The 72,089-nt window shown below is 38.1% G+C and overlaps 3 protein-coding genes across 3 annotated transcripts; 2 read left to right on the forward strand and 1 right to left on the reverse strand.

The window, feature by feature from the left end:
- Nucleotides 1-32,369: 32,369 nt before the first annotated feature.
- On the forward strand, nt 32,370-35,301 carry LOC136209037 (DNA-binding protein S1FA-like). Its single transcript, XM_066000381.1, has 2 exons — nt 32,370-32,529; nt 34,916-35,301. Exons 1-2 carry the CDS (start codon nt 32,476-32,478, stop codon nt 35,129-35,131), a joined length of 270 nt encoding a protein of 89 aa, XP_065856453.1. The 5' UTR covers nt 32,370-32,475; the 3' UTR covers nt 35,132-35,301.
- A 972-nt stretch (nt 35,302-36,273) lies between these two features.
- Nucleotides 36,274-38,205, forward strand: LOC136209036 (uncharacterized). Its single transcript, XM_066000380.1, has 2 exons — nt 36,274-37,626; nt 37,938-38,205. Exons 1-2 carry the CDS (start codon nt 36,345-36,347, stop codon nt 37,949-37,951), a joined length of 1,296 nt encoding a protein of 431 aa, XP_065856452.1. The 5' UTR covers nt 36,274-36,344; the 3' UTR covers nt 37,952-38,205.
- A 12,040-nt stretch (nt 38,206-50,245) lies between these two features.
- Nucleotides 50,246-54,934, reverse strand: LOC136208786 (cell number regulator 8). The gene is made up of 3 exons (XM_066000009.1): nt 54,482-54,934; nt 50,915-51,117; nt 50,246-50,739 (listed from the first exon to the last, which is right to left on the reverse strand). Exons 1-3 carry the CDS (start codon nt 54,807-54,809, stop codon nt 50,500-50,502), a joined length of 771 nt encoding a protein of 256 aa, XP_065856081.1. The 5' UTR covers nt 54,810-54,934; the 3' UTR covers nt 50,246-50,499.
- Nucleotides 54,935-72,089: the final 17,155 nt, after the last annotated feature.

Consider the following 72,089-nt stretch of genomic DNA (forward strand, 5'->3'; position numbering starts at 1 on the left):
CTTTCGGCTCACAATATTCGGATAGCACTCTCAACTTGGACCATTTCACATATCCATCTAAGCAAGCTCATATTCATTTCTTATCCAACCATTATCCAGTTCAAGTATGTGCACAAGGCTCAACATGCCGTATTTACCCATAACACTGCAACATACTCAATCATATCACTTTTGTATCAACCACAATGTATCACAAACACTCAAACATTATCCAAATCATTCACATCAGATTCAACAACATCTCACACTCAACAAGTTACAAGGCACAATACATCCATACACATATATAAGCAATATGCTTACCGTCGCACTCAGTTCGATCTATTCAACACGATCGGGTGTGCGTTCAATTGCACATTGTCCTCCTAATGTCACATAACATTTATACAATTAGACTTAACATAAACTTAATGAAAATATAAACTAATGAATGCTATATGATGTACAAGACACTAACTCCATAAAGTTCATGCAATCTAATCATTTTGTCTGAGATCATCACATGACCTACTTGCACACATTATGCCATAACTTTCTCTATATGAATCCAAATGCCCTGATTCTTGAACCTACTAAAACTAGACTTATATGGGTAGAACATATCCAAAATTCACATTAATATCACGTCTACACAATATATGGAATGCAAAATGATTCTGTCCTGTTTCCAGCCAAGAAACAGACTACCCAGTTTTGCATCTACCATAATGCACTCAACCTAGCTCACACTAAGCACAATGGATTGCCAAATCCTTTTACAGACATATACTTCAAGTAGTTAGGAACACTTTTGTATGAATAAACTTTCCCAAATTATGAATCTAAGGTCCTCAAAATGCTACATCAACATGGCTGCCTCACATGACATTCAATTTCGAGGCAGTCATGTTCCATCTAGGTTTTCTTCCTCTATATATGGAATTAAAGTCCCATATTTTACAGAGGATTTCATAACACATATAGGAACATAGTTTATTCTTTATGTATCTTCAAATTCGTAAAATATCAATATGAAAAACATGCTCCAAAATGACTGAAAGCAGTACCCTAGATTTCTATTTAGGGCACTTGATACATATCTTTCATTTGGACAGCCTATAACCACTTTAAACAACACCAAAACTCAACAAACTCAATCACAACTCATCCACAACAAATCCTATGATCATACCTAGGTATTTCAGAATCTCAAACTCATAGAAAACAAGCTAAAACAACATACTAACCTTCAAGTTGTGTCTATCACCTAGTATGCTTCCTAACTTAACTTGTTTGGCTTGAAAATGGAAGAAATTGGAAGAGTTTTGTTTGGATGGTGTTAGGGTATGAACAAGGAAGGTTTTTCTGAAGCTTTGGTCGAAATTGTGGCTGGAATAGATAAAGAATGAGTTGTGTACATCTTTTTAAAAGTGAAGAGGCATCCTTTGTCTTACTATTGAGTGACATCATGCTTTGTGAGGTGCTACTTACTAAACTTCATTTCCAGCCCTCCATAAGTCTAATTTAATCAATTAAGGACATGTGCATTCATTCATTTAAGTCCAAACTCAATTAACCAATCGTTACATCTTAACGACACACTAATCGCCTCCTAATCGCACGGTAATCGCATTATGAATACGAAACTTCTAATGACAATGAGATGAATCTAAAATGCATGTATTCAATCATGAAAACATATATGAATGTAGGAAGACTCATATGTTAGGGTTTTAGGGATGTTACAGTTCTTCCCCCCTTAAAGAATTTCGTCCCCGAAATTCACTTACCAGAAGCTTCAAATAGGTAAGGATATTGTGTCCTCATATTTTCTTCTAGCTTCCAAGTTGCCTCATCAAGTGTTTGATTATGACTCCATCTCACCTTAACCATTGGAATTTCACGGTTTCTGAGTCGTTTCATTTCTCGTCCCAAAATCTCTAAAGGTTGCTCACGAATAGTTAAGTCTGTATTCACTATTGCAATCTCAGGTTCAGGAATCATATGACTTGGGTCTGATCTATATCTTCTTAATACTGACACATGAAATACATCATGTATTAAAGACAATTCTGGTGGTAGAGCTAACCTATAAGCCAATGGTCCAACTCTCTCGATGATCTCATAAGGCCCGATGTATCTTGGATTCAACTTCCCTCTTTTGCCAAAACGAACTATTCCTTTCCATGGGGATATTTTTAAAAACACTTTATCTCCAACTTTATATTCCATTTCCCTTCGGTGCTGATCCACATAGGCTTTCTGACGTTCCTGTGCAGCTTTTAAATACTTCTTTATGACATTGATCTTCTCAACAGTTTCCTGGACTAACTCAGGTCCTTCCAATTGCCTCATTCCTTCAACATCCCAACATATAGGGCTTCTACACGATCTTCCATATAATGCCTCATAAGGTGCCATGCCTATACTCGAATGATAACCATTATTATAAGCAAACTCCATAAGAGGTAAATGTATATCCCACTCACTTTGGAAATTAAGAACACAAGCTCTCATCATATCCTCTAAGGTCTGAATAGTTCTTTCTGATTGTCCATCTGTCTGTGGATGAAAAGCTGTACTGAAATGCAATTTTGTTCCCAAAGAGTGCTGTAAACTGCCCCAAAATCTAGATGTAAATCTAGGATCACGATCTGAAACAATAGATATAGGTACTCCATGCAATCTCACATTTTGTTCCACATAAAGTCTAGCCAATTTATCCATCGAGTCTGTCTGTTGAACCGGTAGAAAGTGAGCAGATTTCGTAAGTCTATCTACTATCACCCATATACTATCGTGTCTACGCCTTGTTCTTGGTAATCCCATCACAAAATCCATAGTGATCCTCTCCCATTTCCACTCTGGTATGGTTAAAGGTTTTAGTTTTCCCACGGGAGCTTGATGCTCAGCTTTAACCTGTTGACATGTCAAACATTTGGAAACAAAATCAGATACATCTTTCTTCATTGTAGGCCACCAGTAAAAAGGTCTCAAATTTCTGTACATCTTTGTCATTCCTGGGTGCATAGCATAAGGAGAATTATGTGCTTCCTGTAGAATTTCTGATCTTAAATTTGCTACATCTGGAACACATAATCGACTACCTATCATCATAGTTCCATCATCTTCCACAGAAATATCAGGTCTTTTACCTTGTTGTACACGATCTCGCATCTTTTGTAAATAAGGATCATGTCACTGCGCTTCTTGGATCCTTTCTTTCAAAACTGGTTTTACCCATAGTGTAGCCATCAAATCTGTTACTTCATTTACTTCTAACTGCACATCCATGGCTCGCATCGCCACTAGTGAATTCAAACTATAACTCTTCATACTAGCCACAATATCAACACTCTTTCGACTCAAAGCATCTGCAACCACATTAGCCTTTCCTGGATGGTAATCTATTGTACAATCATAATCTTTTAATAACTCAATCCATCTCCTTTGTCTTAGGTTCAGCTCCTTTTGTGTAAAGATGTACTTCAAACTCTTGTGATCAGTGAGAATCTGAAATGTCTCCCCATATAGGTAATGTCTCCATACCTTCAATGCATGGATGACTGCTGCCAACTCTAAGTCGTGTGTGGGGTAATTCATCTCATGAGGTCTCAGTTGCCTAGAAGCATATGCAATGACTTTCCCATTTTGCATTAGAACACATCCCAAACCTTGTCCCGAGGCATCTGTATAAACAACAAAGCCACCACCTTCAGAAGGTAACACTAACACTGGTGCGGAAGTCAATCTCTTCTTTAGTTCCTCAAAGCTTTGGTGACATTTATCATTCCACTGGAATACAACTCCCTTTCTCAGCAATTTAGTTAATGGGCCTGCAATTAGAGAAAAACCCTCTACAAATCTCCTGTAATAACCAGCTAACCCAAGAAAACTCCTAAGCTCTGTAACGTTCTTTGGCGGTTCCCATTCATCAATAGCTTTAATTTTGGAAGGGTCGGGTTGAACCCCTTCACCTGACACCACATGACCAAGGAATACAACTTCATCCATCCAAAATTCACATTTGCTCAGCTTTGCATACATCTGATTATCTCTCAAAATTTTCAAAACAATTCTCAAATGTTGTTCATGCTCACCCACAGTTCTTGAGTACACTAAGATATCATCAATGAACACCACAACAAACTTATCTAGATATGGCTGAAAAGTCTTGTTCATTAATCCCATGAAAGCTGCAGGAGCATTAGTCAAGCCAAAAGGCATCACAAGAAACTCAAAATGACCATACCTTGTGCGAAAAGCAGTTTTAGTTATGTCAGCTTCTGCAACTCTCAACTGCCAATAGCCCGATCTTAGATCAATCTTTGAAAAATGACGAGCTCCTCTAAGCTGATCTAGCAAATCATCAATACGAGGCAAGGGATACTTGTTTTTCACTGTCATTCTGTTCAGTTGTCTGTAATCAATACACAATCGCATACTACCATCTTTCTTCTTCATAAATAATACAGGTGCTCCCCACGGTGAAGTACTAGGTCGTATAAACCCCTTCTCAAGTAGTTCTTCTATTTGTTTCTTCAATTCTTGTAATTCCATTGGAGCCATTCTATATGGAGCAATTGATATAGGAGATACTCCTGGCATGGTCTCAATAGGAAAATCAATCTCCCTATGAGGTGGTAATCCTGGTAGTTCATCTACGAATACATCTGCAAAATCTCTCACCACTGGAATATTCTCCAATTTGCCTCCATCCTCCCTAGTGTCCACAACATGAGCTAAATATGCCTCACACCCATTTCTAATCCATCTGATTGCTTGAATTGTAGATATTAAACAAAACGGCACAACCTTTCTCTCCCCAACAAATAACACAGTTGATTCTGAATTAAAATGTAACACAACTTCCTTTGAACAATAATCAACTTTAGCTTCATATTTACACAGCCAATCCATCCCCAAAATAATATCAAATTCTCTAAACCCCATAACTACTAAATCTATAGGGAACTCACTTCCCCTCACTTTTATAGGACAATCTCTCAGAACCTGATTTATAATAACATTATTCCCAACTGGCAGGATAACTCCCACATCATATCCTAATGGTTCTACCTTCCCATCTATTTTCAATATAAACTCAGGTGTTATGTATGAATGAGTGGATCCAGGGTCAATCAAAACAAAAGCTAAGGTATCAAGGATAGAAATTGTACCGGATATAACCTCTGGTGCTGTTTGAGCTTCACCCCTCGTCATATTGAAGGCTCTATTTCGTGGTAAATTTTGTGTCTGTCCACCCATTGGAGCATCATGTCTACCCCCTCTACCTCCTCCTCGACCTCTGCCTCTGCCTCTATCCACTGCAGCTGCACCACCTCCTATATTAGACTGAGGTTGAACTCTCTCTCCTCTATCAACTAATACGGGACAATTGTTACGATAATGGCCTGTTTCTCCACACTCAAAACATGTACCCTTCTTAAATGAACCATAATACTCTCCTGTGTGAGATCGGCCACATCTGCCACAAACCAGGGAAGGTCCCCAACACTCACCTCTGTGTACCCGTCCACATGTCTGACAAGCTGGAAAAGATGTTGTTCTTGCTCCTCCTCTATACCCACTATTAAACTGACCACCTGAAAATCTGTTACTACCCACAGATGGAGCACTACTCAAAACATCTCCAAATCCTCCTCGTGATCTAGTCCCACCACGATGGATACTACTACTACCTCTAAATTGTTGAGAATAGCCTCTAGAAGAAACTGAGAATCCACCTCTCTTTGATGGCCTGCTAGACTGACCCTCTGTATCAAATCTAGCCCTTTTGGTTACAAAAAGTTGTTCTCTATCTTTCACAATTTCCTCAGCTCTGAGTGCAGATTCTACTAACAATCTAAAGCTCGTTTCATGTGCATGAATCCCCATTCTAACATCTGGGTGTAGACCATGTTCAAACCTACGACATTTTGCTTCTTCTGTAGCCACATTTGCAGGTGTATATTTGGCTAAGGTGTTAAACTTAAGCTCGTATTCAGCCACAAACATATCCTCCTGCATAAGGGTCAAAAACTCTGTTTGTTTCCTATCTTTGTATATCATTGGCATGTACTTATTAGTGAACAACTTCTTGAAAATATCCCATGTTATTTCAGTTCTAATTCTTGTCCTCTTTATAGATCTCCACCATTCTAAAGCTTCTCCAGTGAAAAGATTAGAAACATATTTGACCATTGAGTCTAGTCGACATTCTGTGTTCTCAAGTACATCTTCAATCTTGGCCCACCATTTATCAGCTATATCAGGATCTGTGCTACCCTCAAACTCTGTTGCACCCATCTTTTTAAGCCTTTCAAAATTTTTATCAAAGATTGGCGCATCTTGACGAGCTTGAACACGTGGCTGAGGCTGACCTTGAGCCAAATAGATTCCCATCATTTCTTCAAACTGGTTATAACCCTGCGGATAACCTGCATGTCCTGAAGCTCCTATATCTTCTGAGCCCCCAGACTCATGAACATGACCAACTGAACCATGACTAGACACATTACCGGATTGTCCATTCTCACCATCAGACTCCATAACCCTACATGAAACATGACCATGTCAACATGCTTTAGAATAAGAAAATATGATTATGTGGTCTTAACCTAGGAATCCAAAACAAGTCATACACAACCTAATCCCTAGGAAAGTAGACCCGCTCTGATACCACTAAATGTAACCCCCTCATTTGGATCACATGATATCTCACAAAATATCATCTATTGACATGCTTAGAATTCGCAATCATATAAACTTCAATCTCATATAAACTTGACATATTATACATAAGAGAAAGCATTTACAATACACGTTTAAAACATTATCCTACATAGAGGATTTACAAAACAAAAGTACATCACAAGACTCCAAAATGCCTAGATGAGAATGGACTGACATTGCCAGTGCAACCTTAAGCAAGAAGAACTCCACTTAACCTGTAAAATCTGTTGGCAAGGGGTGAGCTGCCTACTCAATAAACATATTACGCATATATGTATACAAAGGTAAGGTAAAGAACACAGATCAAAATATATCATACCAAGTTAGAATTTTCAATAGAATGATATTCACTTAGTATATTAATACTTCTTTTAGAAAGGCCTTGCTATACTTAGACAATATATATAAAATGGTCCTTGGGCCCAATCTGTATCCCGGCTCACTAAATTCGGAATACAATCATCTCTACGGAGGAGTTAAACTCAACTCACGTACGTATATATCTCAACACATGTGCTTCCGGCTCACAATATTCGGATAGCACTCTCAACTTGGACCATTTCACATATCCATCTAAGCAAGCTCATATTCATTTCTTATCCAACCATTATCCAGTTCAAGTATGTGCACAAGGCTCAACATGCCGTATTTACCCATAACACTGCAACATACTCAATCATATCACTTTTGTATCAACCACAATGTATCACAAACACTCAAACATTATCCAAATCATTCACATCAGATTCAACAACATCTCACACTCAACAAGTTACAAGGCACAATACATCCATACACATATATAAGCAATATGCTTACCGTCGCACTCAGTTCGATCTATTCAACACGATCGGGTGTGCGTTCAATTGCACATTGTCCTCCTAATGTCACATAACATTTATACAATTAGACTTAACATAAACTTAATGAAAATATAAACTAATGAATGCTATATGATGTACAAGACACTAACTCCACAAAGTTCATGCAATCTAATCATTTTGTCTGAGATCATCACATGACCTACTTGCACACATTATGCCATAACTTTCTCTATATGAATCCAAATGCCCTGATTCTTGAACCTACTGAAACTAGACTTATATGGGTAGAACATATCCAAAATTCACATTAATATCACGTCTACACAATATATGGAATGCAAAATGATTCTGTCCTGTTTCCAGCCAAGAAACAGACTACCCAGTTTTGCATCTACCATAATGCACTCAACCTAGCTCACACTAAGCACAATGGATTGCCAAATCCTTTTACAGACATATACTTCAAGTAGTTAGGAACACTTTTGTATGAATAAACTTTCCCAAATTATGAATCGAAGGTCCTCAAAATGCTACATCAACATGGCTGCCTCACATGACATTCAATTTCGAGGCAGTCATGTTCCATCTAGGTTTTCTTCCTCTATATATGGAATTAAAGTCCCATATTTTACAGAGGATTTCATAACACATATAGGAACATAGTTTATTCTTTATGTATCTTCAAATGCGTAAAATATCAATATGAAAAATATGCTCCAAAATGACTGAAAGCAGTACCCTAGATTTCTGTTTAGGGCACTTGATACATATCTTTCATTTGGACAGCCTATAACCACTTTAAACAACACCAAAACTCAACAAACTCAATCACAACTCATCCACAACAAATCCTATGATCATACCTAGGTATTTCAGAATCTCAAACTCATAGAAAACAAGCTAAAACAACATACTAACCTTCAAGTTGTGTCTATCACCTAGTATGCTTCCTAACTTAACTTGTTTGGCTTGAAAATGGAAGAAATTGGAAGAGTTTTGTTTGGATAGTGTTAGGGTATGAACAAGGAAGGTTTTGCTGAAGCTTTGGTCGAAATTGTGGCTGGAATAGATAAAGAATGAGTTGTGTACATCTTTTTAAAAGTGAAGAGGCATCCTTTGTCTTACTATTGAGTGACATCATGCTTTGTGAGGTGCTACTTACTAAACTTCATTTCCATCCCTCCATAAGTCTAATTTAATCAATTAAGGACATGTGCATTCATTCATTTAAGTCCAAACTCAATTAACCAATCGTTACATTTAACGACACACTAATCGCCTCCTAATCGCACGGTAATCGCATTATGAATATGAAACTTCTAATGACAATGAGATGAATCTAAAATGCATGTATTCAATCATGAAAACATATATGAATGTGGGAAGACTCATATGTTAGGGTTTTAGGGATGTTACACAGCAGATTGTATTTGAGACCTTTAACTAAGGAGACAGACTCAATGGTTGGGTTACCTCCGATAGTACCTGAGCCGACTATCTTACCCTTCTTGTTGTCTCCAAAGATTACACTTCCACCTCGTTTAAGCTCTAGTGTGATGAACTGAGTTTCATCACCTGTCATATTCCTTGAGCATGCGCTGTCTATATACCATAGTTTTGACTTCTCCACGCATGTCAAGCTGACCTGCAGTTTAAACTATTCATTTTTAGGTACCCAATTCCTTTTGGGTCCTTTCTTGTTAGTATAAACAGGTGCAAAATCATGTTTTAACTTGTGACGACATACTTTTATGGTGTGGCCTGACTTACCACATAAATCACAAAAAGGTACCCTTTGTGGGTTGAACTGAGTATGGTCAGCGTTATTGTGTTGGGCATGCCAACATACTTTTGTGGTATACCCTTTTCTTCCGCAGAAGTCACATTGGACAATCCGCTTGTTATGCCAACACACATCCTTTGTGTGCCCCCTTTTTCCACAATACTCACATTGAGTGAATTGCTTATGCTGACTAGTATTTGCATACTCATCATGGGGTTTATTTCTATTTGAGCCCTTCCCTTGACTCTGTAACGTTGTGATATCCTTTCTAAGTTTCTTTGACTCAGATTGAACCTCCGTGACAAACTTATGTAAGATTTGCATGTTGGTATGCAAGTCAGAGTTGTCCTGGAGAAGATATCGGAGGTCACTCAGCTTGACCTCTTCAATCTCATCACAGCGCCTGCTGAGTGATTTAATCTTTTTGTTACACTTCTTAGTTAGTGTATATAAGTCACTCAGGGCATTTACCATTTCGTTTCTAAGCAAAAGTAAGGATGTTACCTCATTGTTGTGATCCTCCTGGTCAGTTTCATCAGAAAGGTCAGCTTGCTCAGATTGGGATAGGTCAGCTCCATCATCTGCCATGAGACATATGTTGGCTGTTTCATTTTGCTCAGCTTCAGATGATGTTGACTCATCACTGTCACTCCATGTGGCTACCATAGCCTTTTTGCTTCCCGTCTTTTCTTTCTTGAGGTTGGGACAGCTTGATTTGATGTGCGCAGTTTGATGACACTCAAAACATGTGACAGACTTCGAGCTGTCCTTTTTGTACTTATCACTTGACTCAGCTTTGTATTTGTCCTTTCTTCTAAATGACCTTTTGCCGTTTCTATCATTTCTCCTGAACAGCTTCTTCATCTTTCTGGTGAACATGGCCAGTTCCTCATCATCAGTTGACTCCGCTTCAGTTGAGTCAGCTTTCATGACAAGTGATTTTTGTTTCTTATCTTCTGATTTTTGTTTCTCTTTGGCTTCAAAGTTTTTCATAGAGATTTCATGGGTCAGCAGGGATCCGATCAGCTCATCATATTTATAGGTAGTCAAGTCTTGGGCTTCTTCTACAGCTGTTTTCTTTGCTTGCCAGCTCTTGGGCAGACTTCTCAGAATTTTCTTCACCTGTTCTTCTTCAGTGAAGTTCTTTCCAAGCCTTTTTAGCTCATTTATAATGTTTATGAATCTTGCGTTCATTTCTGAGATGTCTTCATTCTCATTCATCTCAAACAGCTCGTAGAGTCTCATATGTTGATTGACTTTAGACTCCTTAACTTTGCTTGTGCCTTCATAGGTTACTTCAAGCTTCTTCCAAATCTCCTGTGCTGACTCACAACCTGAAATCTTATTGTATTCTGCAGCATCTAACGCACAGTGAAGCATATTTATAGCCGAAGCATTATTTTGTAATTTTCTGAGGTCATCCTCTGTCCACTCAGCCTCACTTTTAACAATTTTCTCATTGTTAACAGTTTTGTATGGCACATGTGGACCTTGAACAATTGCAAGCCATGCACTCATGTTTTTGGCTTGTATAAAGTTCTTCATCCTATTCTTCTAGAATGTATAGTTTGACCCAAAGAATAGGGGAGGTCTGGTGATTGATAATCCCTCTGGGAGTATCTGTGTTGTTTGGTTTCCTGGAAGAAACCGAGTGCTATTCTCACCCATTTTTAGGGATCAGCTCAAGATTGTTAAATCTTTGAGTAGTGAGCTTAGGCTCTGATACCACTTGTTGGTCCCTGGTAATTAGTTCCAAGGGGGGGTTAGGAACTAATATAACTTTTTCGCGTTTTAATTAAGCTGACTGGAAGTTATTTTGAGAGTTTATTAACTCGGCTTTTGGTCAGCTTGGTGAGATATGTTTCAAGACAGCTTTAGTCAGATGTTGACTAAAGTTGTTTACTTGTGAGTTGAGAATTGACACTCTTGGAGGTCAGATTCTAACTCAGCACCACTTATTTACTCAAGGTCAGCTTAGGCAATATATATGCTGAGTAAATATAGCAAACAACATATGCAATATAAGAGAGAGTTCAGAGATTACTCAGTATCACTTATCCTGGTTCGGCCTCTCTGCCTACGTCCAGTCCCCAGAGTCCTCCGGGCTTTTTGAATCCAATACTAAGCTCTTTAACGGTAGAGCACAAACCAATTACAAGGCAGTTGAATATGCAAGAGTACCTTCCTCTATTCGTCTACTCAACTCCTACTAAGTGCTACAACCCAGCACCTAGATTTCTCTACCACTGAATGCTTACAACCAAGCACTCAGCTTAATACTCTCAATATTCCTATTGATCACAAACTTGTTCTTTTTATGCTAAAGAACACTTTAGATGATTACACAACAATCAATCTAGCATTTACACAGAGAATGGAAAAGTTGGTGTAAGATCTTTTTGTATTTGAGTGCTTTCAAGATTTTCTCTCCTTGTATTTTTCTCTTAATGCTTCAGTGATGATCCAAGGTTCTTCATTGTCCTTTTATAGAAGGAAACTGCAGATTTGGATCGTTTGAATTGTTGTTACCATTAACACCAAAACGGCTCTTTTGGGGAACAATTTCTGGTCAGCTTCAGACTGTTCCGCCGTTCCCTTTCTCTGTTTTCTTCAGGCGTCAGGTTTGTCTTCTTGCGTCTGGCTTGTCTTTTTGCGCCAGTTGTCTTTTACCAATGTTGTTTGGAGTTTATGTGCGTGTGCAGGTTAAAACATGATCAATTTCAGGCAAAAATTGTGTCTCGGGGACCCCCGGCAGTCGCTCGGCGAATTGAGCATCGGTGAGCAGCCCAGGCGCTGCTCGGCGAGCTGCCCAGGCACTGCTCGGGCACTGCTCCTGCTCACCGAGCAGGCCCTCAGAGGCCTGCTCGGGCGAGCAGGGAGCTTGCTCGCGACGAGCAGTGCCTGCTCGCCGAGCAGCTCGCCCTGCTCGGCGAGCAGACCTGCGGGAATTGGTCAAAAAGACCAATTCCGCCCCCACGACTCCACGACCGGCCCCACGACTTCCTACCTGCATAAGGACACGAAATAGGTCAAGAAAAGGGCCCGAGCCTGATAGGGGTCAAAAACCCCTATCTTTGGGTACGGTGTTAGGACGGTTTTTAGAGTAATTTGGTTAATAAGCGAGCAATTCTCGCATTTAAATGCTTTTGTGTGAGTTAGTTAGAAATTGGAAACGTTCTATTTACTTTTCGTTGTTTAGGCTCGTTTTGTGATCAATTTAGGCAAATACGGCCGAAATAACATGCATATTAGAATTCCGTTATCTTTTGAAGCTAATTGGTCCGTCAAAAGTCGCACCAAACGAAGCGTTTGCTCAAAATAAGCGATTGACGGATCAATTTGGCTTTTAGACTAATGTTTCTTGGAGTTTTTATGCGTGTGCAGGTGTAAGTTCGGACGAAAAAGGGTATAGAAGTCATCCGGCACGGATCGAGCGCGTTTCGGGCGAAAACGCTCGGCGAGCAGGACCCCCCGGCAGCCGCTCGGCGAATTGAGCATCGGCACGCAGCCCGGGCAGCAGCCCAGGCAACGCCCAGGCACTGCCCAGGCACTGCCCAGGCAGTGTGCCTGCTCGCCGAGCAGGCACCCAGGGGCCTGCTCGCCGAGCAGGAAGTGCCTGCTCGCCGAGCAGGCCACCAGGCGCCTGCTCGGCGAGCAGGGGCTGCTCGTCGCAATTCTGCTCGGCGAGCAGCCTTTCCTGCTCGGCGAGCAGACCTGCGGGAATTGGTCAAAAAGACCAATTCTGCCCCCACGAAGCCACGTTCGGCCCCACGTCTTCCTACACCAACAAGGACACGAAATTAGGTCAAAACGAGGCCCAAGACGCGTCTATAAATAGGAATTTTCAATTGTAAATTAGATATCTTTTACTTTTGTAATTAGCTTAGCTTCCACCTTGAGAAATCCTCTCCACCTCCTCCATAACCTTCAAACCTCCATTGAAGACACCTCCGAAGCTCCATTCACCGAGGATTACTCAAGCTCCATCCTTAAATCCTAGAAAGACGCCTGCATTGGTAGACAGGTTCCCTGAAAGGGATTTTTCTTCTTTTATATTCTGTCTAGCCTCTGATACATGCTATGAATTCTAGGTTTATTGTAACTTCGTGACAATTCCTTCATCTTTGATATATAATATAGATTTTGTTTATTCAACTGTTTTGATGTTTTAATCTTTGTCTTACGCTTTGTCTGATTGGTTTAACTCATTCGATAATCCCAAAATTAGGTTGGCACATATTGCGAGCTGAATCTGACCTAGTCAGTGCCTATAGGATTGACGACCCTATAGAAGATTAAGCCCAAATTACTGAGCCTTAGAGCTAGTTTCGGCCTTACAAGGGAATCACGAACTAGGGACTTTAGGAGGATAGGTCGGGTTAATCGCCTTGGACATAAGCGACTTAGTTTCAATTCAATTGCTTAAACACTCTATCATTGTTATCATCGTATTCCTTCATGTTCATTCAGTTAATTGCTTTGGTAAAAGATCAATTAGGGGTAGAGTAATTTAGTTAGGGTTAGAATAACTTAGTCAGAATTAGATAATCTAGTTAGGATTAGTGCAAACCAACCTAGGAGTAGATTAATTAAACAAAACCAACTCAAACCCCTTAAGCCTAGATAACATCCGAGACTTAGTAATTCGGTACTTGCAGAAATAAATCCTGTGGACGATAACCTGGACTTAAACCCAGAAATTTATTACTTGATAACGACGGGGTACACTTATCCCTCAGATCGGGTTCTTCACGGAATCCGCATCAAGTTTTTGGTGCCGTTGCCGGGGATTGTAGATTAATTCTATAAATACCCGACAACCGCCAATAATCAAGTTTTTGGCGCCGTTGCCGGGGATTGTAGATTAATTCTATAAATACCCGACAACCGCCAATAATCAAGTTTTTGGCGCCGTTGCCGGGGATTGTAGATTAATTCTATAAATACCTGACAACCGCCAATAATCAAGTTTTTGGCGCCGTTGCCGGGGATTTATTTCTTCTGCAATATCGAACCAAAGGTTGATTTGTTAGTTTAGGCATTCATTGTGAATATCTTTGTTTATATCGTTTATACTTGTTGATATATGATTTCTTTATACGTTTCTATACTTGTTCATATCTGTATACTGTTACTTATCAACTTTTGTGCTAGAACTTCACTTTTTCTCAACATTCTCTGATCAATGAATTGGCAAGAAAAAGTCGAGTGGCAAGCTCAAAAGTTTACTATCCCATCAAGACAATACATTCATACCCTGGAGAATGAGGCTCCCAATCCCTCCATGGCCGACTTAAATGAGAAAATGGATATCTTGATGGCAAATCTGAGCCTCAACACCAATGAAAGTGTAAGTTTTGTGGGTAATCACCAAAGGTATAATTCTAACCCCAATTCTTACAGCTTTTATGGTAGACCTCAACACTCAAATCTGTCCTACGGGAACCCTAACATATTGAGGCCTCCAAATAGGTTTGTTAATGAGCACAGGGAAAACGAATTGGGAATGTTCCCTTACGAACAAGCAAGCCAAGTTCCTACACAATCCTCTAGCTCACGAGATGAGGTGCTGTCCCTTTTGAAAGGAATATCAGCCCGACTTACAATCAACGAGGAGGTTTGCAAGGACTTGAGCAACCAACTGGCTCAAATAAACCAAGAGATGCAAAAGCAATCCCGAGATGCTCTCCCAAGCATAAAGGAAAACATAGAAATCCCACAAAGGGAATCAGCTCAAGCCATCTCTTTGAGGAATGACAAAAAGGTAGAACCAAGTCCACTATCACATGCATCACTCGAGGTAAGTGAAGAACCGGAAGCGGTAAGCAACCCCGGTTCAAAATCTGAAATTCTAAATCATGTGGTAGAGATAAAAGATCAAATCAAAACTTGTGTATCTCAAGTACCTTTTCCTCAAACATTAGAAAAGTTTAGGTTTGTTTCATGCTCAGAAGTTTTCATTCTCTTCGACCTACCAAGAGAATCCAAAAGGGAGCAAACCAAACTTTTTCATAATATGTTTAAATTCGGCCTCCTGCTTTCATTAAACTTATTAGAGGCTCTTAATCCGTTTTGTAGGTACAGATTATTTATTCAGGAATTTGAATTCCTAACACGAGTAGAAGCATACACCTAGGCGGGAATTCTATGTCGAGCTCACCGACTATAACGTAGCGCTTCTTGGGAGGCAACCCAAGTTTTAATAAAACTTTTCAGGTTTGTTTTATTTAGATTATACATTGATCTCTTAGTTTAGTCTTTTTAGTTTTCTTTTACGTTTTTTTTAAGTGTTCGTTTAAAAAAAAAAAAAATAAAATAATAATAATAAATAAATATTTTTTTTAGTTGTTTAGTTTTCTTTTATTTTAAAATAAATAAATAAAAAAAAAAAAAATTTGGCCCCAGGAGGCCCAGCTCGGCGAGCAGGGCCCTGCTCGCCGCGCGCTGGGGGCTGGCGCCCAGCACGCCGCTGGGCACTGCGCCCAGCCCGCCGCTGGGCACTGCTGCCTAGCGGCGGTGCTCGGCCGCGATAAGGAATTTTTTTCGAGATTTTTTTTTAAATCCCGAACGAAGCTGAAATAAATAAATAAATAAATAAATAAATAAATAAAAAAATTTTGCCACCGCAAATCGTCAAGCTTTTGCAATTGCGATAAAATCCGTAAGTTTTCTTCTTCACCCTAACTTTTTACACTCGTACTTCATGATTTATGATGCAATGTTGGAACTTATTGCATAATTTTAGTGTGAGGAGGAGGGGTAGACAAACTTACAAAAATTGTATAAATTTTTAATTTTTGTTGCGTCGTGTCTAGTTTAGGTTTGCGTTTTGGTGTTTTGTTTATGTTTTTGCATGTTTAGGACCTAAAACCGTGAACCTCCTTCGAATCTGAACTTCGTTATTTGTCTTTGAGGGCTGAGAACCGAATCTAAAATTGCATGACAACTAGTTTAGGTGTAGGACACAACTCTTGTATCTGTAAAAGCATGAGCTAAGGTTTGTATTTAGACCCTACTTTTGAAGAAATGCTAAAATCATTACTTAGGTAGATAATTTAAGAATTGAAGGCATGTGATGTTAAACTTGAGTTTGGGGAAAACTAGTAAACACAAAATTGAAACCCAAAGAATTGTGAGCTGAATTTGAGCCTAAGAGCGAATATCGAAAAGATTTTTTTTTCTTGACATTTTTGTGTGAATGCTTTGACTTGTGGAAGATTACAGATTTTGCACCTAATACTGTGTTGAACCTACATGCAATGATTTGAGATGATAAACGATGAATCAGCCTCATTAGAATTAACCTTTTCTTTACCTTATTTTCTCTTTTTCATTCACTCTAGGAAGCCCCTTTGAGCCGACATTTTTGTAGTTTGTAGATTTTTCTTTCGTTCTAACCCGTTTTTGCGAACCACAACTTGGTTCGCTACTTAACCTTTGTTTTTGCAAAGCTCGAATTGAGCCTTTGTTTTTCTCTAGCGCTTTATCGTTGTTTATGGCATTATAGTAGCAAGCCAAAAGGCTAAGAGGTGAATGAGCATCACTATCCCAAAAGAAAAAAAAAAACAAAAAAACAAAAAAACAAAAAAACAAAAAACAAAAAAATCACAAAAAAGAGAAAAGAAAAGAGACGAACAAAAGGGAAGAACTTCATTCCCCAGTTCCTAAAAATAAAAACGTCTCAAAAAGAAATCCAAAATAAGGGATGAATAAAAAGCTCAGTCACTCCGTATTTGCTAAAGCAATTTTAACCTTGTTTTTTTAGCGCTAGAGCTTTTAACCTTTGTTGTACCTTTAACCCTCTAACCACATTACAACCCCAATTAGAGGCTGTTTTTGATATCATCGGAGTCATGTAGCATAGTAGAGGAACTCGGATGAACGTGCAAAATCAGCGTAATCCTAAGCAAGAACATAAGCCGAGAGTAAACACCTTAGCCACCAAAAATTGTGTGAATGAGTGAACTACCTATGGTGAGGTGTTTTACTTAGCAATCCCCTTAAACTCGTTTAATTGAACATCTGTCCATTTGCTTAAAACTATGACCCATGATAATTGAAATGCGGCTTTTGGATATCGTGTCTCTACTTTGTATTTCCGAATCCATGTAATTACAGATGTTCGAAGTTGTGTCAAGCACCCAGTCAAACCGGGAGGTTTTCTAGCTTGCTTGTGGTGGCGGGTTTAGTTTTTTTAGTTTACTTGGGGACAAGTAAAGTTTTAAGTGCGAGGAGGTTTGATAGGGGTCAAAAACCCTATCTTTGGGTACGGTTTTAGGACGGTTTTTAGAGTAATTTGGTTAATAAGCGAGCAATTCTCGCATTTAAATGCTTTTGTGTGAGTTAGTTAGAAATTGGAAACGTTCTATTTACTTTTCGTTGTTTAGGCTCGTTTTGTGATCAATTTAGGCAAATACGACCGAAATAACATGCATATTAGAATTCCGTTATCTTTTGAAGCTAATTGGTCCGTCAAAAGTCGCACCAAACGAAGCGTTTGCTCAAAATAAGCGATTGACGGATCAATTTGGCTTTTAGACTAATGTTTCTTGGAGTTTTTATGCGTGTGCAGGTGTAAGTTCGGACGAAAAAGGGTATAGAAGTCATCCGGCACGGATCGAGCGCGTTTCGGGCGAAAACGCTCGGCGAGCAGGACCCCCCGGCAGCCGCTCGGCGAATTGAGCATCGGCACGCAGCAGCCCAGGCAGCGCCCAGGCACTGCCCAGGCACTGCCCAGGCAGTGTGCCTGCTCGCCGAGCAGGCAGTGCCTGCTCACCGAGCAGGCACCCAGGGGCCTGCTCGCCGAGCAGGAAGTGCCTGCTCGCCGAGCAGGCCACCAGGCGCCTGCTCGGCGAGCAGGGGCTGCTCGTCGCAATTCTGCTCGGCGAGCAGCCTTTCCTGCTCGGCGAGCAGACCTGCGGGAATTGGTCAAAAAGACCAATTCTGCCCCCACGAAGCCACGTTCGGCCCCACGTCTTCCTACACCAACAAGGACACGAAATTAGGTCAAAACGAGGCCCAAGACGCGTCTATAAATAGGAATTTTCAATTGTAAATTAGATATCTTTTACTTTTGTAATTAGCTTAGCTTCCACCTTGAGAAATCCTCTCCACCTCCTCCATAACCTTCAAACCTCCATTGAAGACACCTCCGAAGCTCCATTCACCGAGGATTACTCAAGCTCCATCCTTAAATCCTAGAAAGACGCCTGCATTGGTAGACAGGTTCCCTGAAAGGGATTTTTCTTCTTTTATATTCTGTCTAGCCTCTGATACATGCTATGAATTCTAGGTTTATTGTAACTTCGTGACAATTCCTTCATCTTTGATATATAATATAGATTTTGTTTATTCAACTGTTTTGATGTTTTAATCTTTGTCTTACGCTTTGTCTGATTGGTTTAACTCATTCGATAATCCCAAAATTAGGTTGGCACATATTGCGAGCTGAATCTGACCTAGTCAGTGCCTATAGGATTGACGACCCTATAGAAGATTAAGCCCAAATTACTGAGCCTTAGAGCTAGTTTCGGCCTTACAAGGGAATCACGAACTAGGGACTTTAGGAGGATAGGTCGGGTTAATCGCCTTGGATATAAGCGACTTAGTTTCAATTCAATTGCTTAAACACTCTATCATTGTTATCATCGTATTCCTTCATGTTCATTCAGTTAATTGCTTTGGTAAAAGATCAATTAGGGGTAGAGTAATTTAGTTAGGGTTAGAATAACTTAGTCAGAATTAGATAATCTAGTTAGGATTAGTGCAAACCAACCTAGGAGTAGATTAATTAAACAAAACCAACTCAAACCCCTTAAGCCTAGATAACATCCGAGACTTAGTAATTCGGTACTTGCAGAAATAAATCCTGTGGACGATAACCTGGACTTAAACCCAGAAATTTATTACTTGATAACGACGGGGTACACTTATCCCTCAGATCGGGTTCTTCACGGAATCCGCATCAAGTTTTTGGTGCCGTTGCCGGGGATTGTAGATTAATTCTATAAATACCCGACAACCGCCAATAATCAAGTTTTTGGCGCCGTTGCCGGGGATTGTAGATTAATTCTATAAATACCCGAAAACCGCCAATAATCAAGTTTTTGGCGCCGTTGCCGGGGATTGTAGATTAATTCTATAAATACCTGACAACCGCCAATAATCAAGTTTTTGGCGCCGTTGCCGGGGATTTATTTCTTCTGCAATATCGAACCAAAGGTTGATTTGTTAGTTTAGGCATTCATTGTGAATATCTTTGTTTATATCGTTTATACTTGTTGATATATGATTTCTTTATACGTTTCTATACTTGTTCATATCTGTATACTGTTACTTATCAACTTTTGTGCTAGAACTTCACTTTTTCTCAACATTCTCTGATCAATGAATTGGCAAGAAAAAGTCGAGTGGCAAGCTCAAAAGTTTACTATCCCATCAAGACAATACATTCATACCCTGGAGAATGAGGCTCCCAATCCCTCCATGGCCGACTTAAATGAGAAAATGGATATCTTGATGGCAAATCTGAGCCTCAACACCAATGAAAGTGTAAGTTTTGTGGGTAATCACCAAAGGTATAATTCTAACCCCAATTCTTACAGCTTTTATGGTAGACCTCAACACTCAAATCTGTCCTACGGGAACCCTAACATATTGAGGCCTCCAAATAGGTTTGTTAATGAGCACAGGGAAAACGAATTGGGAATGTTCCCTTACGAACAAGCAAGCCAAGTTCCTCCACAATCCTCTAGCTCACGAGATGAGGTGCTGTCCCTTTTGAAAGGAATATCAGCCCGACTTACAATCAACGAGGAGGTTTGCAAGGACTTGAGCAACCAACTGGCTCAAATAAACCAAGAGATGCAAAAGCAATCCCGAGATGCTCTCCCAAGCATAAAGGAAAACATAGAAATCCCACAAAGGGAATCAGCTCAAGCCATCTCTTTGAGGAATGACAAAAAGGTAGAACCAAGTCCACTATCACATGCATCACTCGAGGTAAGTGAAGAACCGGAAGCGGTAAGCAACCCCGGTTCAAAATCTGAAATTCTAAATCATGTGGTAGAGATAAAAGATCAAATCAAAACTTGTGTATCTCAAGTACCTTTTCCTCAAACATTAGAAAAGTTTAGGTTTGTTTCATGCTCAGAAGTTTTCATTCTCTTCGACCTACCAAGAGAATCCAAAAGGGAGCAAACCAAACTTTTTCATAATATGTTTAAATTCGGCCTCCTGCTTTCATTAAACTTATTAGAGGCTCTTAATCCGTTTTGTAGGTACAGATTATTTATTCAGGAATTTGAATTCCTAACACGAGTAGAAGCATACACCTAGGCGGGAATTCTATGTCGAGCTCACCGACTATAACGTAGCGCTTCTTGGGAGGCAACCCAAGTTTTAATAAAACTTTTCAGGTTTGTTTTATTTAGATTATACATTGATCTCTTAGTTTAGTCTTTTTAGTTTTCTTTTACGTTTTTTTTAAGTGTTCGTTTAAAAAAAAAAAAAAAATAATAATAATAATAAATAAATATTTTTTTTAGTTGTTTAGTTTTCTTTTATTTTAAAATAAATAAATAAAAAAAAAAAAATTTGGCCCCAGGAGGCCCAGCTCGGCGAGCAGGGCCCTGCTCGCCGCGCGCTGGGGGCTGGCGCCCAGCACGCCGCTGGGCACTGCGCCCAGCCCGCCGCTGGGCACTGCTGCCTAGCGGCGGTGCTCGGCCGCGATAAGGAATTTTTTTCGAGATTTTTTTTTAAATCCCGAACGAAGCTGAAATAAATAAATAAATAAATAAATAAATAAAAAAATTTTGCCACCGCAAATCGTCAAGCTTTTGCAATTGCGATAAAATCCGTAAGTTTTCTTCTTCACCCTAACTTTTTACACTCGTACTTCATGATTTATGATGCAATGTTGGAACTTATTGCATAATTTTAGTGTGAGGAGGAGGGGTAGACAAACTTACAAAAATTGTATAAATTTTTAATTTTTGTTGCGTCGTGTCTAGTTTAGGTTTGCGTTTTGGTGTTTTGTTTATGTTTTTGCATGTTTAGGACCTAAAACCGTGAACCTCCTTCGAATCTGAACTTCGTTATTTGTCTTTGAGGGCTGAGAACCGAATCTAAAATTGCATGACAACTAGTTTAGGTGTAGGACACAACTCTTGTATCTGTAAAAGCATGAGCTAAGGTTTGTATTTAGACCCTACTTTTGAAGAAATGCTAAAATCATTACTTAGGTAGATAATTTAAGAATTGAAGGCATGTGATGTTAAACTTGAGTTTGGAGAAAACTAGTAAACACAAAATTGAAACCCAAAGAATTGTGAGCTGAATTTGAGCCTAAGAGCGAATATCGAAAAGATTTTTTTTTCTTGACATTTTTGTGTGAATGCTTTGACTTGTGGAAGATTACAGATTTTGCACCTAATACTGTGTTGAACCTACATGCAATGATTTGAGATGATAAACGATGAATCAGCCTCATTAGAATTAACCTTTTCTTTACCTTATTTTCTCTTTTTCATTCACTCTAGGAAGCCCCTTTGAGCCGACATTTTTGTAGTTTGTAGATTTTTCTTTCGTTCTAACCCGTTTTTGCGAACCACAACTTGGTTCGCTACTTAACCTTTGTTTTTGCAAAGCTCGAATTGAGCCTTTGTTTTTCTCTAGCGCTTTATCGTTGTTTATGGCATTATAGTAGCAAGCCAAAAGGCTAAGAGGTGAATGAGCATCACTATCCCAAAAGAAAAAAAAAACAAAAAAACAAAAAAACAAAAAAACAAAAAACAAAAAAATCACAAAAAAGAGAAAAGAAAAGAGACGAACAAAAGGGAAGAACTTCATTCCCCAGTTCCTAAAAATAAAAACGTCTCAAAAAGAAATCCAAAATAAGGGATGAATAAAAAGCTCAGTCACTCCGTATTTGCTAAAGCCATTTTAACCTTGTTTTTTTAGCGCTAGAGCTTTTAACCTTTGTTGTACCTTTAACCCTCTAACCACATTACAACCCCAATTAGAGGCTGTTTTTGATATCATCGGAGTCATGTAGCATAGTAGAGGAACTCGGATGAACGTGCAAAATCAGCGTAATCCTAAGCAAGAACATAAGCCGAGAGTAAACACCTTAGCCACCAAAAATTGTGTGAATGAGTGAACTACCTATGGTGAGGTGTTTTACTTAGCAATCCCCTTAAACTCGTTTAATTGAACATCTGTCCATTTGCTTAAAACTATGACCCATGATAATTGAAATGCGGCTTTTGGATATCGTGTCTCTACTTTGTATTTCCGAATCCATGTAATTACAGATGTTCGAAGTTGTGTCAAGCACCCAGTCAAACCGGGAGGTTTTCTAGCTTGCTTGTGGTGGCGGGTTTAGTTTTTTTAGTTTACTTGGGGACAAGTAAAGTTTTAAGTGCGAGGAGGTTTGATAGGGGTCAAAAACCCTATCTTTGGGTACGGTTTTAGGACGGTTTTTAGAGTAATTTGGTTAATAAGCGAGCAATTCTCGCATTTAAATGCTTTTGTGTGAGTTAGTTAGAAATTGGAAACGTTCTATTTACTTTTCGTTGTTTAGGCTCGTTTTGTGATCAATTTAGGCAAATACGACCGAAATAACATGCATATTAGAATTCCGTTATCTTTTGAAGCTAATTGGTCCGTCAAAAGTCGCACCAAACGAAGCGTTTGCTCAAAATAAGCGATTGACGGATCAATTTGGCTTTTAGACTAATGTTTCTTGGAGTTTTTATGCGTGTGCAGGTGTAAGTTCGGACGAAAAAGGGTATAGAAGTCATCCGGCACGGATCGAGCGCGTTTCGGGCGAAAACGCTCGGCGAGCAGGACCCCCCGGCAGCCGCTCGGCGAATTGAGCATCGGCACGCAGCCCGGGCAGCAGCCCAGGCACTGCCCAGGCACTGCCCAGGCAGTGTGCCTGCTCGCCGAGCAGGCAGTGCCTGCTCACCGAGCAGGCACCCAGGGGCCTGCTCGCCGAGCAGGAATTGCCTGCTCACCGAGCAGGCCACCAGGCGCCTGCTCGGCGAGCAGGGGCTGCTCGTCGCAATTCTGCTCGGCGAGCAGCCTTTCCTGCTCGGCGAGCAGACCTGCGGGAATTGGTCAAAAAGACCAATTCTGCCCCCACGAAGCCACGTTCGGCCCCACGTCTTCCTACACCAACAAGGACACGAAATTAGGTCAAAACGAGGCCCAAGACGCGTCTATAAATAGGAATTTTCAATTGTAAATTAGATATCTTTTACTTTTGTAATTAGCTTAGCTTCCACCTTGAGAAATCCTCTCCACCTCCTCCATAACCTTCAAACCTCCATTGAAGACACCTCCGAAGCTCCATTCACCGAGGATTACTCAAGCTCCATCCTTAAATCCTAGAAAGACGCCTGCATTGGTAGACAGGTTCCCTGAAAGGGATTTTTCTTCTTTTATATTCTGTCTAGCCTCTGATACATGCTATGAATTCTAGGTTTATTGTAACTTCGTGACAATTCCTTCATCTTTGATATATAATATAGATTTTGTTTATTCAACTGTTTTGATGTTTTAATCTTTGTCTTACGCTTTGTCTGATTGGTTTAACTCATTCGATAATCCCAAAATTAGGTTGGCACATATTGCGAGCTGAATCTGACCTAGTCAGTGCCTATAGGATTGACGACCCTATAGAAGATTAAGCCCAAATTACTGAGCCTTAGAGCTAGTTTCGGCCTTACAAGGGAATCACGAACTAGGGACTTTAGGAGGATAGGTCGGGTTAATCGCCTTGGACATAAGCGACTTAGTTTCAATTCAATTGCTTAAACACTCTATCATTGTTATCATCGTATTCCTTCATGTTCATTCAGTTAATTGCTTTGGTAAAAGATCAATTAGGGGTAGAGTAATTTAGTTAGGGTTAGAATAACTTAGTCAGAATTAGATAATCTAGTTAGGATTAGTGCAAACCAACCTAGGAGTAGATTAATTAAACAAAACCAACTCAAACCCCTTAAGCCTAGATAACATCCGAGACTTAGTAATTCGGTACTTGCAGAAATAAATCCTGTGGACGATAACCTGGACTTAAACCCAGAAATTTATTACTTGATAACGACGGGGTACACTTATCCCTCAGATCGGGTTCTTCACGGAATCCGCATCAAGTTTTTGGTGCCGTTGCCGGGGATTGTAGATTAATTCTATAAATACCCGACAACCGCCAATAATCAAATTTTTGGCGCCGTTGCCGGGGATTGTAGATTAATTCTATAAATACCCGACAACCGCCAATAATCAAGTTTTTGGCGCCGTTGCCGGGGATTGTAGATTAATTCTATAAATACCTGACAACCGCCAATAATCAAGTTTTTGGCGCCGTTGCCGGGGATTTATTTCTTCTGCAATATCGAACCAAAGGTTGATTTGTTAGTTTAGGCATTCATTGTGAATATCTTTGTTTATATCGTTTATACTTGTTGATATATGATTTCTTTATACGTTTCTATACTTGTTCATATCTGTATACTGTTACTTATCAACTTTTGTGCTAGAACTTCACTTTTTCTCAACATTCTCTGATCAATGAATTGGCAAGAAAAAGTCGAGTGGCAAGCTCAAAAGTTTACTATCCCATCAAGACAATACATTCATACCCTGGAGAATGAGGCTCCCAATCCCTCCATGGCCGACTTAAATGAGAAACCAGACGCAAGAAGACAAGTCTGACGTCTGAAGGAATGCAGAGGAAGGGAATGGCCGGAACAGTCTGAAGCTGACCAGAATCTGTCCCCTAAAAGAGCCGTTTTAACATTAACGGCTACATCATTTCAAAATGATCCGATTCCAGATTTTCTCCTATATAAGGACAATCAAAATCCTTGGATCATTGCCGAATCACAAAAAGGAAAAATACAAGAGAGAAAAAATACAAAAGCACTCAGCTACAAATATAGATCTTACACCCATCTTTCATTCTTTGTGTAAATGCTAGAGTGATTACTTGTAATCTTCTAAAGTGTTCTTTGCTTGAAAAGGAACAAGTTTTTATCAATTGTAAAATTGAGAGTGCTGTGCTGAGTGTTTGGTTGTAAACATTCAGTGGTAGAGAAATCTAGGTGCTGGGTTGTAGCACTTAGTAGGAGTTGAGTAGATGAATAAAGGAAGGTACTCTTGCATATTCAACTGCCTTGTAATTGGTTTGTGCTCTACCTTTAAAGAGCTCAGTATTGGATTCTAAAAGCCCGGAGGACTCTGGGGACTGGACGTAGGCGGAGAGGCCGAACCAGGATAAGTGATACTGAGTAAATCTCTAAACTCTCTCTCAATATATATATATATATGTGTGTGTGTGTGTGCATGTGTTGTATGTGAAATTTACTCAGCATATAAAATTGTTTAAAGTTGACTCTGAGTAATTTCAAGTGCTGAGTTAGAAGCTGACCTCCAAAAGTGTCGATATCTAACTTATAAATAAAACAACTTTAGTCAATATCCGTCCAAAGCTGTCTTATAGCATATCTGGCCAAGCTGACCAAAAGCTGAGATGACCAACTTGCAAAATAACTAAGTCAGCATACAATTAAACGAAAAAAGTTATATTAGTTCCTAACACCCCCTTGGAACTAATCACACGGGACTAACACTATTCCTGCTGAGCCAACACAATTCTCCTCTATCACTCAACTTCTGACCGAACTTAAGGGTCTCAAGGAACTGATGAGTGTCATGACCTCCTTAGTATCTCAGCAGCCCAAATAAGAATCCATAACGAAGCTGGCTGAACTCCAATTGATGATGGTGAATCACATGAACTCCTTCTAATGAAAACTTAATGCCTTATCAACTGCGAACTCAACATCTGCAACCTCTGCTGAGGTCAATCAACTTTTCTCCCAGCTGTCCTCTGAGCTGACCGGAGCTCGTGACCTTATCTCCTCATCTTCTCAATGCTCCATTGAACAGATAGGTGAAGCCATTCGGCTCCTCAACCTGAACAAAGAGGAAATGGATACTGACCAAGTAAAGACCAACGAGATTCTGCAATGCACTCAATCAACACTTACGAATGTCTGTCACATCCATGCTCAACGTCAGACATATGATACTGCATTCCTTAGGATGTATCATCAATCCTATGCAAGAATGACGGACTCAATTACTTGGATTGGGAAATCTCTCGAGTATCTACTTAGTATGCTCAGTGCCAACATTAAAATCCCCGCTTCAAGTATGGCCGATGGAGTGCAGGTCTTTACGGGTCTAAGGGAGAGTACGAGTCATATACAATAGTTTTCATCCATCCTAACTCGTGCTGTTCAATAGGGAATGTTTTATGCTCATTCTCCTCCATCTCGTGATGCTGGAAAAACGGGGGAGAAAGAACAAACAAAGCAAGCTGCTAGAACTCAGCAGAAAACGGGGGAGACAGCTAAGCAGCCAGCTGCCGGAACTCAGCAGAAGCCTGGTTCACCTTCTGCTGTCCCGGGTAATCAAAGTCAGCAACAAAGAACAGCCAAGGGCAAAGGCAAATCTAACCAAGTTCAAGTCAACATGAAGAAATAGATTAGCAATAGGCTTAGTTTATGACTTGTACCTTTATATCTGGCTTGTTCTATTTTGTTGAGCTGACTATCTATATTAGCATCCTTTATCTAAAACTGACTATGTTCATGTGATGCTTACTTATGTTTATATGCTGATCTGTCACACTTAACTTTTCATTGAAAAACAAATTAAAACTTGTGAACATAAAGAATATACAAGTAAATCATACTCAGTACAAACTCTAATACCTATATTTGAAACTGAGTAATGACTAAAAATGTTCTAAGTTTTGACCTTCTTCAGAAACTGACCTTAGACTCTTTTCGATTAAATCTTAGAAGGTTTATAATTGAACTAAGTCAGTGGACTCAAGTCTTAGTTTCACTCCATTAGATCTTAGAAGGTTTAGAGTTAAACTAAGTCAACAGATGCAACCCTTATGGGGGAGTAATCTCAGAAGAATAAAAAGTTCATCAATCATGAGGGATGCTCAAACACTGAGTTCCTTGATTAAATATTTTTGCCAACATCAAAATGGGGGAGTTTGTTGAACACCTTTCCACATGATTTTGATTTGACAAAATTATTAAAGTTAATCACATGATTAAGACAATTAAATTTAAGTGCTTTGATTTAATTGTACTAATGTGTTTGTTCAATGTTGAGTATATTTATTAACGAGAACATGAACTAAGTATTCATAAAAGTAAGATAGAACGAAGTCAGCATAAGCCACAGAAGCTGAGTAGAATGTAACTTAGCCCCGTTAAAAGAAAAGTCTTCTTCAGAATAACGCTTGAAGGCAAAGCTGCGCGAAGAAGCTGAGTAGAAAGTGACTCAGCATAGATAAAGAAAAAGATTGAAGACAAAGCCGACCAAGTCAAGCTGTGTATTCATCAGGACATCGCCAATGATCCGTTGACTAGAAGACAAAGTCCGACACAGGTCTGCACTAATTCAGAAGCATCGAAAATGTGATCAAAGACTTTTCGAGACGCATGGATCACCTGGCATTTAGCAAGAAGACAAAACTGGCGCTAGAAGACGAAACTGGTGCAAGAAGACGAAAATGGCAAGCCTGACGCCTGCTAAAATCAGACGACAGGATTGGCCTGCGATTCTGGAAGCTGACCAATGAATGACGATTGAAGACCGTTACTCCCAACGGATATGTCGAAATTCAAATGATTTGAAGCTTCAGAATTCACTATAAAAGGACAAGTTCATCACTTGGATCCTTACGACACATACAAGTCAATACAGACAGAAAAGCAAATCTTCACAAGAGTGAAAATCCAAAATAGAAGCTGTCTAAAAACAAAGCAAGTTCTTACACCAAATTTCCAATCATTGTGTAAAAGTCTAGAGTGAATTTGTATTCATATAAAGTGTTCTTCATTTAGTAATAACAATCCTGTATCAATTGTAAAGGTTAGAAGAGGGAAGCTGAGTACTCGGTTTTAGTGCTCAGCGGTAGAGAAAATCTGAGCGTTCGGTTATAGCGCTCAGTAGGATTGAGTAGACGAATAGAGGACGGTACTCTTGCATACTCAATTGCTTTGTAAACGGTTTGTGCTCTACCTTTAAAGAGCTCAGTAGTGGATTGAAAAAGCCCGGAGGGATTCTGGGGACTGGACGTAGGCGGTGAGGCCGAACCAGGATAAGACTGCTGAGTAATCTCTAACCCTTTCTCTTGATATATATGTATGTGTTGCTTGCTTAAATTACTCAGTATATAATTTGTATAGGCCGACGCTGAGTAATCAGAGTGCTGAGTTGGAAGCTGACCTAAAGTGTTATTTCCCAACTCACCATTGAAACAGCTCTAGTTAGTGTCTGATTAAAGCTGTCTCACACTTCACTCAGTCTTGCTGACCTAAAGCTGAGTTAAATTATCAAACACTTAATTAAGTCAGCATTATTAAGCGAAAAAGTTATATTAGTTCCTAACCCCCCTGGAACTAATCATATTAAGTTACACGGGACCAACAGTAAGTGTTAAACCCGAGTTTGTATTAGGATTATTTGTTACGGTAATTTCTTCATTGGTATCAGAACCATATATCTCGTGTACTATCTATTTTGATCCGTGAATATGAAGAAAAATATAGTTTTTGCATGCCAGGATTAATATTTTTATTAAATCTGTGTTATACGGGCATGTACACATGTTTTTGGACTGTTTTTTATGCAAAATATCACCAAAATTGTAAAAAATTGTGCTACTTGGCGTTTGGGAGTTTTTTTTATTTCAGAGTTATACGGATTCTAGTCTCAATCGAGAGTGTTTTAGTCTCAAATCCTATTTTCCGTTCATTGTATTAGACAAAAGGACTTCACCATCGTGACCAAGGACCCCGAAAACCCCAGACCGGACCAAATTTTGAGAATAGAAGATGAAGGGAAGGCGGCACGTGCCATCGCACGTCTGCTTGCAGGCGCATGCCACGCGTTGTGCATGCACGCCAACCACAATGCGCCATGTGGCTCGCGTGGAGCCCACGTGTCAAGCATGTGTGCGGTGCGTGGGGGCTTTTTTGAACCCGTTTTTTATGTGATTTTTTTCGTTATGTGTTTTTTTCTGGTATATTTTTTATAATTTTTGGACAATCAAATTATTTAATTTTGAATTATTTACTATTCTTAGAAAATATTTTTTAGTTTTCCAAAAATTACATAAATATTTATATATATTCTAATAATTAGAAATAATTTTTTGGAAGAATTTTTGTTTAATCGAAATGTGTTTTGATTGATAAAGATGTTTATATATATATATATATATATATATATATATATATATATATATATATATATATATATATATATATATATATTAAGCATTGTTGTAGAATAATGATTGATTGTTTTCGGGAACGCCTGTTAGATGTTATAAATGGTTGATTCTTCACCGGTGAAAATTTAGCAGTTATTTTGATTAAAACTAGTCGGAGAAGAAGAGATGTTATTTTTGGTTTGTTCCAACTTTTGACTTTCTAGTTTATGCTTATTAAGCGCGTGTTTAATAGTGCTTGTAATGCATATAGATAGAGGTGTTAAAAAATGACCTAATAGATACCATACTCAATGATCAAGAGTCTAATGTGAAAACGGTTAAATGGCTGAATTCTTAAAATATGAAAATTTTAGAGGCTTCTTTATAGGTTTGGTCTATAAAAAATGGGTTAATACACATATTTGCCCCTGTATTTTTACGGAAAAACAGATATACCTTATATCAAATAAACCCACAAAACTATCCCTTAATTTTCCACAAACCTGCAATTATACCCAAATCTAACAGAATATCAATGTGGCATAAACAGAGTGAATTTACTGTGTGTCTGACCATTCAAAATATGACAAGTGTCAAAGTTATAATAACTAAATAATAAATAATAAAAAATGATAAGACAAAACCCAATATACTCCTTCTCCCTCACATCTGTGTCTTCTTCATTTTTTCCATCTACCAGCAAAATCCCATTAATGTGATTCACTGTGCTACCTCAATTCATATTCTTTACATTGAAGATTAAATTAAAAATTGACACTAGCAGCAAAATCGACCCACATTTCTTGTTGTTTCCTTTGTCTTCTCCTCTTAATTCTACTTTCTCTCTCAGCAAAGATGAAAGAAAAGAACTTCCATTGAAGCAGTGAACATGGCCTTCTCACTCAAACGTCTTTCAAAAACTCACGCGTTGCCTTCAAACCCACTCTCTTTTACTCTCTTCTTCTAAATCACATTCGAAGAAAATTCATCTGCTGAACAACCAGTTCAAACGTGCAGAGAAATACCCACATAAATACCAAATCAACCCTTCCCTTCCTCAAATCATCTCCTACTTTCGTCTCATTCATTCGGCACTCGCAAATCACAGTTCCTCTTCTATTCCTCTTCTTCTTTTTCTGTGATTGTTGAATTCGAAATCTGTATTTTGAAGCGTTTGTGTGTTTTTTAAGATGGGTTTTATGAAATTGTACGTTCCTCTTCTCCAGTTGATACATTAAAGATGAAAAGAAAAAACTAAAAGAAAAGAAAGAGAAGTAATTAAAACAGAAAGAGACAGAAAAAAAAGAGAGAAGAGAGAAAAAGATTCTCACTGATGTTTAGGGGAATGACACCGTTTATCCCTAATAAGTAAGTCTGTTAGTTTAGGGTATAATTGCAGGTTTGTGGAAAATTTAGGGATAGTTTTGTGAGTTTATTTGATATAAGGGCATATCTGTTTTTTCGTGAAAATACAGGGGCAAATATGTGTATTAACCCATAAAAAATAATAAAAATGACTATAGTGAAAAGTTGACCATGTGGTGCAACCTTACATTTAAAAATAAAAACCCTAATGCATCCCTTGTTTTCCTAAATTGTCCAAAAGCTACAACTGACAAAACGTTACATCTAATTTCATCAACTTATTTATTTGGAATAAATATCCCCTCAAATAGATTAATATATATGATTTTGAGAGTTTTTTCTCGTTTGTTAATATATTAGCATATTAGTTAGATGTAACGATAATTATTTTAGACATCTTTTATTTCTGCTATTTATATTGAATGTTTTTTTTTAGATTTAAAGGTTTTTTAAGAGATTATTTATTCCAAATAAGCAACTTGAGACGTTATTTGTACCAAATAAACAAATTGAGAGAGTTTGTTATAACGTTTTGAAGTTTAATGGTCAGTTGCAGTTTTTGAATAATTTGAAAAGCTATGGATATATTTCGCAAAAAAATAATAAATTCAGTTTTTAAAAATTATCTATAATCATATATGAAGTAATAATTTGAATTATGTAAACTAAAAAAATTATTATTTTTAATATATTTTAAGGATTAGAATCTATAAATTAGAAGTATAGAGTTTATTTTTAGGGTATATGATATATTTTTTAGGTTTGGAGTTTGTAAATTGGAAACCATAATTTATAAAGTATCGTACAAAGTATATAATTTTTTTTTGAAGAGGTATAAAGTATATTTATTTGTGATACATAAAATAAATAAATTTATCTATATAAAATTAAATTTTGTAGCATGATTTAATTATAAATTTTTTTAAATAGATTTAATTATAATTTTATACAGTAAAATCTCTATATAGAAATACATTTGGGATCATGCTATTTGTATAACGATTGGAAGGTATTACTAAATAAAATTTGGTAATAGAAGTTATTACCAAGTTGGGTTGGGATTGAGTTTTTTTATAATAAAATAGAGGTTATTACTATATAGAGTATTCCTATAATTAAATTCTGTAGCTGGAAAAAAAAAAAAAAAAGTTATGGGCTAAGCACGTGAGACACGTGCTCTTAAATCAATGCCCTTGCCATCTCAGGCTCAGCCCTAAACAAAGCCACATAAGCCCATTTCATTTCCACGTGGGGTGGTTGTTAGTTGAACTAAAACGAAAATATTTGGGGCAATAATATAATTATGAGAAATTTGAAGGGGTCAAAATTGTTGTTCTCGGAGCTTGCTGTATTAAATCGTTTTTCATTTCTTCGCGTTAAAATTTGGATCTGTATCTTCTCTCTTTCTAGAATCTTCCCGTGTTGGACCAAAAGCAGCGAGGCCTCTGCTCGGAGCTGATCACCGGAAGCCCATGGACGACGATTTCGAGTTCTCTGATCGCTCCCCCCCTTCCTTCAAGAACATGGTATGGTTTCACCGATTTCATTTTGTCATACTTAATTGGCTGATCTTACTAGATCTATGTTAATAGAAGTCAATCTTCTCGATTAATTGCTGATAGATCGTCTTCGTTCCTCTCTGCCTATTGATTTATGCCACGATCTCTCTCTTTGTGTTATTATTTTTACTGTGCGATTGTGATTGTGTTGCTAAAGCTTGAATTGGTATGCTATTTGTATTCTGAGTAAAATGTTGATGTATTTGTTGAGTGTTATGCCTTGATCTTCGTTATTTTTGTATCTGGTTGGTCTAAGGGAGAAGAAAGTGATGTGCGTTTATACATCTTTTTTTTGTTAGATTTGTAACGGTATTTGACATGAATTTCGACGGGAGAGTGGAAATTCTGTAAACTTTGGTTCAGATTTCACTGGGTTGGCTCAATTTTCATCAGGTTGATGGAAAATTCACAATGTAACTGAATTTGGAATAACTGTTGATTTGTTTAATGAAAACATGTTCGTTTATCCAATGAATTATTTGATCCAACTTTAGTCTTGCTTTAAATGAGATGCTTCTATACATACCTTTTCTAAAATTGGATTATCAGAGGAAAATTAGGGTCTTTCTTTTCATTTTATGAAGAATTGTAGGCATAAATATGGTGTGTCATAGTTTTATCGTCTCTTGTTTCTTAGAATTAGTTTTGTTACAATTATGCCTCATTTGTCTTCCAGTTGTGATTTGGCTTATCTCACATTCATTTCTTAGAAATAGGTGTTGCAGTACATTGATAAAGTAGATAGTTTTTCTGTTAGTTTTTAGATAATAACAATAGAACAGAATCATAGGCAAGTTTATGTTTTACTTTTCTGTCAATTAAGTTTACACTTCACAGGTAATTGCAACAGCTCAAGGGAATAATATATTTCGATATGTTTATAGACTTGTGTTGCAATAGCTGAAATTTGCAAACTCTTGCACTAAAATTGTTATGCAGAGTGGGGAAACTAAATGATAAATACTCATTTTGCGAGGTAAATCTTACATCAAACTATTGGAAAGATAATAGGATATCCTTATTGTGTGAATCAATGTACAATAGACTTTTTTAGGGGTAAAATACCTTCATGGCCTCTTAATTATAGTGCTGCTTACATTATGACCCCCTAAACTTTATTTCTTGACACAAAAATCCTTGAACTTTACATTTTGTGACATTAAAGTTCAAATGAACAAAAATCTGTAAAAAGTTATAACCAAATGATGACTTGGACAAGTTTGGCTATATTATGGACTATTATTATTTACCATGTCATCATAAATTGTGGTCAAATACTTAATTTGCCCTCATCATTTTGTTTATTTTTTAACAGATTTGTGTTGATTTCGACTTGAATGCTAGAGAATGTAAAGTTCAATGATTTTTATGTGAAGAAAAGAAATGAAGTTTAGGGGCCATAATGTTAGTTGTGCTATAGTTTTGGGGCCATGAATGTGATTTACCCAACTATTTTAGGTGTTAGAAAAATATATCCAGACAATGCTATTGCTAAGATGTTATGGGCACCATTTTCCTTTTGATTTCCTGTTGTTACCCTTTGTTGTTTATTTGTACTTGAGTAATTCTGTAGTCACATCATTAAAATTTGAACGTCCGTATGATTTAATCATTGTACCCACACTTAAGTTACTGGCGTAAAACATGTCTTCTTTGTGTTTGGGAATTTTCAGTGGCCTAAAGCATGTCTTCTTTGTGTTTTGGAATTTTCAGAATATAACTCTCAATGGAAACTCAATTGCTTTGAAAGATCATTTAGAAACTTAGGGGTTAATTTCATCCATGGTTCTATTCATCAGAAACGGAATGAAATTGTCATAACTCTTTACTCATTAACGAGAAACTCTTCGTTTGACTTTCATTTCTTCAATTGTCCTTTTGACTTGAAATCAACAAACCATTTTCCGGAGAAAGCCACATGAATCTCAAGTCACTGCTTTTTGGACATGAAGTGATGAAGGTTAGAGATTCAAGGAAAAAATTACTTTTGATATTCATTTTTTTTTTAATTCCACATGGTTAAAAATAGTTGACATGACACCCACGTGGCATCTCGACCATTAGATTTTTTGGTTTTAGGCCAAAAGGACAACAATCATGATAAAGATTGAGGGGTTTATAATTTCAAAGTAAAAGAGCTCTAGCAATCCCGTTCCAGTTCTGATAGTTGGAGGACTAGGAGTATGAGTGTAATTATCCAAAAACTCAACCATTGGATTATTTTTTTGCAAAGGATCATATAAACGTGATCCGTGTTCATGCTAGTTGACCTCTGTAATTTTATGATTTCTTGATTTCATACTGTTTTATTATCTTTTTCATCACAATATAACCTAAATTCCGTGATCAATAGGGGAATGTGGTGAAGGATATGGAAGCTAAAGGACTCAACCCTGGATTGATAGTGTTGTTGGTTGTTGGAGGGCTAGTTCTCGCATTCTTAATTGGAAATTATGTTCTTTACATGTATGCCCAAAAGACGCTTCCACCGAAAAAGAAGAAGCCAGTCTCAAAGAAGAAAATGAAGAGGGAAAGGCTGAAGCAAGGCGTCTCTGCACCGGGAGAGTGAAATTCAGAATGTGTTTTCGACCGTCGCCTATGTTGAACGAACTCTTGTCTTAGAAAATTTTCCAGACCTCCTTGTCAAGAGAGCTATGTCATCTGCCGTTTTAGCTTTCATACTTGTTAGAAATTGTTGCCTGAAAAGTTCAGTTTAAGTTATATACTTTGCGTAGAGTATTTTCTTTCTCTAAAATGCAGATTTCCTTTTTCACTTGCCCATGCTGGTGCAACCTTGTTTCGGTTGCATTTGGGTGATTCACCTACCTAACGTTGGGGCCGGGCAAGAATTTTTGCTCCTGATGCTCTACCTGGGGTCCGGGGATATCCGGTTCCAACCCATGACCCATCAGGCTGAAGGACATTTTCCGATTAATAAGTTCATGTTGGATTTTAGACATTAGATAAAATTATAAAGGTTTAATACACCTATGTTTGGCCTAAAATATCAACTGCCGCTTTCAAAGTTTCAAAAGTTCCAAATGATATTTTTGTGTAATTAGATTCAATAATCTTTTATTTCTTAATAGAATTGGTTGGAAGTAGAAAATGAAATCATATAGATAAATTAAATAATTAGGACTTTTGAATGTTCAAAGGCAGATTAGGAGGTTATTGAGGATATTGGACAAACATAGAGGAATGTTTGAAAATTATTGAAAGTTTAGAGGATAAATGAAGGGTTGGGTAAGACCTGGGGGGGCAACAATGGATAAAATTATAAATGTTATACGACAGCTTAACATAAGATTATAATTGCTTAGTTCCATTTACTTTTTGTGCCTTTCAGCTTGATTTTAAGTCTTAGACTCGTATTTCTTTTCAAAATATTAGATTCTCACCAATTTTTGCGTTATTCACGTTGATATTCTTGTCTCTGCTTTGTCCACCGTTGTTCGCGAAGATAGCTTCCCTCTAAGGTGGAATGCTCCTTTACTAATTGTTAGAATATATATATGCCATTGTCTATATTAGTGTAATATAGACAGAGGTTGTCTATAATAGTGTAATATAGACAAGGGTATTAGAGTCTTTAGACATAGAAAGTAAACCTCCGTATTAATTGTAATTGTTTGTCTATAAATACTGTAATCCTTTAGATTTCATATATACAAAAAATATCTTTCTCTTCATCTCTTTTCAATTTCAGTTAGGTTAATATGGTATCAGAGCTGGGTGGTGGATTCCAAATTCCGGCGGCTGGAAATTGAGATGATCGGAGAATGAAAAGAAAGAAACAACAGTACAGATCGTACGTTGATATCGTGAATTCAAGTTTTGAAGAGGTTGAATCAGAATCAAGCGATTCTGAATCAAGAAATTCTGATCGTAATTCTGAATCAAGCAATCTCGATCGCAATTCAGATCAAGATTTCAATTACGATTCAAATCGTAATATTCCTAATTCAGAATCAACGATGAATACATCTGGTAATTCATCAAACAACCAGAGCAGTGACAATCCTGGTTTGATGATCGTTAATATAATTCTTGATGGAAAGAATTATAATCTGTGGAAGAGAGCATTGTTGCTTGCCATTAGTGCAAAACGCAAGACAATTTTCATCATGAAGAACGATGAACCAGCAGATCGAACCTCAGATGCACATTTGAAGTGGAAAGAAACAGATGATCTGGTCTTCTCCTGGATCTTGAATTCTCTCACCAAAGAATTGGCTGCAGTCTTCATTCATGCAAAATCTGCTCAAGGATTGTGGAAGGAGATAGAGCAAAGGTATGGAGAAAGTAATGGTACTCTTATTTTTCAACTTCGCAAGGAGATTTGCAGTTCGACTCAAGGAGGTATGTCTTTAGTAGATTTTTTTAATAAGATGAAAATGATGTGGGATGAATATGCAATATTGAAGCCTATTGAAAATTGCACTTGTGGAGAGTCAAGGAAACTTGCTCAAACACAGATTGAGGATGAACAATTGATGCAATTTTTGTCTGGATTAAATGCTGAGTTTGATCATGTTAGAGATCAAATCTTGATCATGGAACCATTACCTCCTGTTAATAAGGCATTTTTAATTCTTTCACGAATTGAGAAACAAAGAAGTGGAAGCACAAATAACAATATTGTGGAGTTTGTTAATATGTCTGCTGGTGGTAGAAAACAAGGATATAACACTGGTTATAATAGTGGAAAAAATGGCTATCAGGCTAAGAACAAATCGGATAAGGTTTGTACTTATTGCAGAAAAGAAGGACATGAGCGTCAAGATTGTTTCAGGATTAAAGGATATCCAGATTGGTTCAAAGGAAAGAGGATAACCGGACCAGCCAAACACCAAGCAAATATGACACAAGAACCATCTTCTGAACTCGAAACTCCTTTATCTAACTGTGATTTTGATGATAGTGAGGCATGCAGGAAAGATTCAATGCAGGAAATGTTGCAAAAATTGGAGGTAATGCAAAGGGAGGTTCAGAGAGCCATCAAGGGAAAACAATCAGACCAGGAATTTTCTGCATTCGCTGGTTTTGCTGGTGCTTGTGCAGGTAATAATTCAGTTCGAAATTCTGAAATATATGCTGAATGGATAATAGATTCAGGTGCTACTACACATATGACCTCAAATTTAGGCATAATGACTAATGTTACCAAGTTGACAAACACAAAAAGGATTTTCCTACCAACAGGAGAAGTACATTTAGTCAGTTTCAGGGGAGAGGTGTTATTTCAGAAGAATTTGCAATTGCATAATGTTTTATATGTTCCCAATTTTAAGCAAAATTTGATGTCAGTTGGTAGATTGTTGAAAGATCAACACATTACAGTGAAATTTTGGGCTGAATATTGTGTTTTGCAGGACCTGAAATGTGAGGAAATCATCGCAGTGGGCAGAATAAAGAATGGTTTATACTACTTGAATGCTGAATCTTTCAATAAAGATGTAATAATGAATTTGTCTAGTCCGAATAGTATGCTTAGCAATAAGTTTACAGTTTTATCTGCAAAAGAAGATTGTTCTGATGTGTTCTTGTGGCATAGAAGACTTGGCCATATGGTTTGAGATAAATTGTCACATGTTTTTCAGTTTCCTAACTCTCAGCAATTTAGTCAGTGTGATGTTTGTTTAAGAGCTAAACAAGTCAGACAACCTTTTTGTAATAGCTCTATTAAATCAATAAAAGTTTTTTATTTGCTACATTTAGATTGTTGGGGTCCTTACAAGAAGACTTCTTTGAGTGGAGATCGATACATGTTGACAATAGTTGATGACTTTAGCAGAGTAACCTGGACTATTCTATTCAAACATAAGGATCAAGTAGCCAGCTTGTTAGAAAATTTCTTAATCTTGGTCAAAACACAATTTCAAATGGAGGTGAAATGTATAAGAACGGATAATGGGACATAATTTATTGGAACTAACACTCAATCAATTCTTCAGAAATATGGAATAGAACATCAGAAAACTTGCGTTTACACTCCGCAGCAAAATGGAGTTGTGGAGCGCAGACATAGGAGTTTGACAAATGTTGCAAGGGCATTATTGAAGGAAGGTTCACTGCCTATCAGGTTCTGGGGGGAAGCAATGCTTCATGCCACAGTGCTGTTAAATGTGTCTCCTACTAAAGTGTTGAAATGGAAGACCCCGTATGAAGTGCTATATAATAAGGTACCAAATTACACAGATTTGAGAATTTTTGGATGTGCAGGGTATGTTTTAAATGTCAACCCTAAGAGGGGTAAGTTTGACGACAGATCGAATCTGAGTATATATTTGGGTTATTTAGCTGGTCAAAAGGGGTGGAAAATGTACAATACAATTATACAGCAATTGTGTACCTCAAGAGATGTCAAATTTCTTGAAAATGTTTTTCCTTATGCAACTAACCAACACAATTTGCAGGAAGTTGCTAATTCTCATAATGGAAATGAGGATTTTAATAACATTTTCAGGTCAATTCCATCGGATGATGAAGAAGTTGAAGTCCTTACTGCAGATAATCATTTGACAGACACATCTCTTATTGGGGATTCAACTTCAACTTTGCCTGTAAAGACAACAGTTGATGCTCCTGCACCTTTGTTACCTTCAATTACAGGCAACAGGCCTCATCGACAGCATACCAAACCAGGATGGATGAGAGATTTCGTGATTAATCAGATTTCTCATGAAGGAAGTAGTTCCCTTTTGTACAGTCAAGAGCATACAACTTATATGGCAGAATTAAATAAAGAATATGAGCCAAAGAATTATAATGAAGCTAAAGGGAATCCTAAATGGGAGAAAGCTATGTCTGAAGAAATTGAAGCCTTGGAAAGGAACAAAACTTGGAAGCTAGTGCATCTACCTTCAGGAAAGACAACTATTACTTCCAGATGGATTTTCAAAGTAAAATATGCTCCTGATGGAACTGTTTCTAGGTATAAAGCCAGACTTGTGGCTCGTGGTTATAACCAAACATATGGAGTGGATTATCATGATAGTTACTCTCCTGTTACTAAAGTAACCACAGTGAGAGTTTTTCTTGCAGTTGCTACGACCAACAATTGGCCAATCCAGCAGATAGACATTAATAATGCTTACTTGCATGGATCAATTGAGGAGGAATTATACATGGAAGCACCAGCAGGATATGATAGTCAGGGCATGGTTTGCAAACTGGAAAAGTCCTTATACGGACTTAAGCAGGCTGGAAGGCAATGGAATAAAGCTTTCACAAACAAGTTGATTCAATTGGGATATGTGAAATCCATACATGATTATTGTCTATTTACTAAAAGAACAACAGATGGTCACTTCCTTGCATTAATCGTATATGTTGATGATGTACTTATAACTGGTACATCAATGGAATTGATTGCAGAAACTAAAAGAGCTTTGGATGAGTCATTCACTATAAAAGATATGGGAGAAGCCAAGTATTTTTTGGGTATAGAACTAGCAAGATCAGATAAAGGTTTGCTTATCTCTCAATCAAAGTATATCAGGGATTTGATAAAGCATGCTGGATTGACAGAAGCACATAGTGTAACCAGTCCTTTTGCATCAAGTGTTAAACTTGATGATGAAGGTTCTCCACTATACACTGAACCAGAGAGATACAGAAGAATGGTTGGCAGGTTGCTTTACCTTGGATTCACAAGGCCTGATATTTCCTTTGCTACATAACAATTGAGTCAGTATATGAGCAACCCAACAGTAATACATATGGAGACAGCAATACATGTGGTGAAATATTTGAAGAATTCAATTAATGTTGGTTTGTTCTATGGTGTGGCAGCTGATTTGCGAAACATGGAGGCATACTGTGATTCAGATTGGGGAAGGTGAAAAATCACACGTAAGTCAGTAACAGGATACTGTGTTTTTATAGGGAAAAATTTGGTGTCTTGGAAGTCCAAAAAGCAAGGAACAGTCAGCAAAAGCTCTGCTGAAGCATAGTACAGGGCTATGTCCACAACATCTTGCGAACTTAAATGGTTGTCATACTTATTATCTGAATTCAGGTACCAACCACAGTTGCCTATTCCCTTATATTGTGATAACCAAGCGGCCATTCACATAGCAGCTAATCCAGTATTTCATGAGCAAATGAAACATGTTGAAATAGATTGTCATATAGTCAGACAGCATATGGAGTCAGGGTTTATTAGTATTCCTTATGTGAGTTCTTCTCAACAAATTGCTGATTTACTGACAAAGCCTTTGACAGGACCTCAGATGGCCACAACTTTGCATAAGATGCAGTTGTACACTTATGCAGATTATGGTTGTGCAAGTTGAAATTCAGAGTATCTCAACTTGAGGGGAGGCTGTTAGAATATATATATACCATTGTCTATATTAGTGTAATATAGACAGAGGTTGTCTATAATAGTGCAATATAGACAAGGGTATTAGAGTCTTTAGACATAGAAAGTAAACCTCCGTATTAATTGTAATTGTTTGTCTATAAATACTGTAATCCTCTAGATTTCATATATACAAAAAAATATCTTTCTCTTCATCTCTTTTCAATTTCAGTTAGGTTAATACTAATGTATTTTTGACATTAAGTAGCTTAATTAGAAATCTCGAAATCGAACTCCTCTAATATATGTAGAAAATTTTAATCAGAAGATGATCCACTTAAAGGATATTTGGCAAACCTTAAATTGAGTAATCAAATAAATTATAAAAAAATAGATATTTTTTAATAAAATAGTAAATTTAATTATAATTATTTCATAAATTTTAATTTTGCATTAGGTTACAAAAGTTATTAGTGACTATTTAACTTTTATTTCATTTAATCCGGTTATTAATTAGTAAATTACAAATTGTATAGTGCATATATAATAAATATCATATTTTTTTTGAACTGCAAAAGTTTATTAAGAACACACTGAGAAGAAGTTACAGATAGATCTGGGAGGTCTGTGAATCCATTCCTCCCGAGATAAAGAATCAATAACACTCCTAGCTAGAGAATGAGAGACAATATTTGCCGATCGACCAACAAAAGAAATAGAGCTATTAGGAAGCTCGTTTAAAAGCGAAACACAATCGCGGACTATGGCGTTAAAAGGCGAAGGAGCCTCTAACGGGTGAGCCATTGATTGCACCACAAGCAGCGAATCAGATTCGACAAGGACATGATTCCATCCCCGGTCCTTTAACCAACTAAGCGCTTCTCTAATCGATAATGCTTCCACCAGCGTTGAGTCTATCTGAAGCTCCACCAGCCCGCTGCAAGCAGCAACAAAATCCCCTCCACTGTTTCTCAAAACACACCCAAATCTTGCATGCGAACGATCCGTAAAAATCGCAGCATCCACGTTTAGTTTCAGCAAACCAATCGGTGGAACCGTCCACACCGACGTTACCTGAACAGATGCAGCAGCAGCCCGACGGTAACAGACCTGAGCATTCCGCCAGACATTTAGAGCGGAGATTGATCGCTGAAACACAATACCAGCTGCTGAGATTTTATTCAGCCAAATCACTTCATTTCTATGAGTCCAGATCAGCCAACAAACACAAGCACATAGTTCAATTAATTCTTTTGTCTTACCACTCATAAGAGCCCAGAACTCGAAAAAATTAGACGCATTACCAGATAGGTCCCCAATCGGGGAAGCTCGTCAAACAGCACGGGCCATATCACACCGGCAAAGAGCATAAAATGTATCCTCTCTAGTATTATTACAGAGCGGACAGAATTCCGCCACCGGAATAAAATGATTTTTCAGGTTGAACATCGTAGGGAGGCAATGAGATATCGCTCTCCACAAAAAATTCTTTACCTTAGGTGGCACAGCCATATTCCATATATCCTTCCAATGAGGCGATGATTGATGTTGAATTGTACGCACAAATTCCCGCATAAGAAGTCGATAACCACTCTTCACTGTGTAACAACCTTTACGCTCCTCTGTCCAGTACCAACCATCCTCCACCCAACGAGTACTCAGTGGAATTTTCATAATCAAATCTTTGTCCCGGAGAGTAAAAATTTCACGAATGAACTCAATATCCCACCGCCTACTGTTTGTGCAAAACAGGTCTGCCACTTTGTCCACCTCCAGGTTCTCAATTTCATCACTTTCAATGAAAGGGTTATTTCGATAAGGGAGCCATGGGTCGTCCCAAATTCGCACCTCCACCCCTGATCCTATAAATCGCCGAGTTCCGTCCTTAAGCAGAGCTTAAGCTTCCAATATACTTCGCCAAATAAAGCTAGAATTTTTAGAAATTGAGGCTTCCAAAAAAGAGCAGTCCGGATAGTACACAGCTTTATAAAATTGCGCTACCAGTGAGTTCGGTTGATTAAGAAGGCGCTACCCCTGCTTTGCCAACAGTGCAAGATTGAATTGACGGATTTTTCGAAAACCGAGCCCTCCCATACTTTTTGGTAGACAGAGGCGGTCCCAGGATTTCCAGTGCAGACTTCCTCTTCTCGCCTCATCAGAACCCCACCAGAAAGAGTTCATCATCTTTTCAATATCAGAGCATAGGGTAACATGGATAGAAAAAAGGCTCATGGCATAAGATGGCAAAGCTTGAATTACCGATTTAATCATTACCTCCTTACCGGCACGAGATAGAAATCTGGCTTTCCAACTGCGAATTCTCGATCGGACCATGTCCGTAAGGTAACCGAACGCCTGAATCTTGCTCCGCCCTACAATTGCCGGAAGACCCAGATATTTATCCGGCAGTCGAACATTGGAGACACCAAGAACCGAACTAGTCACAGTACTATTTAGATCCGAACAACCCTTACTAAAAGAAATTGATGATTTTTGGAAGTTGATCTGTTGCCCAGATGCTAGCTCATAATCAGTCAGACCCTTCTTGATAGCTTCCGCCTCACTCTTATTAGCCTGGAAAAATAGGTAGCTGTCGTCAGCAAAAAATAAATGGGAAATTGATGGAGCCTCATCATTAACCTTACACCCATGAATCACGCCTTATGCTTCAAGATTTGATAGGTAAAGCGAGAGCCCCTCTGCACAGAGAATAAATAGATAGGGGGAAATCGGATCACCCTGTCTAAGCCCCCTTTGAGGAATAATCGGCCCCACGACATGATTACCATTGATCACATTATACCGGACCTTACAAACGCATTGCATGACAAGGTCAATCCAAGCAATCGGAAATCCCAATCTCAACATCATATGCTTTAAAAAATCCCACTCAACCCTATCGTATGCTTTAGCCATGTCAATCTTCAGTGCCGCATAACCATTCCGTATTCCCATTTTATGGTGGATAAAGTGATTAATTTCAAAAGCCAACATGGCATTGTCAGAAATAAGGCGCCCTGGGATAAACGCACTTTGGGAAGCCGAGACAACATTATGCAGAACCCGCTTTAAACGATTAGCTAAAACTTTTGACACCACCTTATAGATAACATTACATAAAGCTATTGGCCTCATGTCAGCTACAGTCTCAGGCCTAGACTTCTTTGGGATAAGAACCAAATTTGTATCATGAATATTATCGGGTAGAATACCTGAATGAAGCCAAGCCAAGCACGCCTCTGTTACATGGCTACCAACCACTTGCCAATGTTTCTGATAGAATCTAGGATTGTACCCATCCGGGCCCGGGCTTTTATCCGGATGCATTGAGAATATGGCACCTTTAACTTCTTCCTCCGTATACACACTCAATAGATCCGAACATTGCTCATGAGATAATTTTGGCGCAACATTGCTCAAAACATTTTCCATATTACCTGCGCAAGACTGAAAAAGATTGGAGAAATAATCTTGAATTACCTGATCCAGCCCTGATGTCCAGTCGCACCACTCGCCCTCGGTGTTGCGTAATCTGTCAATCACAGATTTTTTCCTCCTGTTACTTGCCGCCGCATGAGAAAACTTGGAGTTTAGATCCCCGCCTTTCAACCACAACTTTTTAGCTCTCTGGTGCCAGTAACTTTCCTGCTGTAATAGAGCAGTGTCGAGTTTTTGCCTAGCCTCAAGAAGGGAAGCCTAGGAGGTTGAGTCCACCCTTCCTTTTAGACGACTAATTTCAGTTCTGCACCTTCCAATTTCTGCTTTAAACCTTTTTCTGATCACCTCTCCCCAGTCAAACAGCTTCTCCCCGCACATGCGTTGTCTCTCAACAATGTCAAGGGAAAGACCACTATTCCAAGCCTCCTCAATTTTTTCCAAACAGTCTGGTTCAGACAGCCAGGAATTTTCAAAACAAAATCGCCGCTTCCACATAAAGGTACCCTGCGCGATTTGTAAAAACAAGGTCGAATGATCTGAACAATGAGCTTCCTCATTAAAAAAAATTTCCTCCGGGTAGAGAGATATCCAAGAAGAAGAGGCAAAACCCTGATCAAGCTTTTCTTCAACAAAATTATCCGAACCTCGACTCTTCTCCCATGTAAATTTGTGACCAATCATAGGGACTTCAAATAAATTGCAACTAGCAATCGTATCAGCAAAACCATTAATCGGAGATGACGGGTGGCGCCTACCACCCTGTTTTTCAGAATGAGCCAGCAAATCATTAAAATCGCCAATGATAAGCCAAGGAATCGCGTACGCCTTTGAAAGTTGTTTTAGCAAATTCCAAGAGTCGGAGCGACGAGTGCGTTCAGGAAAACCATAGAAACCGGTTAATCGATACTCCGACAAACCCAATAAAGAGACACGAACGTCAATGAAATTACTTGAAGATCCAAGTAAGTTAACAGAACCATTCACTTTCCACAGCAGGGCCAAGCCTCCTCCACAATTCACAGGATCAATATAAAAAAGACCAGAATATGAAAGCTTCTTTTTAATTAACTCAATCTTCGATCGACTATATTTAACCTCCATTAAAAATATAAACTCCGGGCGAAATCGGGACACTAGGTCCAGTAACATGCGAACTGTTCGGGGGTTGCCAATTCCCCTACAGTTCCAACTAAGTGTACTCATCTCCCTTCGCGGGCCTGCGCAGCAGAACCCGCTACATTTCCGTTTTTTTGGATCGGAACCATTATTAGTTTTTCCCCTTCCATCTCAATATCTTGTAATGTGGAAGCGCTTTCCTGACATCTTCTCTTTTGCTCAAACACAAAAATCCCCTCATTAGCCGCATCTCCAGCAATAGAGGTATTAGATTGATTCTCATATAAAGAAGCCTTGCCCAGGATAGACCCCTGTGGTTTCCCAGGAACAAAAGAACCCCCAGTCACTGGTCCAACTAATTCAGAGTTCTGGTTTTTTCCTTGGTGGATGTTAGCTGAACCCTGCTGCGGGATCAGCCACTTCGACATCTGTTGCGGTTGGAGTCGATGGGGAAGAGCACGTAAACTCACGGAGTAGGGGCGGATGGCATTTTCCGGATCAGGATGTTCAAGGATTTTTGAGCAAAATCTCTCAGCATGCCCAAGACATCCATAGAAGAAACAAAACACAGGTAGCCTTTCATATTTAAAAAGAACAGTATGAGGATCTTCACCCTCCTTCCCAATTGGCATGGAATCCCTGAGACGCTTCCGAACATCAATAGCCACACAGATGCGCATATACATACGTCCAATTCCATTGAAATTGTTAGGATCCGATTCAATGAATTGACCGAGTAAATTACCGATCAAAACCACCACTCTTTCTGACATGAACCCTGAAGGTAATTGATGAACTTGTATCCAAAAGTCTGCCCTATTCAGGTCCTCATCTCCACGCACCTTATCTGATTCCATCTTAGCAAGCAGTAACAGATGTTGATCATATGTCCAACGGCTGCCCTTCAGAACTCTCTCTCTTTCCCATGGATGGTAGAAATCAAACCTAAACAGATTTGGACCTAAAATTTCAACGCTCATCCCTTTTTCCGGCTGCCACAGGTCTGCCAGAATATTAGCTAGAAGGGTTCTGATAATTCATTCAGTCAGGAGTCTCCCAAGGATGCACCATCGCTGGGTAGGCTGTGTTGTGACAATATCCACTGCCGACAGCGTGAGACCTAATTCCAGCCCTGTCTCCAAATTATCCTCATCCATGTTTGTTTGTGTTGCCATAATGAAGGACAGAAACAAAAAAAAAGAAATAGGAATCGGTATGGATTAGGCGAACAGCAACCAAAGAAGAATCAAACAGTAGATTTGCCGTAACCCTAACCTTAACTCCTCATACGGGAGACTTTCTTACAGAGCACCGATCAGTTCAGTTTATTCATTTCAGTTAATTGCTCTTTATTTTTTCATTTCAAAGTTAAGAATCAATAAAAAAACCCAATTAATCTGCTTTTGATCTAAACTATTTAAACAACAAGCAAAGTTTCTTTTTCCTTCAATCTGCTTTTGATTCCAGATCAAGACACCTGCGTTAGAGCCACCGCCCTGCTCTCGTCTTCCTCCCTCTCCAATCGTCCATGTGAGTCCCCAGATATGGCCAAAGCGGATTTGATCTCCCAAATCTACGGATCTGAAACGGCTGGGTTAGAAAACAGAGGAGGCCATACCCTGGAAATCAGTTAAAGCGGAGGCAACGGCGGAAGCAAGCGGAGGAAACGGCGGACGCATGCGGCGGAAAGAGGTTGAAATAAATCAGTCGACTGTATGGGGGAGATGGAGAAGAATAATCGTTTCCTTTAGATATTATATAAAAGATATATTTAAATTAAAATACTTATAAATCATTATAAATTAATTATCTATTTTTAATTAAAGTTACCTTAAATAATAATATAATTTTATTAATAATATTACTTTCCATTCTTATAGTAATATAATAAGTAAAATTATGTAAAATTTGATTAAATATATATGAAATTTAATTAATAATAGAAGGGTAAACCTCTTATTTTATATAAAATTTAAGGTAAAAAATCTATTAATCTCTGAGTTTGTACATATTATCGTAGTTAGTCTTTCTATTTTTAAAAATATACTATAAAGTGGAGGTGTCAAAATGGGTCATAATCCATTTAATAACCCACTTAACCCATAAAATAGATGGATTGGATTGACTCATTTATAAGTTGGGTCATGAATGGGTCACTCCATCTAATCCATATAATAAACGGGTTGGATTGTAAATTAGTTAGGTTGACCCATTAATCTATTTAATAATTTGTGAAACATTAACAAAAAAAAACCCAAAACACATGAAAATTGAGAAAATTGAAAAACGTGAAAAAATAGAAACGTGAATTTATATAAAATTTTAAGCTGATATAATCAAGGGTTAGTTTTAAAAAAAAAACTTTGTGGTTTTACGTTTTGGCAGATTGTGCATGTGGGTTTTTTTTGTCCTAAAAATAACGTTGTGGTTTATAATGTTAGCAAATTCGCGACAAATCTCTTAGCACTAGTAAAATGCAGGAGTACTTTCCTCCTCCTATTTTTTTTTTTTTTGAAATTCCAGTATTTTCTAAAATTCTAAAATTTTAGAATTATAGAACCTAGAATTTTAGTATTTTTTGAAATTTTAGAATTCTGAAATTCCAGAATTTCAGAATTTTCTAGAATATTAGAATCTAGAATTTCAAATTTCTAGAATTCCAAAAAATACTAAAATTAATTTCAGTATTTTTTGAAATTTCAGAATTTTAGAATTTCAGAATCTAGAGTTCCAGTATTTCTGAAACTTTAGAATTTTAGAATCTAGGATTACAGATTTCTAGATTTCCAAAATTCTGAAATTTCATTGTATACTTTTACGTATTTTTTATTTTTTTTTCAACTTTTAATTAGATTTTGTTAATCGGGTTAAATGGGTCAACTCATGTAACTCATTTAATAAATGAGTTGAGTCATGTTAATCCATATATAAATGGGTTAACCCATTTACTAAGTGCATTGGATTGGATTGATCCATTTATTAAATGAGTTGAGTCAACCCATTTACCCATTTTGACATCTCTACTATAAGGGAGTGTTTGGTTTGAGGTCTTTAGGAATGAGAATGAGAATGGGACTGAGAGGGTTTCATTCCCTTTGTTCTTGTTTGTTTACAAAAAAAACTCATTCCCTTTACCCATTTTAGGTTAAGCCATTACCCAATTTAGGTTAAGCCATTACCCTATGCCTTCTACGGAATTGGATTCCCTTTACCTCATTCCCTTTCCTAAACATATCCAAACACATAGGGGAATTAATGGTTATTCTTTTCCTTTCCTTTAGTTTCCCTTTCTTGATTCATTTTCCCTTACCCATTGTGAACCAAACGTCCCCTAAAGTTCTTAAAATTTGATAAGTTCGTCTATTTATAAATTCTATACAAGTGACAAGTTTATTCTTCTACCATTAATTAATTTACATAAATATTTTTTAATTAAGTTTTATATTTTTTAATTATATTAATGCAAGTATAAAATATAAAATTAGTATAATGTTACATTATCAATTAGTCTGTTTTTAATTAAAAATATAATCAAATGTATAATAATATGATATTTTAATTTAAATAAGAGTGAATCTACTTTCCATACAATATTTTATTTTATACAATGTTTGTAATTTATGTATTGTCGAATATGTATATATTTTAAAAATACTTGTAAATGAAATGATAAATTTACATATCTACCATAAATTAGTTTAGTGTTTTATAATGTTGGATAAATTGATATATTAAAAAAACAATCGTGTAATATTTAACTATTTTTTACTAAATCAATTATTATTATTTTAAGTGGTTAAGGATCGCAAACCGCTTAAACTAGAAATTTCAAGTTCGAGTTATAGTGTACGTAGAAAACTTTAATTGGAAGATGGTTCACCTAAAGAGTGTCTAATGAATCTAAAACCGATCAATCAAATAAATTATAAAACTGATCCAGTGAATCATTAATTAAACAATGCATAACACTTGAACTTCATGTAACATGTCCCCCAGTTCATTTTCAATTTAATTTCATTTTCAATTTAATTTCATTTTCAAAAATCGAGTAAACCTATCGGATGACCGGTTCATCTCCAATTCGGGTTCAACAACCGTCATCAACTACACTTGCAGTCCATAACTTTTTACCAATTAAGCTTAATTTTTATATGACTTGAATAGAAAGAGCTTCTAATCGAGACTTAATTTCTATATCAATTAAGGTTGATTTGAATAGAAAGCGCCTCTAATCGAGGTCTCGAATTCGATTCCTATTCCAATTCGGGTTCAACAACCGTCATCAACTACACTTGCCTTGCCGTTCATAACTTTTTACCAATTAAGCTTAATTTCTATATGACTTGAATAGAAAGAGCTTCTAATCGAGACTTAATTTCTATATCAATTAAGGTTGATTTGAGTAGAAAGCGCCTCTAATCGAGGTCTCGAATTCGATTCCTATCATACGCAGTAAATCATCTCCAATTCGGGTTCAACAACCGTCATCAACTACACTTGCAGTTCATAACTTTTTACCAATTAAGCTTAATTTCTATATGACTTGAATAGAAAGAGCTTCTAATCGAGACTTAATTTCCATATCAATTAAGGTTGATTTGAATAGAAAGCGCCTCTAATCGAGGTCTCGAATTCGATTCCTATTATACGCAGTAAATCTTAATTGGAATCCTAAGCCTGATTTGTTGTAACAACCCTCCACTTATGACCAGTTCATCTTCAATTCGGTTCCAAAAATCGGGTGGACCAGTCACTCTATCATATGACTGGTTCGTTGTCAGTTCGGTTTGGAGAACAGCCTACATTTCATAAAGTTTCGGCTCACGGGAAAACTCTCCTGCATTTAGCATCAAACCTTACATACCTAGATTTGATGATGCATGCATTTCCAAAGAAGAAAAATGCAGCAAACTGGATCCAAATACACCACAACAAATGAATACAAACATCATCCACATCTATAATATTAGATCTCATGTACTCGAAACAAACTTTACGAAAACATTATATATTCTAGTATCACACCAAGATAATATTCGTATAGACAGGACTCGAACTTAGGGTGGTGTCTGCCTTCAGGCGCCACGGACCATTGCTTGTTCCCCAGGCGGTATCATAACCAAGACTGGTTGAGCATTGAACCCCGGATGAAGCACCCTACGACGCACCTCACGCCCTTCCTGGCAGAGAGCGCATGCATGGCAGAACACATGGGTTGCAAAATCACATGCTGATTCACACTGCTCGCGTTGCATATCGTCTTCCACACAGCTTCCGCAGCAACCAGATGACCTATTAAGCGCCTCGCAGCTTCCCTGTTTCACATCAAAACCAAAGCAAATTAGGTGACCGGTGGACAACATTCCTAACGAGAAAAGTCCTTTCTCGATAAGCACCTAAAGAGGTCGTATTCAAAGACAAGACAACAAAACAACAACAGTTACCGGGGAGAATGAACTATTTCTTAAATTACCGGGGAAAACAACTTACCTCCAGATTAAATCTCCGACGGATAGCTGTCCGGCTAGGATATGAGAACCATGGTGCAAGACAGTTCCAACCAAACAATGAATTACCAATCAAGTATAAGCCAGTGTAAGGCAAGCAATGATTGGCAAATGTTCCACCAGTAGATCCAAGTCTCTCCGCATTGGTTCCATACAACACGCAAGGGGCAACACTTCCGAGAAGGCCTGGCAAAAAATAGCATCAATCAACATTGGAACAATCGAGAGTCGGTCACAGTTAGGACTATCAATTTCTGATATGATAACACGATTTACAAAGACAACCCTTCTAACATGGTCTGTTTGATTAGTAACAGCTGAACTGCATAGGGCCTAATTGTTTCTCCTAACCAAATGTATGCATAAAACACAAAGAAATAAAGCAATTAAAGGTAATGAAACTAAAAAGAAGGGTATAAAGCACTATTAACCCTTGACCTATCCAAAATGTTGGTCTTTATCCTTGGCCTATTATTTGGTAACATGTTGTCATCTGACCTATCGAAATTAGCGAAATTTAAATCAACGTAAATGGTAAACTAAAAGTTTTTCTCAAAATTTTGAGTATTAAATTTTCACGGATCAGATTTCTGTTGAGTGGGTTAAGATTTAAAAAAAAATGTCAACTCACCGTTTACATTGGTTGAGATTTCACCAATTTTGATAGATAAGAGGGCGAATGTTACCAAATAATAGGTTACGCAAAAAAACCAACAGTTTGGATAGACCAGGGGGCAAATGTCAACAAATAATAGGTTACGCGAAAAAACCAACAGTTTGGATAGACCAAGGGGCAAATGTCAACAAATAATAGGTCGGGCAAAGACCAACATTTTTGGATAGGTCAGGGGCTATTAGTGTTTAAAGCTAAAAACAAGCTAACAGCTACCACATTGGATAAATTTGAAGCACACAAGCTTTTTATTTGCCAAAGAGCTCAAGAACACTAATCAACTGAAACAAATAAAATATAATACAACCCTGATGCATATGAAAGAATGTTAATCAAGAAGCAAATAAGAATATAAGATGTAAAAAACGCTAATGCAAACAAGCATACTTAACTACGGATGATCTATTTGTAAATAAAGAGCTAACTCACCCAAAAAGTACCTCAAAGAAGAAGATTGTCTCATAAATATAAGGAGCCGTACAGCTCCCTAATTAAGCAATGTGGACGTCTAACATGCCGCCCAAAACCATCTAGAGTGTGAAGCAAATATCAATGAAAGACCCAATAACGAATACAAGGCTCTGATACCATGTAAACAAATGTCTAACTCACCCCCAAAATATCTCAAAGGAGGATAATTGTCTCACATATATAAGAGCCATTATCTCCCTAACTAAGCAAGTGTGATATCTAACACAACCCTCTCATGCCGAAAACCATGAGAGCATGAAGCAGATATCCATGAATAATGCAATATCGCATACAAGACTCTAATACTATGTAAATAAAAACCTAAATCACCCTAAACGGTACTTCAAATTAGGAGTATTGCCTCATATATATAGAAGGAGCCCTATAGCTCCCTAATTAAGGGATGTGAAATATCTAACACACCCCTCCCACGCCCATAACCATCTAGAATGTGAAGAAAATATGCACGAGTGACCCAAATTAAAATTGAATACAAGACAATGATACCATGTAAACAAAGATCAAAAGTTACCTCAAAAAGGAGTAGAATTGTCTCACATATATAAGGAATGTGTCCCCTCTCGCCGAGAACCATATGGAACGTGAAGCAAATATCCATATGTGACCTAACATTGTATATTGGGAAGGAACTTTAACTAACTTCAAGAGGACAATCTGCCGTTTTCAAAGTTGGGAAGGGTCATTAGATTTTTCTGGAGAAGTTTGGAGGGCTAGAAATGACGTAAACTACATTTGATGGTCACATATTTGGGGTATGTTGCATAAAGTTCACTAAATTTCATTTTCTTTAAATAAAAGAATTAGACTTTTACATTTTATTTCAATAAAATCATTTCGGTCAATTTGTGTAAAAAAAAAAAAAAAAACTCAATGGAATAATATGTGGGGTAAATTGCGACGACTGGAGTTTGGAGTGTTACAATATCAATCCAAAAGAGATAATGCAACAGAAATATAACCAATAGAAACAATATTATTCTGGAATTACAAATACTATAACCAGAATTACAGAAGAATAAAAGTACAGAAAATACTAGATATCATAAACCTTCGGATTAGTCCGATGAATAGAAGAGAAGAAATCAAAGACCTGAAGATATCAGTCTCCTTGAGACAAATTTTTCTGTTATTGGCAATCGTCTCCCAGGACACAACAATGCATAATTCGAACTCTAACTGCGTGTATCTCCCTCACTAAGCAAGTGTGATATCTAACACAACCCCCTCAGGAGGCAAATATCCATGAATAGTCCAATATTGAATACAAGACTCCGATAATACCATGTAATTAAAGACCTAAATGACACTAAAGGTACTTCAAATGAGGAGGATTGCCTCATGTTGTGCGGAATTAACGAACGATAAAATAACAAACTATCGAAAAACACAGATTTACGTGGTTCAACAACGTTGTGTTGGCTAGTCCACGGGCAGAAGGAGAATAGTATTATTAGGAGGCGAAAATCAGATTACAATGATTAGGTTTACATAATGGGGTATTTATAATACCCAATCTAACCTAATCCCACTAGGAACCCATGATCCTAATCCCACTAGGAACCCATGATCCCAATCCAACTAGGAACCCATGATCCTAATCCAACTAGGAATCCGAAACCCAATACTACTCCGAATAGGAAACATGATATACTGATTCAAGGGTTTACGACACCTCATATATATATATATCCCTAAACCAGGGGTGTGAAATATCTAACACACCCCTCTCACGTCCAAAACCATCTAGAATGCGAGGAAAACACGCACTGAGTGACTCAAATTGAAATTGAATACAAGACACTGATACCATGTAAACAAAGATCAAAAGGCACCTCAAAAAGGAGTAGAATTGTCTCACATTATATAAGGGATGTGGAATATCTTACACACCCGACTCATGTTGAGAACCATATGGAACATCAAGCAAATATCCATTTGTGACCTAACATTAAATACAAGGTTTTGAAGGTACCTCAAAGGAAGCAAATTGTTCTACATATATAAGAAGCTATAGAGCTTCTTAATTGAGAAATATGGAATATGTAAATATGGAGCGTGAAGCAAATATCAATTGAATACAAAGCTCTCATACCATGTAATTATGTAAACAAAGGCCTAACACACCCCCAAAAAGTATCTCAAAGCACAACTTCCCTGAATAAGGGAAGTGAGATATCTAATACTATAACTTCCCAATTACAAAGTATAGCCATTATAGAGCAGAACAGTTTTGGCAATTTTACAATTCATCATCATTCTCTCCCATTTCCACATAGAACATACTATCTAACAACAGATCACATACACCTAATTCAATTTTAAGTAATTGATCAATTTCCTATATTGCAATCAATTGGGGGAAATAGAAACAAAATGGAGACTTACAAACTTCAAGATCGCTGCTGCAAAACTCATCGTTTCGACCAAGGCAAGAGAAGAGGCCGGAGCTCCACTGAGCCCGACCCATAGGCTCACCTACGACGCTCCCGTGACCCAACGGCAACCCATCAGCTGTCCACCCAAATTCAGACCGACCCGATTCCGCCATCGGTGCCGATTTCTCAGCTGGCGATGCAGAGATAGTTGTTTCGACAGCAACCTTGGTGGTCGGTGGCTTCTTGACATTTTCTTCGAGGGTCTTGTTCAAAAGAGGACTCGATTCCTCGAGATCGGTGCCGCCGTTGTCAAAATTGCCATTGTTGCCGTTGGCCATTTGAGCGAGAGATCACAAAATTAGAGGAAAAATTGAAGAGCCCTGGGGAAGAAAAGAAGAGGAAGGAAGGAAGGAAAAATTTTGGATCTTTATATGAATAAAATGAAAATAAGAGTCAATGAATTTTGCATTGAGCTCCAAGTAAACCGCTTGTGACACCTGGTTCTAGCTGCCATCTAGGCTGAACACTAATGGTCACTCGAGTTGTTATCTCGATAAATTATTAGAAGCAACTCTTCATTAATGATCCACGAAGTGGCAAAAATGTAACATTACAGAAGAAAATAAAACTCGGAATAATTTGGTAAAATGTGAGACTAGACTCAAACTGTACTGACTTAGCGAAAGCATGAGCCAGTGCGTTAGCTTGTCTCGGGATGAAAACGATTGAGTAATTGCCATGTTGTTGAAGAATTTGTCGGCATTTGCCAATGATATCCCCAAACTCGGATATATCCTCTTCGGCTGAGTTAAGAGTGTCTACCACTAGTTTTGCATCAGTTTGGAAGATAACATGTTCTAGAGTACCACCATGTAACCATTGGAGGGCGTATAATAGGCTCAAAGCTTCACTTTCCCGGACTGGTGGAATCCCGTCAATTCCTTCGGTTCTACCTCCACAGAAATTACCTGCTGCGTCTCGTAAGACTGCTCCCAGCCCCGTCTTCGAGTGTTGTATAAGGTTGCTGCATCCGTGTTGCATGTATAGAACATTTCAAGCGGACGGTGCCATTTACGGCAGCCCTGCTGCTGCGTACTTGTCCGAGTGTCATCTCCTCGCCTTATTTGTTGTGCCTACAGCCAATCCAGAAGTACAGTTCGTGCCACTAAGATAATCTGGTTTGATGTCGGCACCACATTCCGCCATAATTTATCGTTTCGTGCCTTCCACAAGGCCCAAAATAGCATAATCATGAGATCTCCTTTTTGCTTGTGGAGTTTATTCATCAAATTGAACACAACTGTACTGATGCTCTTTGCACCTTGCGTTTGCTGTTGTATGTCGTCCAACAGTCCCGTTTCATGCCAAACGAGTTGAGCCAATGGATATTCCACGAAGAAATGCCAGCAATCTTCAAGGTCTCCTTCACAGCAAACACAATAACTGTCGATAGGGATTCATTTATTACACAAGTTAGCCCGGGTGGGTATCGCATTTCGTAAAATGCTCCACAGGAAGTATTTCACTTTCATTGGGATTTCTCGCTTCCAAACTTCCGCCCATGTCCCCTCCACTGTGTGTTGTTCTGTAATATCTAACTACTGTGCAATTCGATAGGCACTACGCACTGTATACTGCCCTCGCGATTCTGCATGCCAAAGTATCGCATCTTCATTTGCTGTTGCACACACCTGTATTCTCAGCATTTCCCTAGTATCTCGCACACAGAACAATTCCTCCAATAGTTCCTGATCCCATTCAGTTGAGTTCGGAATAAACAGATCGCATACTTTTAGATTTTCCAAGCCCGGAATAATAGGCGTCTGTATATACCGATTGTTCAAGTCCCTGAGCCATGGATCTTTCCATACATTGACAGAGTGTCTGTTTCTGATCTTCCATCTAAGACCTTCTTTCATAACTAGTTGAGAACTCCAAATGCTCCTCCAGATAAAACTAGGCAAATGCCCCAGTCGTGCATTCATGAAGTCTTGGGGTAGTATTTAACTTTGAAAACTCTACTAGCGAGAGATGTGGGGTTCTTTAACAACCGCCACCCTTGTTTTCCCAACATAGCTAGATTGAAAGCTGTGAAATTTCTGAAACTCAAACCTCCTGCACCCTTATTGACACACAATTTACTCCAGGCCATCCAATTTATATTGCTTGCACCTGACTGCTTGTTACCCCACCAGAATGAATTCAGCATCTTCTGTAATTCATCGGTAGTAGAGATTGGGAGAAGGAAGATGCTCATGAAATAAATCGGAATTGACTGACCTGCTGATCGAATCAAGGTTGCACGGCCTTCTCTGGATAAAGTTTTGCCTCTCCATCTCTGAAGTTTCTGCCATAACCTGTCTCGGAAATGAGCAAATATACTCTTTTTAGAACGCCCTACCATTGAAGGTAAGCCAAGATACTTTCCAGCAGCAATAGGTGTGTTCACACCCAAAATTGATGATACGGCTGTAAATAATTCTGGGGCGACATTATTGCTACACATTCCTGACTTACTGAAGTTTATCGCTTGGCCTGAGGCTTGCTCATAAATGAATAAAAGTCGTTTCAATTCTCGACATTCCTCAATTGACGCTTTGACAAACAGAAACGCGTCGTCTGCGAATAACAAATGTGTAACTACCGGTGCTCCTCTTCCTACCCGACAACCATGAATTTTTCCTTGTTGTTCCGCTTTTTGTAACAGTGCTGATAGCCCCTCAACACATATCAGAAATAGAAACGGGGATAGTGGGTCTCCTTGTCGAAGGCCCCTCTGTGGTACAATCGAATCAGTTAATGTAGCATTCATCTTTACTTCATACTGAACTGTATTTATACAAGTCATGATGAGTTGTACCCATCTATTAGCGAAACCCATTTTCAGCATAATTTCCTCCAAATATCTCCAATCTACCCGATCATAAGCCTTACTGATACCAATCTTCAGGGCTACATCTCCTGTTTTCCTGCATCCATTCCTTTTCATACTATGGATAAGTTCAAAAGCAATAAGCACATTATCATGTATCGATCTACCTTTGAGAAATGTAGATTGTGTTTCTGAAATTAATTTGGGAAGGATAGCACGGAGTCTATTTGCCAGTACTTTGGCGAAGATCCTGAACGGGACGTTACACAAAGCAATTGGACGAAGTTCTTTCATATTCGCAGGTGATTCATGTTGAAACACTGTTCCACAAGATTTTGATTTGACAAAATCATCCATGAATTAAGGGACAATTAAATTTAAGTGCTTTGATTTAATTGTACTAATCTGTTTGTTCAATGTTGAGTATAAACTTAAATACAAAAAGATATAAAAAGTAAGACAAGACAAAGTCAGCATGAGAGCAAAGAACAAACTGAGTAGAATCGAACTCAGTACCAAAGAATAAAAGCCTGAAGTTCAACAAAGCTAAGTGGAATGGAACTCAGCATCAGAAGCCCTCTCACTAGTTGTCGTGCAAAACAAAACTGAACTCAGCATAAGAGTTGACAACGAACAGAGGAGAGGACGAGTAAATCTTCAGGACAACATGAGAGATCCGTTCACTAGAAGACAAGTTTTGCAAACCTTCTGCACCAATAATTGAATCCTCGGAATTACGCAATAGACACATTCCGAGATGTATGGGTCAATGGATTATTGCTAAAAGACAACTGCCACAAAAAGACAACGTCTGCAGGAACAAGACAAGCCTGACGCCTGAAGAATTCAGAGGATAGGATTGGCCTGCAAAATCTGAAGCTGACCAGAATCTGTCTCCCAATAGAGCCGTTTTGGAATTAACGGCTAAATCATTTCAAATGATCCTTCTCCAGGTCTTCATTTATATAAAGACAATCAAACTCCTTGGATCATTGCCGAAGTACAAAAAGAAAAATACAAGAGAGAAAATACAAGTTCAAAGCACTCAAAAACAAGAAAGAGATCTTACACCCATTTTCTATTCCTGTGTAAATGCTAGATTGATTGTTTGTAATCATCTAAAGTGTTCTTCATTTGAAAAAGAACAACTTGTATCAATCGTGATATTGAGAGTGTTGTGCTGAGTGTTTGGTTGTAAACATTCAGTGGTAGAGAAATCTAAGTACTGGGTTGTGGTGCTTAGTAGGAGTTGAGTAGAAAAATAGAGGACGGTACTCTTGCATATTCAACTGCCTTGTAAACGGTTTGTGCTCTACCTTTAAAGAGCTCAGTATTGGATTCTAGAAGCCCGGAGGACTCTGGGGACTGGACGTAGACGGAGAGGCCGAACCAGGATAAGTCATACTGAGTAATTTCTAACCCTCTCAATATATATATATATATATATATATATATATATATATATATATATATGTGCATGTGTTGTCTGTTGAATTTACTCAGCATATATGTCATTTAAATCTGATACTGAGTAAATTAGAGTGCTGAGTTGGAAGCTGACCACAGAAAGTGTCAATTCCCAACTCACAGGTAAAATAGCCTTAGTCAATATCTGACCAAAGCTGCCTTATATCAAGATCGACCGTGCTGACCAAAATCTGAGTTAACAAACTCATCAAAATTATCAGGTCAGTATAATTAATTTAGAGAAAAAGTTACATTAGTTCCTAACCCCCCCCCCCTTGGAACTAATCACACGGGACCAACAAGTGGTATCAGAGCCTAAGCTCACTACTCAAAGATATAACTATCTTGAGCAGATCCCCATAAATGGCTGAGAACAGCACTCGTTTCCTTCCAGGGAACCAAACAACACAGATACTCCCTGAGGGATTATCTATTAGTCGGCCTCCCCTATTCTTTGGATCCAACTATACATCAAATTCCAAACTATTTCATAACCATAAATCATTTGGCTTAAATTAGCTCTTTTGTAGAAATAACCACAACAGATTTCTCAATCCAAAAACAATTCGTGAGAAATCATCAAATGCATTTTGTTCAATAGAGATATATATTGAAACCAAAAACATATATGTATATATGTAAATCAACCAAATTAAGCCTTAAATCAACATAATCAAGTAGAATCTGAAATTCACATAGAAACATAATCAATAACTTCATTTGAACCGTAATTTCACAATAAAAAGCAAAATCATGAAAAACCCCAATTTTATAAAATTTCTGCATATCCCTAAAATATCAATTTCTGAAACTTCTTTGATTATATGTATATCTATATACATAAAACTCAAAATATAGTTGATAGTTACTTACCTTGGCTAAAATACACTCGTTCAATTCTCCTCTAAATCCGGTCTAAGACGTTTCCCTCCAAACATTGCCGAAACTCAAAAACTCTTCGGTTAGGACTTAGAACTATATATAAGGATGCTATGGTTCTAATTTCGAGTGATTCAGACGGTCGAATCTCCGTAAATCAAAGAAATGGTGGAGAAACGGTCGAAGAACGATCAACTCGCAGAAAAGAAAAAAACAGGAAAAGAAAAGGATAACGTCGACCCACCTCTTCAAAGGTTTAGCATATATATCCAAATTTGGCAAAGATCTCGTTTGGTCCTTAATCTTTATATAATCTTTTAAAAATTATCTAAACTTTTAATTTACACCTAAAACCATCAAATTAACTTCAAGCTACAAACATGAGTGCATGGCTTGCAATAGTTGAAGGCCCATACGTACCATATAAAACTGTTGACAATGAGAAAGTTGTTAAGAGTGAAACTGAGTGGTCAGAAGATGACCTTAGAAAACTTCAAAATAATGCTTCGGCTATCAATATGCTTCACTGTGCTTTAGATGCTGCAGAATACAATAAAATATCAGGTTGTGAGTCAGCACAGGAGATATGGAAAAAGCTCGAGGTGACCTACGAAGGTACAAGCAAGGTCAAAGAGTCAAAGGTGAATCAACACATGAGATTGTATGAGCTGTTCGAGATGAACGACAACGAGGACATCTCCAGCATGAATGCTAGATTCACTAATATTATAAATGAACTAAAAAGACTTGGCAAGAACTTCACCGAAGAAGAACAAATGAAGAAAATCTTGAGAAGCCTACCTAAGAGCTGGCAAGCTAAGAAAACTGCAGTAGAAGAAGCTCAGGACCTGACTATATATAAGTATGACGAGCTAATCGGATCCCTGCTGACTCATGAGATCTCAATGCAAAACTTTGAAGCAAAAGAGAAAGAAAAGTCAGAAGATAAGAAACAAAAGTCACTTGTCATGAAAGCTGACTCTACCGAAGCTGAGTCATCAGACGATGAGGAAATGGCCATGTTTACACGCAAAATAAAGAAGCTGTTTAGGAAGAATGAAAGGAACAGCAGAAGGCCATTCAGAAAAAGTGACAGATACAAAGCTGAGTCCAGTGACAAATACAAGAAGGATGGCTCTAAGTCTGTCACCTGTTTTGAGTGCCAACAAACTGGGCACATAAAGTCAAGCTGCCCAAACCTCAAAAGAGATAAGAAGGGAAACAAGAAAGCAATGGTAGCAACATGGAGTGACAGTGATGAGTCAACATCATCCGAAGCCAATGCAAGTGAAACGATAAATTTATGCTTCATGGCCGATGATGCTGATCACTCTCAATCTGAGTAAGCCGACCTCTCTGATGAAACTGACCAGGGGGTACACAACAATGAGGTAACACCCTTACTCTTTTTTAGAAATGAGATGGTCAATGCCCTGAGTGATTTATATAAGCTAACTAAAAAAGGTAACAAGAAAATAAAATCACTCAGCAGGCGGTGTGACGAGATTGAAGAGGTCAAGCTGAGTGACCTCCGATATCTCCTCCAAGACAACTCAGACTTACATAGCAACATGCAAATAATGCATAAGTTTGTCACGGAGGTCCAATCTGAGTCAAAGAAATTAAGAAAGGACGTTACAACCTTACAGAGTCAAGTAAAAGGCCCAAATAGAAATAAACCCCATGCTGAGTACGCAAGTACTAATCAGCATAAACAGTTCACTCAGTGTGACTGTTGTGGAAAAAGGGGGCACACAAAAGATGTGTGTTGGTTCAACAAGCGGATTGTTCAATGTGACTTCTGTGGAAGAAAAGGACATACCACTAAGGTATGTTGGCACGCTCAGCATAACAATGCTGACCACACTTAGCATCACCCTCAAAGGGTAATTTATTGTGACTTCTGTGGAAAAAATGGCCACACTATAAAAGTATGCCGTCACAAATTAAAATATGACTTTGCACCTGTTTATACTAACAAGAAAGGACCCAAAAAGAATTGGGTACCTAAAGATGAATAGTTTAAAATACAGGTCAGCTTGACATGCGTGGAGAAGTCAAAACTTTGGTACATAGACAGCGCATGCTCAAGGCACATGACAGGTGATGAAACACAATTCATCACACTAGAGCTTAAACGAGGTGGTAGTGTAAGCTTTGGGGACAATAAGAAGGGTAAGATAGTCGGCTCAGTTACTATCGGAGGTAACCCAACTATTGAGTCAGTCTCCTTAGTTAAAGGTCTCAAATACAATCTGCTAAGTGTAGCTCAGCTATGCACAAGCGGCAGAAAGGTTGTATTTGATGATACTAAGTGTCAAATACTCGAGGGAAATACAAATGAATTGATTTTAACTGCCCCTCGTGTAGACAATGTATATATGCTGAGTTTAGAAAAAAAGTTTTCCAAAAACATATGCTTAGTGTCTAAAGAGGATAACTCCTGGCTATGGCATAGAAGACTTGGTCATGTAAGCATGGACCTTCTTGCCAAATTAGCTAGAAAGCAACTAGTTGAGGGATTGCCCAAACTTAAATTTGAAAAAGATCAATTGTGTAAAGCTTGTCAGCAAGGCAAAGAAACTAAGAAGTCATTTCAAAGTAAAAACATCGTCTCAACCAAGAGACCATTGGAATTACTACACTTGGATCTTTTCGGACCTATCCAGCCACTCAGCTTGGGAGGTAAGAAATTTTCCTTGGTCATTATAGACGATTTCTCTCGGTACACTTGGATCATCTTGCTGAGTAGCAAGGATGAAACATTTGAGATGTTTACCACATTAATTAAAAAGCTTGAAATTGACAAAGACCTAAAAGTAGCTCATATTAGAAGCGACAATGGTGGAGAATTCAAAAACCAACAGTTTGATGAATTCTGTGAAACCAGTGGCATTGACCACAATTTCTCTGCTCCTAGAACACCTCAATAGAATGGGGTTGTTGAAAGGAAGAACAGAACAATTGTCGAAATTGCTAGAACCATGCTGAGTGAAAATAGGCTTCCAAAGTATTTCTGGGGTGAAGCTGTCCACATAGCATGCTATATTCTCAATAGGGCTTTAGTTAGACCTATTCTTAAGAAAACTCCATATGAACTTTGGAAAGGACGAAAGCCCAACATTGGCTACTTTCGTGCCTTTGGGTGTAAGTGTTTTATACTCAATACAAAGGATAACCTTGCAAAATTTGATGCTAAAGCTGACGAAGCGATCTTTTTAGGGTACTCAACAAACAGCAAAGCATATAGAGTATATAATAAACGAACTCAAATAGTAGAAGAGTCTGTTCACATTGAGTTCGATGAAGCTGACCCTGCAGGGAAGTCAACCCAGCTCGAAGAAGAAGAACTAAGCTCAGCTTCCGCTGACCAAAATGGTGCTCCTGAGTCATCAATACAGGGGCTGACCAAAGGTAAACAAGAAGTTGAAATTACCTTTGCTGACCAATCTACTTCTGCAGAAATTGTAGAAACACCTGTTCCAAATAACTCAGCGTTGCCCAAAGAAATAAGAATTCCATGAGGACATTCAGAAAAATCCATTCTGGATGCTGCTGAAAACAAGGTAATGACAAGAGATCAGCTTCGGAAGTATCTAAGCAATGTGGCTTTTGTATCAGTACATGAACCAAAGAACTTTGTCGATGCTGAGCACGATGAATACTGGATCAATGCTATGCAAGAAGAGCTCGACCAATTCACAAGAAATGAGGTATGGGATTTAGTACCTAAGCCTAGGAATCAAAAGTCCATAGGAACTAAGTGGGTCTTTAGAAACAAACTAGATGAGCATGGAAATGTAGTCAGAAACAAGGCTCGACTTGTAGCTCAAGGCTATAGTCAGTAAGAGGGTATTGACTACGGTGAAACCTTTGCACCAGTGGCTAGGCTAGAAGCTATACGTATATTGTGTGCCTATGCTAGTTTTATGAACTTTAAATTATATCAAATGGATGTTAAAAGTGCATTTCTTAATGGCTTTATAAACGAAGAGGTATATGTTAACCAACCTCCTGGGTTTGAAGATCCAAAATTTCCAAACCACGTTTATAAACTCAAGAAGGCCCTGTATGGCCTGAAGCAAGCTCCAAGAGCTTGGTATGAGAGGTTGACCAACTTCCTGCTGACCAGGAACTATGTCAGAGGAAAAGCTGACACAACCTTGTTCATTAAGAAAAAGGGGAAACATATCCTACTTGCACAAATCTATGTAGATGATATAATATTTGGTGCTACTGATGAATCTTTGTGTAAAGAATTTAGCAAACAGATGCAAACTGAGTTCGAGATTTCCATGATGGGTGAACTCAACTTCTTCCTTGGACTTCAAATTAAGCAAGGTAAGAATGGTATCTTCATAAGTCAGTCCAAGTACACCAAAGAGATGTTAAAGAAGTTCGATATGGAAGATTGCAAACCCATATCAACCCCTATGGGTACTGATACTGTCCTATGCAAAGATGAGAAAAGTAAGTCAATAGATAGTAAACTTTATCGAGGTATGATAGGCTCCTTACTTTATCTCACGGCTAGTAGACCTGATATACAGTACTCAGTATGTTATTGTGCAAGATATCAAGCTGACCCCAGGGAATCTCACTTAATTGCTGTAAAAAGAATTTTTAGATATTTGCAGAGCTCAGTTGATGCAGGTTTATGGTATCCAACCTCGAATGACTTCACACTCATTGGATATACTGATGCTGACTATGGACGAGATAAACTAGAACGTAAAAGTACTTCAAGAGGATGTCATTTCCTTGGAAGCTGTCTAGTATCTTGGTTCAGCAAGAAGCAGTCATCAGTTGCCTTGTCTACAACTGAAGCTGAGTACGTAGCTGCTGGAAGCTGTGTTGCCCCAAGTTCTATGGATTAAGTAACAGCTTGAGGATTATGGAGTAAAAACAGAAACAATAGTGATCAAATGTGACAACAAGAGTGCCATTGATCTATCCAAGAATCCAATCCAACACAGCAGGATGAAGCATGTCAGCATAAGGCATCATTTCATCAGAGATCGCGTACTAAAGGGAGACATCAAGCTGACCTACGTACCAACAGATGAACAGCTTGTAGATATCTTCACCAAGCCATTGGCACGTGAACAATTCAACATACTAAGGGAAGCTATCGGCATGTCTAATCCTCTTCAATAACTCTATGTGAAAAATTGAATGTTGAGTAATTGCCATGCTGAGTGAATTCAAAATTAGTAACTACTACTTACTGGGCTTAAAATGTAGAAGATCACTCCATGCTAAGTAGATATACATGCTGAGTGATTATCCTATGCTAAGTTACTAAGAGATAAGAAACTCATCTACGTAGAACTAGGAACTCAGTATCCCAAACGCTTCACATTCTAGCAAAACTGAGTTAAAAGGCCACCTGCACCATTTAATGCAAACACGTGTAATAAAAAGGGCACCTGGGATAACGTAAGCAATAAAGGCAAAGCCCATGCACCGAACGTGTCATAAGTGATAGAATCTCTGTCGATTGAATGTCCCAAGGAAAAACGGCTAGTCCAACGAATAGGATCGATTTAAAATCTCTATAAATAGTGGAAGATTTCCCACTCAATCATCTTTACGCTTGAATCCTTTGGCATTCCAATCTCTTTCTGAATTTCAAAATCCCTCGAAAAACTCTGAGAAGAAAATGTTGAACCCTCAGAATGTCTCCGGTAGTGATTCCGGCAAACATCACACCGATGAAAATCCAAAATCTCATCCACAGCTTAACCAAACTCCAAACAAAAACCCTCAAGCTGACCCAGCAAGTTCATCAAAGAAGCCCAAGAAAAGGAACATGGTCAAAGTTCACAAGAAGGTCAACAATCTGGAAGTTCTGAAATGTAGATGGTTCTCTCCCAGTTTCATCACCGCTGAAAAACCCTTCTGTGAGTGGATTGAGAAGAATGAATGGGTAGGACTCTTCTCTCTCCCTGGGAAAACCTATCCTAGGTTAGTTAGGGAATTTTACTCCAATCTTTATGTCGATGAAGAAGATGCTGACTACTTGGAAACTTCCGTCAAAGGGCACAAGATTACAATCACCCCATCTTACCTAGCAACCTTACTCAACCTACCAGAAGAAGGGAAAGAGTTTAGGACAACTAAAGAAACGCTTGACCATGTCAAAGGATTCTGCAAACCAAAGAATCACAAAGGAGAGATACCCAGCACCTGTATGGGGAAAAATCAGAAGATGGCTCATTACATATTGACCAATTTCATCTTCCCAAAGCTCAACTCAGTATCGTTGGCCTCCAACTTCGAGCAGTGCTTCATATGGCACATGTTGACCTACAACCCACTCAATATGCCGGTGTTTCTAGTAGGTGCACTTCAACGAGGAGGTAAGAAACTCAGACTGGGATCCCTAATCACTAAAATTCTTGAAGATCAGAAAATAGAAACCATCAATGAAACTCAGAGTTTGGGAAATGAAATTACAACGGCTCTGCTGTTTGGGTTAATATTCAACCAGCCTTTGAAGGGGACTGAAGGTATTGAGGAAGATGAAGAAGAAAATGATGCTGAACAGGAAGTGGAACCAAAGAAAGGAAAGAAAGTTGTTGCTGAGTCTGCTGAGCCAGCAAAGACAAAGAAGAAGAGAAAAGCACTTGAAACGTGCTCAAAGGATGTTGGTACTGTCCCAAGGAAGGTACGAGCTATATCTAAGGGGAAGAAAGTTGATACTGACCAAACACCTAGGTCAGCAAAGAAACGAAAAGGGCAAGTTGAGCCCGAAGAGGAAAGTGAAGAAACTCCAGAACAACCTCTGCAGAAGAAAAGGAGAAGCTCTGCATGGAAAATTGTGGAAGCTGACTGTTATCTTGCATTTTCATATAGTTTTTAATATATTTTAATTATAATAATCATACATGTTAAGATAGTTTTTAATATTTTTTAATTGTTTTATGTTTAGTTTTGTGTTTCAAGAACTAATGTTTGTTCCATATGTTTTTAGGTATTATTTGGGAAAAAAAATGCAATTAAGGAATCATTACTCAAGTAAATAAAGTTGCAAAGTTAGAACTCCTTCTAGTTGGTGACCTCGTAGCAGTTGAAGAATGAAGACTCATGACTCTTTAAATAAATCCTTATTGTCATAAATTCCTAAAATAACTATCCAAGGAATGTTATGAAAGTTAAAGAGTCTTTTGGATGCTCAAGAAGGAGTTACACTACTCAATGCTCCCTTTTTTTTTTGGTAAGAAGGGAAGAAAAAAAACAAACAAACAAAAACCTAACCCGGGATCAGTCTAGGAAGACTGACCCCAATCCTATCCTCAAGAAGAGAAGGTAACAGAAAAGAAGGAGGAACGGAAAGGGTAGAAACACCTAACATCCCCCCATGCCCAGCAGCTGCCAAGCGATCCGCCACGCGGTTTTGCTCCCTATAAATATGGGAGAAGGTAAGAGAATCGAAGGCAGGACGAAGCCTCAAGATGGCTTTAATGAGAAGTTAGAGCAAAGAATTCAATCCTCCATTAATCTTCTCTTTAATAGCATTAAAGTTGGAGGTTACAATGAATGCATGAAGGCATGTGCAACTATAAATACCTACATTGGGAAACATGAAACCAGACCTGGAACAATGGAACAGGCCTCACCACACTCTCTTAGCTCTCTCTTTTAGACTTTTTATAGTTTTCTTTTTATTCATTCTCTTTCTACATTTGTAACTAATTCTAGTTTCTATTTCAAAGTTTATTCTCTATTCATCTTTTCTTCTCTTTACTTTAATTATGTTTTCTAGTTTGTTTTCTATTAACTTTCTTGTTTTCCTTCCATCTACCATGAACTAACTCCTCCATAGCTAGAGCTATGGCAAAACTTAAACAAGTAAATAATTAACTGATAATCCAAATCCAAGTTCAATAGCATAAAATAGAGGATTGAACTATGAAGCTTAATTTGCTAGTTAGATAAGTGGTCAATATTTAGCTAGTCTTAGTTTGTTGTTTTAGTTGACCGATACAAAAATAATTAACGGAAATACATATTTCAGACCCATGTCTATGTGGTGCGGTTTTCGAGGTTATGGTTTCACGACTTGACTTCGAGGTTTTCTCAAAGAACTTAATGCTTTTATTTTACTTTTATTCTTGACTTGACCAAAGCTAGGATAATTGTAAGTGAAATAGAGTTAATCTTGACTGGACCAAAGTTGGATTGATTTCCTCAGGAGAAAATCACCGTCTCTAAAGTTTGTTAAACGAACTTGGATAGGATTATTAGTAAAGTTATTTATTAGGTTAGGTGAAGCCTTGCTCTAGCACCTTTATCATACGAGTTATAAATATTGTTTTTCTTTTCTTCAATTAATTGAGTGCAGTTATTTTAATTTTTAGTTTAGTAAACATCAAATCCAAAATTGATTACTTAAATAATAGAAATTCACAAAAATCAACATCTATAAACACAATCCTCGTGGCAACGATACTCTACTTACTATTTATTACTTGATAACGATAAGGTGCACTTGACCCCCTCGACTGGGGTGTCCCTCCAAAGTCACACTTCGTCAAAAGTCTCGGGATTGATCTTGAGCAAACCCCTATTGAGCAAGAAGAGGAAGAACAGATAAATGATGACGCTCAGGCTGATAGTGAGGAAGAAGAGCATGCTGAGTAAACACAGACTGAGGATAATGCTGAGCAAGAGGAAAATCCAAATATGGCACTTCAAATAGTGGATGTTGAGCTCACCGAACATGACATTGCTGAAGATAAGATTAATGCTGAGCTTAGAGACAACTCCTCTTCTGACTCAAGTGAGGATATTCAAGCTGATCCTTCACCTCCTAAAGCTAAGACATTCAAAAGGCTAAAGAAGAAAGCCTACAAAGCACCTGTCATTGATCTGTTAGGAGATTCTCCACTTCGGGACCCAATTACCGATCTGTCTGACATTCAGTTTAAATACTTCTCAAATAATACTGAGTCTCCTCCTACGGAACTTGCGGAAAATCAAGCCTCTGTTACTCACACTGAGGAACAAGCCAAGACTCTGGAAAATCCAAATTCTGCCGAGCAAGAGCTCGATGTCCAAGATGCTCAAGATGGGGAGCAAACTATGGAACAACCTACTCAACTCCCACATCATGTTGAGCAGGTCAACATCTCTGTAACTCCTTCACCGCAACCTCAGAATACACAAGATGTTGTGCACTCAGCTCCTCGTACTGAGCTACCACAAGGCCCAACCATTGACCAACCAAATCAATCTGATAAGCAGCCAACTCCACCACCATCAAGCTCAACTTCAATTCCTACTTCTGAGTCAAATCCTGCTGGCATATTGGCCTATCTGAGTGCTACTGAGTCTGGGCGCAGAATCATTGCCTCTGCTCAGTCTCTTCTTAAGGATTTGAATCCTAGTCATACAGATGCTGCTGGGGCTGCAAATCTTGAGTCCTCCCAAATTACATCCATCACTCCACTTCTGAACGAAATTCGGAGCCTCAAAGATCTCATCAGTGCTATGACCACGGTCCAGACATAGCAACTCAAGCAAGACCAGATTGCCAAGATAACTGAACTGTTGCTCGTGATGGTCAACTGCATGAATGCACTTGAAGGCAAAATCCAGAGTCTATCTGACGTAAATCCAGGGTATGCTACTTCTACTGAGCTCAAAGACTACTTTACTAAGCTGACCACGGACCTGGCCAACATTGGATCTACGGGTCATCCTGAATATGCCACTTCTGCTGAGTTGAACCAACACTTCTCAAAGTTGACATCTGATCTGAACTGCATACGTGAGTTGATTTCCTCCACTTCTCAATGTACCATTGAACAACTGAGTGAAGCTGTGCGCCTCCTCAATGTCAATAAGGACCAGATGGATATTGTGTTGGGGTTTTATGTCCTATAGTCAATTGTTGCAGGATACAAACTTATTGTAAATGAATTGTTCTTTATATCATTTGTTTTAATGAGATATATTTTTTATAACTATATAAAGGCAATCCCTTTTAAGCAATAAATAAAGTCTAATAAAAGGAAATCCGTAAGTTTGTTTAAAGTGATTATAAAGTGTTCATACAAGCATGAAGTGAGACAAAACTTTATAATAAACTAATAAACTTAAAACCACCCCAAGTCAAGTGATATATTTAGGATTGATATATCACAGTTGAGACTTGTATGTAACAATGTCTTCTGTCCGATAGAAAGTTGATCTCACAAGCTTCACATATATAGATATCTGGACAGTTACATAGATCCAGTGAAACGTTGTTCATTAGGATTGGGGATCCGACTTGAGATAACAGGATGGGTAGATTCATCCTTGTCAACTGTTCATCTCATTGGTATTAATAGGTATAACTAATCCTCAGACTCAAAGGAATGTTAATTGGTCATCCTGAATTACTGAATGTGAGACTTTGATCCTGTGGTCCCACGATCCTTAACAGAGATGACTCTGGGGTGTGAACTACAAAGGTTGGGTGTCACAGGAAGTAATTTCAGGGTAGTTATACGTTGGATTGAGCATTTATCACTCCCGATTAATGGGAGATACATCCAAGGATCGCTTGTGGAAGACTTGACTCTAAACCCTTGCAAGGTGATAGCTTAAGAGTAGAAATACAGATTTCACTTAACCTATCTTTTTGAGTTGACTCGGCCAATAACAAGTAAAACGAACGTCTCGCTATATGTGACTTGACATTACCCATAGTCATAAGATTCAGTTCAAGGATGTAGTTGGTAAAGGATCGTATTATACCGTAACTAATACGGAAGGGTTAACGACAGAATCAACCTGTCTTCTTAACGGACTCTGGGGGAATGATTACGGACTTGCCAATAACATACTCTGTACATCATTCCGTTATGCAAGGGATTAAATATAATTCTTGAAGAAATTAATTTAATAGGTTGCATACGGCCAGAAGTAGTAAGGACCTAATGGATCACACATAAGACTTGGAACCAAAAGAGAGATGGATATGATTAATAGATGGAAGCCCAATTAAGCCCAGTAAGGCCCAAATACTAGGAGGGGGCCGAAATTTATATATGTTAGTAAGGAATTAATTTTATTCCATTAATCCTAATTAGATTAGGATTATGAATTAAATTAATTAAGAGATAATTTAATTAGGAGTTTTAATTAGATTAATATTCTCCTATCATTATCCAATTAGGTTATTTATTATTATCCTAAATATATTAGATATATAATGAGATAATAATTACGAATCCTTTTCCGAATTGGATTCCTATTAAGTAACCTATTCCTATCTAACTAGGGTTTAGATACAAGCTAATATATATACCCCTCCCCTAAGGAATTTCGACTAAGCCTCTAACCTCCCCTATAGTGATTTTCGAAATTACTAATTAGAGAGAGAAAAATAATTCCCATCCCCTAGTTCGTGGACAAGAATTCATACGGCATCCCATCGATTGATTAATCTTATTCATCCCTCTTTCTCCTTGATCTTGTGTTGGTTAATTAGAGGCAATCTATTTTGGTTGCATCTCATAAGGGTTGATTTCATCTTAGCCTCACCGTATTAAACTTTGTGGTTGGAATCTCGGAGAAGAATTGTGGGCGCTTCTTTAACAACGGTAGATTATTCATCGAAAGGTATTCCTTCTTATCCCTCTTTATATGAAATAACGATTAACGGATCCTATGGTTAAAAGGAAGTAGGCTAAAAAATTTATATTTCCGCTGCTATACCTTAGCCTTAATTTCCTTCATATTGACCTCGTCAATACTGATGCATTTCTGAACTTTGTGCAAGACATCCATGATCAACGAAAATTCTTTGACTCAGCTGTACTCAAAATGTACCACCAATCCTATGCCCAGCTCACTGAGTCCGTCTCCTAGATCAGCAAATCTTATGAGTACATCGTTAGCATACTGAGTAGTTCCTTACGCGTTCCTAGATCCATTCAAGATGATGGTGTTCCTGTTATAGATGGCCTAAGAGAGAGTACAAAGAGGTTGAAGTGTTATTCCAACGCCCTGTCTGCTGCTGCTCGAAATGATACCTTCATTCCTCCTCCACCCGATGATGGCAAAATGGGGGAGAACAGACAAGATGGAACTCAGCACGCAGGTAGTGCATCAGGCAGCAAAGGAAAAGGAAAAGGCAAGTATCAAGCTGGGGAACAAGCTCACGCTACCTCAAGGAAGAAAAAGTAGGAAGAAAAAGTAGCTTAGTCATACTTCAGGACTTAGCATGTTTTTTTGCTTAATATATTTTTTTGTGTGCATCTTGATGTTTTGTATGCTTAACGAGTTAAGCTATGGTAAGTACCATTCTATCCAAATTATCCAAATACCATGCCTAATGTTATGTGCTAAAAACTGATAAATCAGAATTGAACAAACAAGTAAAAGTAAAACATACTCAGTATAC

The sequence above is a fragment of the Euphorbia lathyris genome, chromosome 10, assembly GCF_963576675.1.
Source record: "Euphorbia lathyris chromosome 10, ddEupLath1.1, whole genome shotgun sequence".
In the NCBI taxonomy this organism is placed as follows: domain Eukaryota; kingdom Viridiplantae; phylum Streptophyta; class Magnoliopsida; order Malpighiales; family Euphorbiaceae; genus Euphorbia; species Euphorbia lathyris.

Excerpts from the sequence above, each read along its gene's own strand:
- LOC136209037 (XM_066000381.1), top strand. The coding sequence starts at position 32,476 with ATGGACGACGATTTCGAGTTCTCTGATCGCTCCCCCCCTTCCTTCAAG. Across the intron at positions 32,530-34,915 it reads CCCCTTCCTTCAAGAACATG|GGGAATGTGGTGAAGGATAT; the intron begins GTATGGTTTCAC and ends CGTGATCAATAG.
- LOC136208786 (XM_066000009.1), bottom strand. The coding sequence starts at position 54,809 with ATGGCCAACGGCAACAATGGCAATTTTGACAACGGCGGCACCGATCTC. Across the intron at positions 51,118-54,481 it reads CAGCAGCGATCTTGAAGTTT|GCCTTCTCGGAAGTGTTGCC; the intron begins GTAAGTCTCCAT and ends ATTTTTTGCCAG. Across the intron at positions 50,740-50,914 it reads GTCGGAGATTTAATCTGGAG|GGAAGCTGCGAGGCGCTTAA; the intron begins GTAAGTTGTTTT and ends GATGTGAAACAG.
- LOC136209036 (XM_066000380.1), top strand. The coding sequence starts at position 36,345 with ATGAAAAGAAAGAAACAACAGTACAGATCGTACGTTGATATCGTGAAT.